This window comes from Molossus molossus, unplaced genomic scaffold (genome assembly GCF_014108415.1).
Source record: "Molossus molossus isolate mMolMol1 unplaced genomic scaffold, mMolMol1.p scaffold_m16_p_22, whole genome shotgun sequence".
NCBI classification, from domain to species: Eukaryota; Metazoa; Chordata; class Mammalia; order Chiroptera; family Molossidae; genus Molossus; species Molossus molossus.
The window spans coordinates 9,711,960-9,783,561 of NW_023425358.1; the positions used below are offsets into that span (position 1 = coordinate 9,711,960).

Here is a 71,602-nt window from a genome sequence, read left to right on the forward strand (position 1 = left end):
GAAACGGGAATAGTGAGAGATCAAAAATAAACTTCTTATGTCAAAGCCGGGAAGGAAGTATAAATACGAAGGGCTCTGCAGCCCACTCGGTGCTTCCCGGGGTGGGGAGGAGGCAGGGCGGCGGACGCGCGCGCGGCTCCGGGCGCCAGTTGCTCGCGCCTGATCGGCGGGCGGGCGCGGAGGAGCGGGCTGCGTGGCCGGAGGGGCCGCCCGGGCACCGCGCAGCGGCCAGGCCCCCACGGGCTGAGTCGCTCAGGGACCTGACCGATCTCATTTTTCCTGGAGGGAGCGGCCCGGCAGCGCTTGCGCCGCCAGCACCTGCCCGCGCCGGGCCGGCTTCTCCGCTCTCGCGCGCCGCCTCCGGAGCCCCCATGCCCCGCACCGCTCCCCAGTGGCCGCCGCTCCTGCTGCTGTCGCTGCTGCTCCCGCTGCTTCTGCTGCAGCCGCTCGCCCGCGGCGCCCCGGCCCGGCCTGGAGCCCCGGGCCCGGCCTCGGAGCTGGTGGTGCCCACGCGGTGGGTGGACCGCGCGGGAGAGCTGGCGCTCCACCTGTCCGCCTTCGGCCAGGGCTTCGAGTTGCGCCTGGCGCCCGACGCCAGCTTCCTGGCGCCCGAGTTCAAGATCGAGCGCCTCGGGGACTCCGGCGGGGCTGCCGGGAGCGAGCGCGAGTTGCGCGACTGCTTCTTCTCCGGCACCGTGAACGGGCTGCCAGAGTCCCTGGCAGCCGTCAGCCTGTGCGGCGGGCTGAGCGGCTCGTTCCTGCTGGACGGCGAGGAGTTCACCATCCAGCCGCAAGGCGCGGGGGACTCCCTGCACCGGCCGCACCGCCTGCAGCGCTGGGGACCCGGCGCGCGCAGCGCCCAAGCCCACCCCCTCTTCAGAGGACCCGAGTGGGGGGTGCAGGAGGGCGACAGTCAGAGGCAGGAGAGAGACGACGAGCTCGAGGAGGAAGAGGAGGAGGAGGCACAGCGGGAAGAGAGTGAAGAAGATGTGTCAGAAGGCGCCCTCGGGCTGCCACCACCTCTGGGGGACGCGAGTAGGACCAAGCGGTTTGTGTCTGAGGCTCGCTTCGTGGAAACACTGCTGGTAGCTGATGCGTCCATGGCAGCCTTCTATGGAACCGACCTGCAGGTAGGACTCGCTTTGCCCAGAGGTCCCCTGTGACCTCCCAGAGTCTCCACATTCTCCTCTGCCCCTCTGAGAAAACCTTTCACGTTCTTCACTCTCCCAAGACTGACCCCAAACAAGGTTCTTTCCTTTCTGAGAAAGCGCAGGAGCTCTTTGCTTCACCTCTGACACCCGGGCTACCTACTGCCCTTCCCCCCACGGCCTTTCCAGTGTAGGGTGGAGGTCCCAGTCCTTCCCTCTCAGCGGCTCGCCCCCACTCCCCCATCCTGAATCTCCCGCAGCTCTCGGCAAACTGAATTAAAATGGGTTTTTTAAGCACCCCCAGCACCTGCCTCTTCCAACAGAGATGAAAACTGGGCATTGTGGAAGACCATACACCCTACCCCCGCTTCTCAGCCTGACCTAAGAGGCTCCTGTGGAAAGATGTGGCTATTTCATTCCCTTGCGCAGGGAACTGAGGTTGCCATAAATAAAACAATGTTTGGAGGGAATTGAACCTGGAAAGGGGCTGTGCCACTTCTGTGTGCCCAGCTGGTTCTGATCAGGGGGCGTGGACTACCGTGCCAACCTGGCGCTCATCCCTGCAGAACTTGGCAGTGCCAGCATCAGTGCAGAAGGGAGGGGAACAGGATTCTGCCTGGGGGCTCAGTCCCGGAAACTGACGCTTCAGCGGAAAAGGGAGGGGAGAAGGGAGTGGGGATATGAACTTTTTCAGTTACTGTTCCTAGTGTAACCAGATCTATACTTGGTCCACCCCAGCAGATCTAAGCCCAGACACAGCGCTCTACTGAGTTGGGGCGGGAAAACTATGTCCAGAGGATAGCCGCTGTAGCCAGATGGTTTCTAACTAGATTCAGAGATGGTGCAGACACACAGGAGGTGTCTGTGTTGCCCTGGGCCCATCTCCTCCACAGACCGGGTGAAATGTAGAGGCTGCACTTTCTCTTCCCCTGCGAACACAGAACCGGTAATGTGCCAGGCAGAGAAGACCTGACCTGCCTGGAGGTCGTAGTGCCCTGAAACAGGGATTCTGGCCACTGCTACAGCTCAGTTAATGCTTTTCTAGTGGTGGCAATCTTGGCTGGGGACCCTATTCTAGGCTCAGCCTTTGCCTGACTTGGGAAGCACCGAGCATTTCGCCGTCACCTGTGCAGAACAGTCCGGGCGGGGTGCACTCGGCCCTTGTTCTCGCCCCTTTTCCTCTCCGCAGTCACTGGAAAATGCATTCCAAATGGAAGGATGGGGAGCACTGGGGGGAAGACGTCCATGTGGCCACGGCAGGGGCCAGTTAAACCCTGGGTGGGCTCCTCTGCATGCCATCTGTCTCCCTGCTCACTTCTGCCAGAGCATGGCAAGACAGCTGCCAGCCCTCTGGGACATCTGCCCCACAGGCTTTGGGTCTACACTGACTTAATATCTGTTTCCCTGCCTACCCTGCAAGTCCTAGACAGGGTGGCAGGAGGGGCTTCCCATCTCCGGTGAGGACCGGCATGCCTGGCTACTAGGGGGCAACATCAGAAAGAGGCTGAAGTAGGTTCAGTGCAAACCCAAAGCTGAGCTGCTCAGCCCCTCCTCGCACGTGAACCAGGAGGCACGAATCACAAGAACAAGAAGCAGCAGCAGAAAAAGTAATTGCTTGTCTGTCTCTGGAGCCAAAATGTCCTTCCTGATGCCTTCCTACCATCTCGCTCTCTGAGCTCTTCACCTAGACACTGAAGATACTGAGTATCCGCCTCAAGAACACATTTGGCCTCTGCAGACCCCAGAGCCATCCAGAAGCAGGCATGGTTTGGTGCTGGGCCCCAGGCCACAGAGCAGGAAGGCTGGGCTACATTTTGACCCAGGTTTGCTGCACCAGGCAGGGGGGCTTTCTCCTGGCAGAACTGCCCAGGATGACGCCTCACGTGTTGCCTGCTGGATGACCTAGCACATGCGTATCCCATCCCCCATACGTTCACAGAGGCGCACCTCTGCACCAGCCAGCCAGGTCGGAAGAGCATAGATGGGCATCAGGCACCTGAGAAGCCTGGGTTCCTCTCCCCAGGGCGTCCACTGCGAGGTCTTCCACCTCAAAGAAAGATCCTCTCTCAGCTGGACCAGTCCTGCCACTTCCCCCTTGGTCTCATGATGCCACACCTGCTGGGTGGGCAGGGGCTGAGGCACAGCTGTTTCCAGGACTGCCCACTGCCCCTCTGCACTGACTGCTCACCAGCTGTGGAGACGCTGCAGGATAAACTTGAACTTCTCAGCTCCATCCCCTGGGCTTCCTAACTGGGCCCATGAGCTCAGCCAAGAGTGAATGTCAAGTCTGGTTTCCCAAGACCTTGCCTGCCCAGACCCTTCTCCCCAAAATAGAATCCAGTTCTTTATAGGTATGTCTCCCAGGAGTCTCCTAAAGACTTCATCCCATAGATGGAGGCACTGTGGGGTGCCTCAGTGACCGGAGACATGATGAGGATGAGGCGACACTTTATCCCCTTGAGGGTTTGGATTTCCTCATCTGTGAAGAGACACCTGGGCTAGGGTCTTCTGGAAAGTTCCGCACTGTGCAGGGAAGCGTCCCTGAGCGCGCGCAGGCTGCAGAGTGGTCTCCATCCATCAGCTCAGCGGAACTACCTGTGAAGGAGTTGGACCGAGAAGGTGCAGCGCACAGAGCACGTGCAACTTTCTGCAGGTCACGCAGGGCTGGGCTGCTGCCCTGTCCCCGAACCGAGTGCAGTGCTGCTTTCTGTGCTCAAGGAGGGCCCGTGGCTCTGTGGCTCAGCTGACCCCCTGACTCGTCCAAAGTGTGAGAATGGGTCCTTGCATCCAGCAGTCCAACGATGCCCAGACAAGCCCAATACAAGAAGAAGCCTCTGCGAAGGCTGAGAACCAGCCACGCTCCAGGCTGGTCTCAGCACTGAGTGACAGTGAAGTTTTCCAGAGCTCCGTGCACTTCAGTTCACTTAATCCCTTAACAGGGGGCCCCTGCTTCCCACCTTCTTATCTGGTTTCAGAGTGAAGGAGCCCAGACAATGGGCGCTTTCTGAAAGGGGAGACCACCTCGGAAGAGATCATTAACTCTGTCTGCGTCCGTCCGGCGGCTGCTGATCGCTCTGGGGAAACTGGAGCAGGGGGGCGTGCGGGCTGAGCAGACCACGCTGTCTGGGAAATGTCCTGCAGGGCATCCACGGCAGGCCGAGCTTCTGAATTCTCTTCTCGGCGGCGGAGAGGGTCCTAGGAGCGGCACTCACTGTCCCCAGAGCAGACAGGAGGTTTCCCAAGAGGTCAAGCTCCTAGCAAGTGATCTCAGGGAAGGGCGAAGTCACGGCCTTGTCATCTCCCCCTTAACCATATCGTCGGAGGAAACTGTCCGCCACAGGCCCAAACACTGAATTGACCATGGTTCTCCCATTGCCCAGCATCATCTCAGTTCAGTGCCATCGGATTGTCCAAAGTGTCCTGCTTGGGAAACTAACAGAAACAGAAACCTGCCTCACTGCCTCCAGCCACCCAAGCCTTGGACAATGAGAGACTAGTGTTGTATACACAAGAATGATGTCCTCCCACTAGCAAAAGAATGACTCCTTCCATCTCTTTTGTCTGCTGCAGTCAGAATGATCAACAATATGAGGTATTTCCCACAGAAAATGCCTTCACTATTCCAGCCTGTCCTGGGGGGATGGGGGATGAGGTGTGTCACCGACAAGGTCAGCGCAGCTGGCTTTGAGTGTTTCAGCTATGCTGTAGTTTCCTGGGGGCGGCAACAGGGGTGGCCGACGGTGTCTTGATTAGGAAGATAGGCTTTGGCCCTGGCCGGTTTGGCTCAGTGGTTAGAGCGTCGGCCTGCAGTCCAGAGAGACCCGGGTTTGGTTCCTGCTGAGGGCACGTACCTCAGTTGCAGTTTGTCCCCGGCCCTGGTTGGGTGGTGCGGGTGGCAACCACTCGATGTGTCCCTTTCACGTCAATGTTTCTCTCTCTCTCTCTCCCCCTCCCACTCTGTCTCTCTCTTTCTCTCTCTCCCTCCCACTCTATCTGAACAAAAAATGAAAAAATATCCTCAGCTGAGGATAAAAAAAAAGAAGATAGGCTTTGAAGGATAATAGAAATAACGGAGTGTTCCTTGAGTGATTTCTCTGTACCTTAATTTTTCACCAGCAAAATAAGAACAGCTACACCAGCGTCCTGGCACTGGGTTGAGGATACAATAAAATAAGGAAGCACCTGACCATAGTAGGTGCTCGGCAAAGCATAACTGATACTACAGTTGCCTTTGGCAATGGCATGCTTCAGAGTAGGACAGTGTGGTCACATGCCGTCATAGCCTGCCATCACCACGCCAGCTCTGCTGTCCCCTGGCAGAGAGATGTTCCTTTTCAGCCGCTTGGCTCCAAGAATTGCCCTTGACTCCCTGTGGTTCTGATACGCATGTGCTTGGGAGAGGCAGCTCGCCCAGCTGCTTTTGTTGGAGGCAGCAAGAACAGCACCAGGTGTTAGACCAGTGGGGTCAGACTGGACCTGGGTTCAGCAACCTCGGTACTTGAGTCTGGCTAGGAAAGAATTCAGAGTCGAGACTCAAACGATAAGAAAGCATTTATTTAGAAAATCACAAAAGTAGAAGAAGTAATGCATAGAAGAAATGGGCTTAGGAAACAAGTCATCAAGGGAAAGGAAGGGTCCTTGGAGTTTGGAAGAGAGGAAGGTCAAAGTGATGCACCTGGGGGTGCTGGGGAGGGAGAGGGGTGTGGGCTGAGCCCCCAGGAGGGAGAGTGCACAGGGTCTTCCATCCTAAGGGTTTTGAGGGTGGAGATTTTAGGGGAGGTCCCAGGGGAAGATCTTAATAGAATATTCATCAGCTCTCCACTGATTCACTGGTGGGCACCAGGGCAGGGGGTCAGCAGCCAATGCAGCTGGTCCACAGGCAGCCAGCCGTGGCATTGCTTGTCTGGTTTGGCTGCTTTTCAGGGCCTGGAGCTGACATATAACTGAGGCCTAGATGTTATCTCCAGGGAGAAAAGGTCGGCCTGGGGACGAGGTCCCACCCTACGTTTGCCCTCTGCTAGGTACCCAGGGTTTTCTGCCCTGGTGACCTTCCGTACCTGGCCTCTCGCCCTTGCTCTGCTCCTATCTGTCTAACTGCCTGTCACATCTTGAGAAGGAGAAATGAAGGACCCCGTGTAGGACCTTCTCCCATTGCTTCTGCCCCTTTCCTCTGCTCCTTCCCACCTGCCCCTCAGCACAGTCTCAGGCCCTGGAGATGCCCAGAAGGACGAAGGGAGAGTGTGGCAGAGGGTTTCCACATCTCCACACTTCTCCTTGCCTCTCCCCGGGGTGCTGCAAGGAAAACCAGGAGGCCCCACAGTGCCAAGAGCAAGTGAGCGAAGCATAACGATGGCGCTGAGCAGAAGGAGCTGCTAGAAACACATCTGATCCAGGCCCGGCCTGCCCAGCCTCCCACCCTCGGGGCTTGGGCTACACCAGAGCTCTGGGGCAGGATCTCTTTGTTTGTAGCTCAAAGAATCAAAAAACTTCCCCAAACTGGATGGAGAAGGAGACTCCCTGAAAGACGCCCCACCTTCGCAACGACACTTAAGGGTGTCAAATCCCCAACGTCCAGGAGCAGGGTTGTTTAACCACCGCTGGCTGGCCATGGCCCCGGCCCACCCCCTGCTGTGCTTGCGGGAGGTTGTCTGCTGGATCGGGACCCGCCCACCTGGGGCACAGTCTTCACGTGCCTCAGCCAGCAGCCTGCACTGGTGTGCCAGAGGTAGACACGGACACCAGGTGGTGGAGCCAGCCATCTGTCCTCCTTCATGGCTCTTGAGCCCACGCGCTGCGGGACCGTAACTTCGGCCTTTTTGGCCCAGAGGATTGGCTGAGAATCGGAGGCTCGCCGACTCAGGGCCACCACCCCACCAGGGCCCAGTGGCCCTTCCCCCTGGGGAACTGGAAGATGCACCACAGATGCCAGGCATCCCTGCCACTGTTCCTCAGAGGAGCCAACAGTGGGGATGGTGACCCTTCCACCTCCAAAAGCTCAGTGAGACAGAAAAGGGGAGGTAAGTGGGCCAAGGTTTAGGGATTTTAACAGAAACACTGGGCCACATTGCAGTCCTCCTGCAATGGAAATCATCTGCCGAGGTAGCAGCCAGAAGGACCTTCACGTGTCCTCAAGTCGAACCCACCACCTTACGGGGAAATGGCTGTCAAGCCGGCTCAGCCCAACCGTTATTCATCATCTGGAGAAGAGGCTGTGAGCTACCTCAGCTGCAAAGGAGGAGACTCCTGCAAACCTGAGTATCGGGAAGCGTCCCCCATGCCACACCCCACCTGGGGACATGGCTGTCGCAAGGTCTCGCCTGGGAGCCTGTCAGATCTGGGCAGCCTGGGGACGCAGACCCTCCTCAAACCTCAAGTCTTCGGTGTTGAGTATGTTTTTCTGGGACTAGTGCTGAGCAGCTGGCCTCTCATCCTCACACCTTCTTTGTCAGACATCATCTCCCCAGTGGTGAGATTATGACATCAGGACCCAAAGGGAAGACTTCCTATGGGGAGGGCTGCAGGTTGCCTCAGGAAAGTCTCCGGAGTTGGTCCCTGGACCATCAGCCTCTGGCCCTTCCTAAGGGAAGAGACCAGAAGACTCTTCCGCGGCCCCGGGGCCAGTGAAGCCGGGGACAGGAAGGAGCCTCAGCAAGCTACCATTCCTCAACCCTCACCCCCGGTTGCATAACAATGTGATTGCTTTTCTCCCTTAGGAATCCAGCTCCCAGAGCCAGTGCCAAGTTTCAGCTCTGCTGATAAGATGTTTACATCAGCCTAAACATAGCTGGAGTACTTGACACCCTCAGTAACCTGCCAACCGGTTTGTAGGGCTTACAAAACACCTGGCGGGTTGCCTGCGAGGTGAACAGACAGCTCCCATTCACAAGTGATGCGATGCGGCTGGAGCTCCCACACATGGCCTCAGCGACAGAATGGACAGAATGTCCTTCTCCGGCCTTTCGCTCTGCTTTACCCTCCTCCCACCCCCACCTTCCAAACCACCAGAGAGAAAAGAGGGGCTTGCAGAGATGGTGCCCCAGAGACAGGGGCAGGGCAAGCGAGTGCCTGTCAGCGGGCCACACACACGCCTCTGCCCCTTTGTCTCCTCCTCTGCAAAATAACCCGCGAGAACTCACTTTTAGAGGTCCCTGAGGCCGGACAGTGAGCTGCAGGCTGGCCTCCTCCAAAGCCATGGGAGCAGCTGGCAGCCGAGGGACAGGACAGAGGCCAAGCGATGACGTAGACCCTTCCAGCCGGCTGGGGTGGGACTCGCAGCAGGTGTGATCCTAAGCATCTGGGTCTCATTAGGCCCACTGGATTCTCTCAAGCCCCGGACAGAAGGGAATAAACCCTTCACGGTTGTCCAGGCAAAAACCCGAAGGCCAAGCACTGGGAAATTTAATGAGAAGAGTGTGGGCCAGAGACGGGCTTGCCCGCACTGCATCCTGGCTTGAAGAGAGGTGTGGCCTTGGAGGTCGGGATTGCAGCACCTACTTCACGGGGTTACCATGTAACGAGGTGACACTGGTAAAGGGGGGGCCCTGTGCCCAGAGCAGAGTAGCTATTGTTTGCAGTGATTGGTACAGCCAAGCTTTCAGGGTTAACATCATCACCCTGAAGAGCAGAGGCTAGACCAGCAGACATCAGGAACATGCTCGGCTGGGTTCTCAGAGGGAAAGTCTCCTAACCCGGGGCACCCAGATTATTACTCCTGGGCTGACAGTGGACAGGAAAGGGGGCAGCTGACAGAGACACGGTTGGTGTCAAGGTCAAGGCAGCGTGCAGGGTTGGGTCCAGTAGAACTTTCTGTGATGATGGAAGGTTCTGTCTGCTCAGTCCATTACAGTAGCCACAAGCCATAGATGGCTATTGACACGCTTGGAATGTGGCCAGTGTGACAGGGGAGCTGTCGTTTTAATGTCACCGAGTTTTAATCTGTTTCGAGTTACACAGCCCCATGAGTCCGGTCAGGATGTCACCTGCACGAGGTCTGGGGCCAGGCAGTCTGGGCTCAGGGGTGGGCTGTGCACTCATGAGTCTTGTGATCTTGGGATAGTTCCTGAGACACAACTTTCTTTTACGTAAGATGAAGGGTCTCGGGGGCTGAGTTTTCAGCACGATGACATTTATCAGACCCTCAGCACAGAGCAGGGCGCCTGGAGTGGGTAACGAGAGGTGAGCCCTTCGCTGTCCCCGACAGAACCACATCCTGACGCTGATGTCCGTGGCGGCCCGCATCTACAAGCACCCCAGCATCAGGAACGCCGTCAACCTGGTGGTGGTGAAAGTGCTCATAGTGGAAGATGACCGGTGGGGCCCGGAGGTGTCCGACAACGGTGGGCTTACCCTGCGCAGCTTCTGCAACTGGCAACGGCGTTTCAACCAGCCCAGCGACCGGCACCCAGAGCACTTCGACACGGCCATTCTGCTCACCAGACAGGTCCGTGGGAGGGATGGCGGCTGGGTGGGTCCGAGGGAGGGCCCCTACGCCTGCCCAGACCTAGGAAAGGTCCCCCTGCTGGCCCCAGCTGGACGCCAGGACCTTGCGAGGGGAGTGATGAGGAGGAGGAGGTCATGAGGACAAGTGTGAGGTATTTGCAAGGGAAGGAGAGGAATCTCATTAGGGCTCTTTTCCCAATGTTTATGGCCAGCTGTCTGCTGAGGTCATAACAAAAGGAAATGGGCCCCCGGCGCCCAGTGAGAGATCCGGAGCCAGGAGTCCGAGAGGAAGTCCATCTGCGATGGTTGTTGAACTTGGGGACAGGTAGCCAGGCGGTTACCTTCAAGATTTCCCCAAATCGGGAGGCTGCCCGCAGATCTGTGTGGCTGAAACGGGCAACTTCGCCAGGCTAGCGCGTGGGGCCCCGTGTGCCAGGCTCCATTCCCGCCTCAGTCCTCATCACAACCCCAGGGGCGAGAACTGTGTGCCGGTCCCCGTTGACAGCTGAGGAAAGCGAGGCACCGTGTGTCACAAAGTGGCAGCGCCCCCAGCCGGCCCACGCAGTCTGGCCGTAGGGTCCGTGTTCTTAGCCACTGTGCGGTCCTGCTCCGCAGACGAGCTGTCCCCAGCCAGCCTCGCACACACCACGCAGACAGAGAAACGGCCTTCCTCCAACGCAAGTCCTGCGCGAAGAAATGGGGATTTGGGCTTAAAAATCTGTCCTTCAACTCAGGAGGAGCAGGAATAGGAGGGTGTTCTCCTCCGTGTCTGTCCTCACGCCCTGACTCTCTCCACCACGCAGAACTTCTGTGGGAAAGAGGGCATGTGCGACACCCTGGGCGTGGCGGACATTGGCACCATCTGTGACCCCAACAAGAGCTGCTCTGTGATCGAGGACGAGGGCCTCCAGGCGGCCTACACTCTGGCCCACGAGCTGGGTAAGAGCTGCCCTGCCCATTGCCCTGCCCACACCTACCCCACGTGTCCGAGAACTGCCTCCTGCAAACTCAGGCCGACCAGGTCCCGAGGAGCCCGCCGCCCGCACAGTTAGCCAGGTCCCCTCACAGTTCTCACAGAACTATCACACGCCAATACGGCTGTGCTTTCTCCGCGCCCAGCCTGAGCACGAGGCCAGAGCATTGACACGGTGCCCTGGACCATCATCCGAGATCACCAGGAAAATGCCCCAACAGGGAACAGAGGCTCGGGTCAAGTGGTGATGCTATATCCCAACTGAGCGGGCAGAACTCGGCGAAGATTGATTGTGAAGGGAGGGCGAGCGAGTAACTGGGGCGAATGTGAATCTGAGACAGGCTGAGGCAGGAAATGGGGTGTCAGTGTTCCTCAGTACTCTGGGAAAATTTCCTGGAAGAGAGAAGCCCAGAGTGGAAAAATAAATCTTTAAAAAATAAGAAGAGGGCATAAAACTCCCTCCCCCTCTCCTCCCCCTTCCCTCCTTCTCTCCCTTCTTCTTCTTCTTCTCCTCCTCTTCGTCCTCCTTTTCCTTTTTCTTCTTTCTCTCCCTCCCCCCTTTCTTCCCCCTCTCTCCCTCCCTCTCCCTCTCCCTCTCTCTCTCCCTCTCTCCCTCCCTCTCTCTCTCCCTTTCTCTCCCTCTCTCTCTCCCTCTCTCCCTCTCTCTCTCCCCCTCCCTCTTTCCCTCTCTCTCTCCCTTTCTCTCCCTCCCTCTCTCCCCCTCTCCCTCTCTCTTTCCCTCTCCCTCTCCCTCTCCCTCTCCCTCTCCCTCTCTCTTTCCCTCTCCCTCTCCCTCCCTCTTTCTCTCCCTCTCCCTCTCCCTCTCCCTCTCCCTCTCCCTCTCCCTCTCTCCCTCTCTCTCTCCCCCTCTCCCTTTCTCTCCCTCCCTCTCCCTCTCCCTCCCTCCCTCTCTCTCTCCCTTTCTCTCCCTCTCTCTCTCCCTCTCTCTCTCCCTTTCTCTCCCTCTCCCTCTCCCTCTCCGCCTCTCAGAGGGAGGGCCCTGGGCCCATGGGGAGCCTGGAGGCTGCCAGGTAGACTGAGGGTCTCTCTGTCCCCAGGGCACGTCCTCAGCATGCCCCACGACGACTCCAAGCCCTGTGCACGGCTCTTTGGGCCCATGGGCAAGCACCACATGATGGCACCCCTCTTCGTCCACCTAAACAAGACGCTGCCCTGGTCCCCCTGCAGCGCCATGTACCTCACGGAGTTGCTGGACGGTGGGCACGGTAGGCATCCCTGGCCAGCGGCTGGCAGGCGGGCTCCTGAGATCACTGTGTGCCCAGCTGAGCTCCATCAGGAAGGGTCATAGCCATTTGGGGTTCGAAGGGGCTCCAGAGATCTGTCCCTGGCTCCACCTCCTGTGCACGCCCGCTCCCCGTTCCCACAGAGCACGCTCTTCCTTGCCCCATTCCCAGCAGCTGAGTTCTGGGCTCGCCCGGCTTGTTAGGCACAAAGCAGGTGGAATGGGGCTGAGGGCTGTCTGGGGGAGTGGGCTTGGAGGGAGGGAAGACGCCGCAGCGCAGAGAAGGAGAAGGTCCAGCTGCAGCGGGGCAGCACGTGGTGGCTCAGACGTGGCAAAGAGAACGGGACGTGGGGGCTGAGGGGCTGGGAGCCCCGTGCTGGTTCAACAGCTTGCCTGTGGAGTGGAGCAGTGGAGACAGTTTATTCTTGAGTTCTGTCCTTGGAGAGGCAGGAGCACCTACAACACAGAACGAACGGGTTACCCAAACATCAGTTCTTTGGCTTTATTTTGCATGCCATGGTTTTTAAGAGTTCATGTACACCCCCAGTGAAATTGATGTCAATTATATTGCAATTTGCTGGTAAACACTGAATCATATAAGATGTTCAGGGTAACAAAAGAAATTCAGTCCTAAAGACAGGAAGGCTGATAGTCAAAATCTGGACAAGTTCTGTCTAGATGGCGGGTGTTGAGTTTTTAGACTGAAGTCACGCGTGGCGTCTAGCCCTCCAACTCCGGCAGTGGGATGTGAGGGTGATTGGGGAGCCGTGGGGAGCTGAGAGAGGAAACGCTGGCCCCTTATTCTTGTTCCCCTGCTTCCTCCATTTCTCAGGAGACTGTCTCCTAGATGCCCCTGCCTCGGCCCTGCCCCTCCCGACGGACCTCCCGGGCCAACGGGCCCTCTATGACCTGGACCAACAGTGCAGGCAGATCTTCGGGCTGGGTTTCCGCCACTGCCCCAACACCTCTGCGCAGGACGTCTGCGCCCAGCTCTGGTGCCACACGGGTGGCGCCGAGCCCCTTTGCCACACGAAGAACGGCAGCCTGCCCTGGGCTGATGGGACACCCTGTGGGCCTGGGCACCTCTGCTGGGATGGCAGCTGTCTCCCCGAGGAGGAAGCGGAGAAGCCCCAGGTGAGGAACGGCCCCTTGGGGACACAGAGGACGGGCAGGGTGGTGTAGGGAGAAGCACACTTGGGAGCCATGAACTAAGAGACTCTGGGCCAGGCTGCAGCTCTGTTTTCTAAGTAAAGCCACACTCTTTCCAAGCCAAGCCTATTCATCCGGACGCGGGAGGAGCTCTCGAAGCTGTGCTCGTGGTGAACCACGACGCTGCCTGCGCTCCAGGCATCTGGGGACCTCCCGTCGAAGGCTTTGCTGCGAATATGCGATCATAAAGCTGTGGTGGTCTTTTTATTTCACACAGATATGATTCTGCCATATAAATAGGATTAGGTGCTAAATAGCTGAAGGCCTGTGGAGGCTGGTGATGCGTGGGAGACTCTCCGCACAGAGACCCGAACGTGGGCCCGCGGTCAACGGAGGCCGTCTGAACTCTTCATTGACGGATAAGAGTGACTCAGGAACCTTCAGTCACCTGAAGGGAGGGGTTCCTAGCCTACCCATGTCTGGGCTGCATTCGTAATTAGGGGTCAGGGGAAGGAGAGTAACTGTGGGGATTCCGAACTAAAGAGGAGGACAGGCAGAGAAAACTTGGCCCAGGACACGACGAATCTGCCAGAAAACGCAGGCAGTGCCGCCGCGAGCTGCAGACGGTTGGCTGCTTCGCCCTGCTCTCCGCGCTTCCAAACCGTGGGGCTGATCACGTTTCTCCTGCTGCGAGTCACCGAGCCGTCCGCCGAGAGGCATCCGTTGTTCTGTGGCCTGGTCCCAGCCCAGCACTGAATCTCAGGGTGGCCCGAGCACTCACGCTCCCAAGGGCTGTTCTCTGTGACGTGTGTCCTGTGCACCGCGTCTCGGGAGCCTGCTGGGGCCAGGCGAGCCCACACTGCTTCTCAGCTCCGTCCTCGGCTGCCTCTCGTCTAGGGGTCACCCTCTCCTGTGGCATGAGCTTCTCACATCACTGAGGGGAGAGAGGGGTCCATGCAACCTTCCCCCACCAGAGCCACCTCAGTGCCTAGAGAGGTCGGCATGGGGTGCTCATAGGATACTGTTTATCATCTAATCCTGTATGTGACAGGATCATAGCTGTGTGAAATTTAAAAAACACCACATCTTTATGATTATATATCCAAAGCAAAAGTATGAAAGGATATTGATGAAAATCATGCCAATGGTTTTATCTGGGTAGTAACACATTTTTTATTTTTTATTTTTTTATTTTTATCATTAGATGAAGTGGGAGGGAGGGAGAGAGAGAGAAAGAAAGAAAGAGACAGAGAGAAACATCGATGTGATAGAGCCACATTGACTGGCTGCCTCCCGCATGACCCGACCAGGGCCTGGGAGAAACCACAGCTGAGGTACGTGCCCTTGACTGGAATCGAACCCGAGACTCATTGGTTGGCGGGCTGACGCTCTAACCACCGAGCCAAACCGGCCAGGGAGTAGCACGTTTCTTAAAGGGTTACTTCCTTTTTTTACACTTTGCTGTGTCTTTCCTTTTTTATAGAAGCAAACATTCTTTCTGTAATTTTAACCATTATTTTCATTTTGAAAACTCTGTGAACCCACCAAGGGCAAAGCTTTGCTGTCACAGGCCGGTTGTAAAGTTGGAAGCAGCTCTGTTTATTTCCCAGGGGTCATCTGCCCCCTGGACGGCTGGTAGACCCGCAGCCTCACCTCCCGCGGCTGCCTTGAGGCCGGGACTTCTCAGCGTCGGCTCTAGTGACCCCGGGGCTACTCAGCCTTGGGCAGAGGAAGTGTCTTGTTCATTGTTGGCTGTTCACTGTTAGATGTTTGGCGGCGCCTCATCTCTACCCACTAGAGGCCAGCAGCAGAGACCGTCTCTAGTTACTACAACCAAAACGTCTCTAAACACTTCCAAATGTCCCCAAAGGACAAAACTGGCCCCAGTGAAGAACTGCCACCTTAGATCCAACCTCATGCCCATAAAAGAGTTTCATTCGGCAGTTAACATGGAGTCTCTTACGGAGAACAAGGCGCTGTTCAGACGCTGAGCAGTCAGCCGTGAGCAAGCCCAGCACAGGCTGTGTGTTCTCAAAGCCGATAGCCAAGCAGGCCACGCAGTCACGAGACAAATGATTCGGGCGATTCACTGAACTCCGTGCCCCGCCCCACGCATAACTCAGCCCCTGACTCAGCCGGCTTTGTATGTTGCAGGCCGCGGTGGATGGAGGCTGGGCCCCCTGGGGACCCTGGGGAGAATGTTCCCGGACCTGCGGAGGAGGAGTACAGTTTTCACACCGCGAGTGCACGAACCCCGAGCCTCAGAGCGGAGGAAGATACTGCTTGGGTCGGAGAGCCAAGTACCAGTCATGCCACACGGAGGAATGTCCCCCTGATGGTAATCGCCACTTAGGGCCTCACCTGCCAGAGCAGCTGTTCTGGCTGCTGCCTAGGGTCCCCAGAAGGGGAAGGAGGAGGGTGCGTCCCGGATGCAGAGCTTTCCTGGGACCCAGACATAAATGGGCTCTGCAAGGCACCAGTTCTAGGACAGCCCTCAGCGACCCCGGCCAGCTCTGTGCTGGCAAAGTCTGGGAGAGGAGTAGCCCTGGTCTTCCAGGGTGTGGAGACAGAGGATGTCCCGCCAAACCAACTCGCGTGGGGGAGGAGGCTGGCAGGGGGCTAGCATCTAGGATACTGTTCCTCCGGGAAGCATCTGAACCCTCATCTGTGTGCAGAATGAAGCGTTTTCCAAAGCAAGTCTCAGAGCCAAACCTCCAGGGTCTCCCAGTCAACCTCCAGCCCAGGGCGGAGGGAGGATTTCTGATTCTAGTGCCCATTCCTTCGGACAAGAGTTGCCTGTGTTCTCTGGGACCCGTGGCAACTGCTTCACAGAATCTTCCCAAGAAGCAACACTGCCTCTACCTCCCTTGGTGCATTCCTACCCCAGGTACGCGCTAGAAGGCACACACAGTGCCTCAGAGGCAGGGACGGCAGCGGCCGAACTGGTGAGGGAGTCCACAGTTTCTCCCCTACCAGCTCCCCTCTGTGCAGCTCCGGGAGGTCTTGCAGGCAGCCGAAGACAAGCAGAGCTTAAGAGAGATCCATCCAAATGCAAAGACGCCTTGGCGTTGGGTTGGTGTCCAGTGGGGGGATCTGCAGCTTTTGCAGTTTTGCAAGACGGGAGAATCAGCAGTGGCAGGGGCCCTAGAAACTGCTCGGAACTGTGAGGGTTTGCCTGGCACACGGGTGGAGCAGCCCCTGGAACTGTGCGGGTTTGCCAGGTACACACGGACAGTGGGCGATTGATTTCAGAGGCACCAGGATGAGCATCTCAATCAGCAAGTGCTTTTAGTGCCTCTTGTTTGGCTAGAGCTGTAACAGATGTTACAAAGACATAAAAAACGCACAGAGCATGGTCCCCATCCTCAAGGAACGAGCATCTAGCCAGAGATCCAAATCCCTTTTACAAACAAGTAAAACTTAATCTGTGAAGCACGAACCCTGGGCTCATGAGGAATTTGGAGCAAGGAAGAGCCAGGACGAGTCAGAAGCTTCAGGGAGTGAGAGCTGAGCAGAGCCTGGGGGACTGCAGTGGTGACGAGGTGTGGGGGACGGGCAGGAGAGGGGGAGGTCTGAGGGGGCTGTGACTCACTCCCATAGAGTCCTCGGAATGTACCAGCATTTCAAGGGCAGACGACAAAGGTCCATGAAAGCCGGAATGGCATCCAGAAGTTCTCAGTGCCAGACCCCTCAGATGGACTGACCGGAACAGAAGTGGGGCACAGCCATCTGCACTCTGAAAAGTCTCCACGGCCGTGCCGATATCCAGCGGGGCTGGAAGGCCTCAGTAACAAGGGCAGGTTTAGCTGTAGGTCTGTGAAATACCGAGTCTTACTTCAGCTGATGGTTCTGGACACAGCGGGAGCAGGACGAGAAAGGAGGCAGCCGTGTGTAGGAGGCTGGGCACTAGGTCCCAAGGGAAGCCACGAGGCCTGGGCCTGGGAGAGGGGGACATTTAAAATCACAGGTTGTCCTGACTACAGTCGGATTTAAGGACAGCTGGGAAATGGAGGATGTAGATACTCAGATGTTCAGTCTCAGGCTGGAACGTGGAAGTATCACCAAATGAAAATCAATCCAGTTAATGGGGGAACCATATGGAGTTGGGCTGGGCTGAGCTGGAGGTAATCGCAGCACCTACAGATGGAGTCCCCCCCACACACGCGGAACCACGGCAAGTGGCGCGCAGGGCAGGATCAGCCGGAGCTGGAGACCTGGCGGTCCACAGCCACACGTCCAGTGTCACTGAGGGAGTCAAGGCGATGGCAGGGGCCCAGACACAGAACTCCACGTGTCGGTCTGTGCTTGCCACGCTCTCTGAATTGTCCCGCGGTTACCTAAGTTTATGCGTCTGTAAAACAGAATTATGTCTTCCTCAAATGGAAAGGACATTCATCTGAGAAAGCCCAGCTGGATGCTCCTTGCGTTGGCCCCGTAAGGGTCACATGTGGACCTGGGCTGGGTGCACCTAGAAACGCTGGGCCCAGGCGACGCTGGACCTGTGTCCTGGGGTCGGGTCAAAACCAGGAGGAAGAAAGGTACTGAATGCAGGCATCTCTCGGCTGGGTCCCCCGTGCGTCGCCGCGGCGTGTTAACTCCATGCCTTTCCTTCCTCTTCTCAGGGAAAAGCTTCCGAGAGCAGCAGTGTGAGAAATACAACGCCTACAATTACACTGACATGGATGGGAATCTCCTGCAGTGGGTCCCCAAGTACTCGGGGGTGTCTCCCCGGGACCGCTGCAAGTTGTTCTGCCGAGCCCGGGGAAGGAGTGAGTTCAAAGTGTTTGAGGCCAAGGTGAGGACCCTCCTGGAACTCACATCCACAGATGAGGGTGAAGGTCACCTGCCGCAGCCCACCCCACCCCACCCCTGGCCATGGGCTGCCTCTGTGCCCGCCACGCCCTCTCTTCCTTTTCTCGTCCCTGCTGCAGGTGATCGATGGCACCCTGTGCGGGCCGGAGACCCTGGCCATCTGTGTCCGTGGCCAGTGCGTCAAGGCTGGCTGTGACCACGTGGTGGACTCGCCTAGAAAGCTGGACAAATGTGGGGTGTGTGGGGGCAAAGGCAACTCATGCCGGAAGGTCTCCGGTTCCCTCAGCCCCTCCAGGTGAGCCTCCTAGTTCGGTACTGAGTCGAACGGCAGAGCAGCCTTTGAATCATGCCCGTCAGCCAGGTTGTGGCTGCTCCTTCATCCGTGGAGCACTGAGCTTCGGTTTCCTGACAAAGCGTCAGCAGTCCTCTGCATCTCGGAGTCATTGTAAGAGCCAGAGGTGGGGCACGCAGAGGACTCGGGACAGGGTCTGGCCCGTAGAGAGGACCGTGCACAGGGCAGCCAGGGGCCTCATGGCCAGGGATGGATCATCTCTGAGTCAACTGGCAATAGAGCTGCACTGAGCAACCAGGACCGTTGCCAGAAAGCAGCTCTTCCAGGCCTGTTTCGGGAAGGACATCTCACCCCGCTCCTGGCCAGCCTGCCCTTCCTGCAGGTGAATCATTAGAGAAGGGGGTACAAGGGAGGGTGCCTCGGTGGCCTCTGCCTTCATACGTCCGAGCACCCCAGACGCTTTCTCCAAGCTGAAGGCCCCACGTGCATAAAGCCCCTAGTATGTAAGTACTCTCACCTCTTTGGCCTTGCTTGATTCCTGAATCAAGTCTCTGAGGTGGGCAAGGCCAACACCAGTATTCCCCATTCACAGATGAAGAAACTAAGGTTCTGTAAGGTGAGCTGACTCTTCTAAGGTCCCACTGATCACCGATAACAGCCGGGAAGAGAACTCCGGTTTCTTAACTCCTGGACAGTCTTCCTCCTGCCGTCGCAGGCACTTCCTGGAGAGAAAGGGGAGGGCAGGTGTTAGGCAGCCACTCTGGGCCCCTCTGTGTCTCCCTGTCTCACTCCTCATCAGGCTCAAGAGAACAGAATCAGCTCACAGCAGACGACCTGCAGGTCTTTTCTAATTTAAAATCAGATACAGCCTTGGCCGGTTTGGCTCAGCTGTTGGAGCGTCGGCCCGCGGACTGGAGAGTCCCAGGTTCAGTTCCCACTGAGGGCACGTGCCTTGGTTGCAGTTTGTCCCCAGCCCCCGTTGGGGTCCTGTGGGTGGCGGCCACTCAATGTGGGTGTCTCTCTCACATCAATGTTTCTCTCTCTCTCTCTCCCTCTCGCTCTATCTCAAGATAAATAATAAATAAATAAAATAAAATCAGAGGATACAGAAGAAAGAAGCGTGGGATGTGGGATGTTCAGACACTGGGTCCCCTAGCTGGCTCTCTCCTAGGCATTAGACAAAGTGGCCCACGATGCTGTCACACTGCCCTAGACTAAGCAGCTGGCCCCAGCTGGGTGTAAGGCAAACATGGTGAAGAACCAACTGGCTGTGCTCCTCCAGCCCCGGTAAAGCCCTGCAGTAGAGTTGAAATACTTCCCACAAACAGCATCCTCCCCACCGGGAAGCACAGTCATGGTATCTGGGCACATCCGGCAGACTCCTCTGTGCCTGGCTCCTGCCCTCGAGCCGTGCTCACCGATACCGATGGACTCTGAGAAGTGGAGTGAGGAGTCAGATTCCGGAATGAGCCTGTGGAACATATTTTTCCACATGGGTTTCAGCTCTGGCCATAAAGTGGCCAAGCGAAGTTTTATACCAGTGCAGAAAACTAGATGTGTTTGAGATCTCATCTGAGCCAAGAGCTGCCAGGCTTGGCAGCCAGGGCAGCTTTGCAAACCCCTCTGGGCTGCCTTCCTCCTGCGCTATGGTCAAGACCCGCAGCCTAAGCTCCTCAGCCCCACATTTGAAACAGAGTTGCCAGGCAAAGCAAAGGCCCATGAAAAGCCAATGCACAGAACATTCCTGGCTTTGCAGCTTGGAGGTGACTGCATAATTATTTGCTGCTGGTTTTTGTCTGCCACCACCCCCTACCCCCCACCTACCTCCCATGTCCCCTGCTCCCCCCCCCCCCCCCGTCACCAGCAGGTTAACTTTCTTAGGCTCTGGGCTGGGAAGCCACTGGTCTCAAGAGTGCCATTCTGTTCCTGTCCTAGTTACGGCTACAATGACATCGTCACCATCCCAGCTGGTGCCACAAACATCGATGTGAAACAGCGGAGCCACCCCGGGGTCCAGAATGATGGCAACTACCTGGCACTGAAGACTGCCGACGGGCAGTACCTGCTCAACGGGAACCTGGCCATCTCCGCCATTGAGCAGGACATCTTGGTGAAGGGGACCATCCTGAAGTACAGTGGCTCCATGGCCACCCTGGAGCGGCTGCAGAGCTTCCGGCCCCTGCCAGAGCCTCTGACCGTGCAGCTCCTGACAGTCCCTGGTGAGGTCTTCCCCCCCAAAGTCAAATACACCTTCTTCGTTCCCGATGACGTGAACTTCAGCATCCAGAACAGCAAGGAGAGAGCAACCACCAACATCATCCAGCCCCTGCTCAACGCACAGTGGGTCCTGGGGGACTGGTCTGAGTGCTCCGGCAGCTGCGGAGCCGGCTGGCAGCGACGGACCGTGGAGTGCCGCGACCCCAGCGGCCAGGCCTCCGCCGCCTGCAGCAAGGCTCTGAAGCCCGAGGATGCCAAGCCCTGTGGAAGCCAGCCATGCCCTCTGTGACCCGGCGGGGCCCAGTCTTGTGCTCGTGGACTCGGGGTGCTGGGCTGCAGACAGGTGTCCCTGTAGTGACTCTGTGTCTGGAGGTGGCGTGGCTACCCAGGTCTCACACTGCACCAGCCCCTCTGGCACGGGGAGGGAAGACAGGATGGGCCAACCAGTCCACTACTTTCTAGTGGACGGGACCTTGCTTGGGTTCAAGTAGAGGGCATAGGTTCAAAGGTAAAAAGTGCACTTGCTAACCCAAACAGGAGACTCAGCCTGTTTGCAAAGGCCTAACAAAGTTAAACGGTTTCCCCTATAAATAATCTACCTCAGAGGGGAAAAATTTAATCCAAGAGAGGTGTGGGGCAGGGGGTCAATGACGAACGTCAAAGCCATCTCCGAAGCTGGCTTCAAAAAGTGACCGTGACTCTCCTCACTCTTAAAATCCATCACCTCGAGGGCTGCAGGACTGTGGAGAACCAGGTGTTCTCAGGCCTCCACCTGCGGGTGGATCCACTTCAAGTATTTATGCAAATGTGTCTCTGAACTAAAGTGTGATCTTGTGCCAATGCAGCGGTCTGGTCTGGTTCAGTATTTCTTTTGTTTTTTGTTTTTTGTTTTTTTTTTTTGTACAGATAGAGAGGGAGGGAGAGAGAGGAAGGGAGAGAGAGTGAGAAACATCGACGTGAAGGGACACATCGAGTGGCTGCCACCCGCACGACCAACCAGGGCCGGGGACAAACTGCAACCGAAGTACGTGCCCTTAGCGGGAACCGAACCCGGGTCTCTCCGGACCGCAGGCCGACGCTCTAACCGCTGAGCCAAACTGGCCAGGGCATCAGTATTTCTTTTGAAAGGGCAGGGACCCTGGGCTCAAGGACAAAGGCTAAAACTGGGTCAGCTGACCTTGAACACACTGGGAAGTGGGCACTTGGCCTGTGTCTTTTCAGGCTGTCCCCCTGGGTTCTCAGACACCTGCTGAACACAGCTCGTCCAGGCAGCTGGTAATCCAGACAAGCGGTCCTCAAACTTTCATGGACATTAGGATCATCTAGAGAGCTGCTTAAAGCACAGAGTGCTGCCCTGGCCGGTTTGGCTCAGCGGTTAGAGCATCAGCCTGCGGTCCCGAGAGACCCGGGTTCAGTTCCCGCTAAGGGCATGTACCTCGGTTGCAGTTTGTCCCTGGCCCTGGTTGGGTTGTGTGGGTGGCAGCCGCTCGATGTGTCCCTTTCACGTCGATGTTTCTCTCTCTCTCTCTCCTTCCCACTCTATCTGAACAAAATATCAAAAAAAATGTCCTCGGGCGAGGATAAAAAATAAATAAATAAATAAATAAATAAATAAATAAATAAATAAACAAACACAGAGTGCTGCCCTGGCCGGTTTGGCTCAGTGGTTGGAGCATCGACCTGCGGACCAGAGAGTCCCGGGTTCGGTTCCCGCTAGGGGCATGTACCAAACAAAAAAAAAAAAAAAAGAGAAAAACACAGAGTGCTGGGCCCCATGGTTTCTGATTCAGCAGGGCCAAGGGGGCCTGAGAGTCTGCATTCTCAACAAGTTCCCAGGTGACATGGGGGCTGCTGGTTTGGGGGTGTGCTTTGAGAACCACTGCTCTGGTGGAAACTTCCAACTCAGAGGAATAGTTGTTATGCAATGCCTCTCGGCTCCTTTGTCTTGAGAAAGACTATCCTCCCCTCCCCCTTCACTGTTACCTACTGACCAGCTGGAGAGACAAGATTCCTTAGGGGCTGAGGAACTCTGAGCACTCAGCCCTTTCTCTCCACACAAAATCCATCCCCGCTCACAATCCGGACCCAAGCAGCATGCAGCCTGTAGGCAGAACGGCACGTCTCACCAGCCACCGAGAACTACCGGAGAGCCTCTGGCGTCCTCTCTCCCCTCCCCTGGCTCCTCATCCCCTCCCCCTGGCTCAGTCCTCCTGACCCTCTGCTGCAGAGGGTACGTAGTCCTTGGTCATAAATGGGTGAGGAGAAGCAGACATCATGACTGTCTAGCAAAGAGAAAGAAAATACCTAAATTCTCATCTTCCCTCTTGTCACCCTTTACCCATTTGTCACTCCTTTTAGATTTCTCTGAAGCCTGTCAGATATATGGTGACGGGCTGGGCAGAGGCCGTAGGGAGCCCTGTGTGAGTGAGAAGAAGCGGCCGCTGCGGACTCAGGCCCTCGAGTACAGGGAGGCAAGCTGTGCTGAGCTGGTCACATTCGTGTGGTGTGTGGTGGCTGTTGACTGAAAGTGGACCCCTTTTCCTGTCTGCTGACTCTTAGTGAGTGGCAGGAGGCCTCCCCGACACATAAACCAGCACTCAGTCCGGCGTGCTGGTGACGACTGGCAACCCCAGGTTTTCCTTGCCGTGCGTTGCTTTTGCTGAGGCTGATACATTTCTGCAACTCTTGATCTTCCTTCATTTCTCATTCTCCCCCAAATAATCGAGGCCAAGTGTGGCCCCGGGAACTGCCCGAGCCCGTCCAGCTGTGCCATCCCGACCGCCTGCATCATTACCGGGCACCGCTGTTGCCCTGGAGTTCAGCTGGCGGCAGAGCTGCTGATGTGCAAAGCAGAATGGCATCCAGCTTGGCTCTCCCTGCGTGTGGGCTCGGCCAGGCTCTCAGAACGCATACTTGTTTGTGTCTGGAAATTCAACAGCTGCAGCTCAGGGCCTCGGGAAACAGATCGGCAGAGAGACCGCACATTATTTCCCACCGCCAACCACGACCACCCTTTTTGTCCAGAGAAGAAAGCACCGCATTTCCCCCGCTGAGCAGGTGTGTTCTGCCGTTAGTGCTCCTAGAAACGGGTGGTGGTCCCCACGGCCCTGACTCGGCAGGTAATTTGGTCATCTGTGTCCTCCGAGCACCTGCCCGAAATTTTTCAAAGGTGGTACATTGGCATCAAAGTTCATCTCCAACCTTTTGTCCCTAAGATCAACAAATCCTTGTCTGGAATTGATCCTCTGCCCTTATTCCCTTGTGGCTGACCACAGGGGTGTGTGAATTCGCAAAAGTATGCAACACAACCACCTTGGGCAAAATACCCCTCTCTCCCAGGAGCATTTTCCAGGGCTGCTGGGCCCATCTTCCCACCAGCTCTAGGTCCTGCGCTCCGATGATGTGCACTAGATTCTAGATCCTTCGCGTTTGGGCTTTGTAACCAAGTGGGCTGTTCCTCCTTCCTCGCGCCCACTCGAGTGCTTCTCCTTTGCTCTGGAGCCCTCTCCTTTCCTCCAGGCTTCTCTTCTGCAAAAAAAAAAAAAAGTCCAAAAAAATATGACAAGAACAATAGGAAAGGAAAGGTCTCAAGAATATGTTGGCTTTTGCTTTGTCTTGATATTTTCAACTGTGGTCCAGGGAAAATAAAGAGAGCGGCTCTGTCGCACGGCACCCCGGCGTGTGTGGAGGGGGCGCTGCTGCGGCGAGGGCCGGGGTTCCACAGCCCAGGCTCCCAGGGTCCGAGTCTGCCGGCGGAGGAAGAGAGTCGTGAGCACACAGTTATCTCCGCTCCACGCGCCTGGCCTCACCGCCAGCCCCACGGGAAGCTGCGGCGCCCCCTTCGCTGTTTGGGAACTCGGAATGGGTTGTCTTAGACAGTAAGCAGAAATGTGGAATTTACTGAAGAGAATCAGATGCAGTATTATCCCTGAGTGTCCAGATTTCTGCTGCCACAGCCTTATTACTTCCTGTTGCCTCCCTGGTGAGAGGAAGCGAAATTACTGAACACATGGCCAAGATAAAGCAGGAGCGGGGTGGGCTCGGGAGGACGGGGAAGGCAGCGTTCTAGGTAAGGTTCGCTGACACCTGTCCTCCAGCCCTGCTCGGCTCTGTGCAGAGGGGCAGGACACCCCCGAAGTGAAGACAAGTATATTCCCACCAGAATTCCCCACCCCAGCTCCGCCATCAGTTACACAATAAGCCACCCCAAGACCCTGAGCAGGCACTGCCCGTGGGTACTCAGATGGAGGGCAGAAGACAGGAGCACCCTGCCCTTGAGAAATAAGCAGACTTGGTCACCTTTGGTGGCCCTTGGCCAAGGAGCGCCTGTCTTGATGAGAAAGCTGTCTCCCGCCCAGCACGTTTCCGGGGTCCCCTGGCTGAGCGGGCAGCCTCAGGACAGTGCATGTGGGATGTGAAAGAGAATGATGTCACCACCCCCACTGACATTTCTGATGGTTCAATCTGCGTAATCACTTAAGTGACATATTGCGGTCATATCGATCTGACATTTGAAAAAATTCTAAACAGCCCTGGCCAGTTTGGCTCAGCGGTTAGAGCGTCGGCCTGCGGTCTGGAGAGACCCGGGTTCGGTTCCCGCTAAGGGCACGTACTTCGGTTGCAGTTTGTCCCCAGCCCTGGTTGGTCGTGCGGGTGGCAGCCACTCGATGTGTCCCTTCACGTCGATGTTTCTCTCTCTCTCTCTCCCCCTCCCACTCTATCTGTACAAAAAATGGGAAAATGTCCTCGGGTGAGGATAAAAAAAAAAAAGGAAAGAAAAAATTCTAAACAGAACAAAAGAACACACTGGGGGGCACTAAATGTTGGGATGCCGAGTGAGCAGAGCGACTGGGCTATGACCCCAAGCTCTCTCGGACTCGCCAGCACCACGTCGGCCCTTCCAGGCACCTGTCTGCTTCCCAGGCTAAAACTTCCCAACAGCCTGACCGGACTTGTGGAAACAGGTGCACCCCTTACAGCTCGGTCCACCCTTCTTCAGATGTGGAGCGGCTCTGATTCTCCATCTGAGAGGTAGTTGGCCTTCCATGCTTAAAACTGAGTGACAGCCAACCTGCACTGCCCAAAAACTAGGCAAAGAGGGGCTCCTCACAGACACAGCTCAATACTGGGAAGAGAAAGATGAGACACTTTGTACAAGCACCTACTGCGTAATAATTTCAGTGGAAGGAGACAGAAATACAGGAGGCTTCTAGGACACCTGTCTCTTTGAGAACATACTTTCCCTCGGGCCTTGGGTTGGGCTCAGCGATGAGAGATAGGAAAGTTCTGGCTAGTCTTCCACCCCGTGAGCTGCCCGGCCTACCCCTGGAAGACGCCACTGCCCCAGGAAGGGAGAGAGTGAAGAAGCCTTCTCGGACCTCACCATCCCTCACTCCAAATATCGTGTTAAGTCCCAGGCTCGCTGAAGCGTTTGTCCTCAGCCAAACACAACTTCCTGTTTCTAAGAAAGGGAAGAAAAAAAAATACTTGAAAGGGTGTTTGGGTATTGAGATTTCAAGTTTCTACAAACGCAAATGAACCAGACACATGTGGAATAAATTTCTCCAGAAGTGAAAAAGATGCTGTGAGTTCCTCACGCCGGACCAGAAGGTGGGAAAGGGTAGCGAGATGGGAGGTGCACCAGACACCCAGAGGAGAGAGAGAAGCCACGGGCAGGCTGGATCAAAGCGAGGGTCCCAGAGATGACAAGGGTCAGTGCGAGCCCTCCCAAGGCCACATCCTGAGCTTGTTGATTACTCAGAACTTCTTCACCTCTGAAGTCATACATGTAAATATCCTACTCCCTGACCACAGCTTCCTGTCCTTCCAGATCCCTCACTAGCTCTTACTACACGTATTCTAGGGACCCCCAGATCCTTGGCAGCCCCCACAGGCACAAGTTCCCCTGGTTTAGTTCTTTCCCTGTGCTGCTCAGAGTTCCAGCACCTTCACCTCAATCTTGCCAGCATTCCCAACTTGCTTGTCCTCCTGACTGAGGGTGCTCCACAGAGCCCCAGGCAGCACCGGTCAACTCTCTGCCTCAGGCCAGTTACCATTATGCTACAACCAGGCTCCACACCACTGAGCACATAGTTGTCGCTATAAAACTTAGAGTCTGACCAGCCACCCAAGCAGGCTTCCCTAGTCAGCTCTATTGCCACTTCTCCGCAACATTATTTTAAACTTTCTCCACCCTCCTCAAGTTCACGATTTGCTACATTTCCCCTTATTATGAGTGGAGGATCTCGCCTCTACTAAGTTGATTTCTACTAAGCAGAAACCAACACTGATCTGCTATGAGAGAAGGGAGAGGGAACTCACCATTAACAGATCAAGTTACCGGCACACATCTAGAGGAACACTGATTCTACCGTATTTTGGATTCAAGAGGCGTATTTCAATCCCTATGAAGTCCACAGAAGGGAGGAGATTCAGAAGATAGTTGCTCGACTTTATTACACGAATCTCCCAGCTCCTCTAAAGGGCAGAGCACATGGGGTCTAGATATCCAGGACTCCCACACGGATCAGCTTTCCTGCCCCCATCATCCCTGTCAACCTTCAGAGTAATGCATCTCTCGGGCTTGGCCCCTGACATGATTTACCAGTTGCTCAGTTCTGTCTAGTTTCATTGCTACATGAAGCTGTGTCTTCAGATTGCAAGGGTGGGGTGAGGGAAGACGGTAAACACCTCACAGGGACAGGATCAAGGACAACATGTCTCAGGACGACAGAGTTTCCACCATGCTAACCTTGGCCTCCTGTGAGCCTTTCTCCTGTGTGTTACAGTACTGGGAAAATGTCTTTACATCTTGAGTTACATTACCAAAGACCCTTTCAGTTTTCCTAGCCTTCAAATGTGCTCAATCTCAGGATGAGAAAAAACAAAAACCTGCCCACAAGAAAATGAAAGTCATCATACAAGAATGCACAATTTCTGGCCACCAATCCTAAGATCCTACTTGTAGCTATATCTATCCTTTTAAACATCTACCTTCTTTTCCTGGTTCTGTTACAAGGGTGAGGTGCTTTCCTACTATCAGAATCAGCCCCTTCTAGGTACCAACAGCCCTCCACGTTGTCAAGGTCCTCAGCCCACCCACGATCCCTGTCTCTCCTGGAGACTGAGCGGCGCCTCCTGCCGGCTCCTTCCCATCAGCGTCTGAACCCGCCGTACCATCTTGCCGTCTTACAGCCTTATCTCTTTACTTTACTCTCTTCCTTGCTCATGAAGTTCCCACTGCTCCTCCAAAGTGTGCACTCTTGCCCTGACCAGTCTGGCTCAGTGGTTGGAGCATCTGCCTGTGGACCGAGTTCGGTTCCCGCTAGGAGCACATACAAAAAAAAAAAAACACAACAAAAAAAGTGTGCACTCTTTTCTCCCTCCACACATTCACATGTGGTCTTCCCTCTTCCTTAAATTTCCTTTCCCCTTTTCTCCTCTCCCCACTTCAACAAACTCCTACTTACTCTCTGAGCCCCAGATTCGAGGTCACCGCCTCAGAGGAGCCCTGGAGTTAGGCTAAGCACCCCCATGGCGCCGTGCACTTCAGTCCAGCTGCTCCGCACGCTGGTGGCCCTTCCTGTCCTCACGGCTGGACCACACACTCCTTGAGGCTGGACCACATCTTTTTTCTTTTTTTCTAATTTATTTTTATTGTTGAGAGGATTACAGATGTCCAGACTACATCTGGTCATTCTTGTCTAGCCTAGAGCTTGTCACACAGCAGGCACTTAATAAATGAGAAAACAATGATCAGGCTTTTTCCACCGTAAAAACAATATGGTTACATCTTCCCACATTCCTCTCTGCGTCTTCCATAGCCGCGCTTGAGAGGATCTCTCCACTCCCCACCTCCTAACAAGCCAGCTCTCCCTGGACGGCCAAGGGAGACTCTCCTGCCAAAGGCATCAGTGACCTTGTGCTAGATTCAACCGGCAGCCCTGCTTACTGTTGCCTGTATTCGTCCCCTGACCACCCCTGAGCTGCGGGGATCTGCAGGGGTGTACTCACCCTTTCCCAGGTGATCTCAGACGCTCCCGCAGTTTTAGTTGTTTCTATACGCTGATCACTCCCTACTGTAAATCCTGAGGCTGTGTTAGATGTCGCCAAGATCACCCCATCATTCAGACATTCGCTAGAAGTCACAGGACTCGGCTTGTGGTTGTACCCATGGCTGAGGTTATTATAGAGATGTAGTAAGGATATACAGCTGAATGGTAAGGGACCAAGACACAGGAGGGGTATGGAGGAATCTATATGAGTCTTCTGGATGCTCTCTCCCTCCCATGCAGGGTCACCCAGAGCTCACTGTTCCCCCAGAAATATACGTGTATATTGTATATTGTATATTGTATGTTTCTGGCCAGTGAAGCCCGTGAAGAACTCGGTGCCCGAGGTTTTGATTGAGGGCTGGTCATGTAGGCCCCCTCTCCCTAGCATGTACCGAAGTTCCAGACTTCATGAAGAAAAGCAGGTGTCCAGCATAAATCATGTTGTCTGCACAAACAGTCTAGCTCCGGAGAACTAGCCTTATCAGTTGACTGTTGACTGAGGACACTGTGAGAGCCAAGCTCCCAGACACCAGCCGAGGGCCAAGTGCAGACAGGACTCTAAGGACAGCAGTGGCAGGCCTGCTGTGTTTACTCCTCTCTGCACAGACTGGATCTGTCTGCGGAACCGCAGGACCAAATGCTTCCAACATTCCGCCAGGCTCAGTGTTCTCAAACTCACCCTCTTTCTCCCAGCTGCTGTACCTATGAGCTATCTTCCACGCCCCCTTCTCCCCTACCCATCCTCTCCACTGGTCCTTAAATGCACCCACCTCTCTCTATTCCTACTGCCGTTGAGGACAACCTCATACCAGCATGGCTGCCTCCGCCCTCAGAACAAGCCTCTCCATTCCATCTGACATCTCTCCAACCCGATTCTCACGTTATTTGGAGTTATCTTTTAAACAGGAAAATGGGATCATTTCATTTCTCCACTAAAACCTTTCATAGCTCTCTAATGCACTAAGAATATAAATCTAAAACTCTTCATAAGAACTACAAGTTCCTGAGTGAACCACCCTCTATCAGCTCCCATTCTTATCTGACGTCACTCTCCCCCTCTGATGACACTGGTGTCTTGTCAGCTCTCACCAAGCTCTCTCAGCCCAGGCCTTCCCATATGCCCTTCCCAAGGCTGAGGTGCTCTCCTCTGCTCATGCTTGGCTCCCCCCAGCTCATCCTGGAGGTCTCAGGTCAACATGTCCTCAGGAAGTTCTCCCCCATCTTCCCCAGTCTAAATGAGTCCCCCTTGCCCTCTCTCATACTTAGTAACTGTCTATTTCTGGTGTGGATTGTTCATCTCATGACTCCCTCTCCTCTCCACTGACTTCAAGCCTAAGGACAAGGATGCTTTGCTCACCACTGGATATCTGGGGCTAAGCTAGCGCCGGCTGCATGGCGTGCTGGCCTTCATCAGCTCAGGCCGCCAGACAAAGTACCACATTACGTGGTTTAGACAACAAAAATTGTTTCTCATAGTTCTGGAGCTGGCGTTCTGAGACCAAGGTTCGTGGTGCCGGCCCTCTTCTTGGTTTGCAGACAGCCACCTTTTCAGTGCGTCCCCCCATGGCTTTCCTTGTGTGTGCACGGAAGACAGAAAGAGAGCCCACACTCTGCAGTCCCTTCTTGTAAGGACACCAACTCATCATGAGGGCCCCATCCTCATGACCTCATCTAAACCTGATACCTTATAATTAACTAGTCATTAATAACAGAAAAGGAGCACCTGGGCCCGTGTGGCTCGGTGGTTAGAGCATTACCCCACGCACCAAATGGTCATGGGTTCACTACCCAGTCAAGGGCATATACCTGGGTTGCAGGTTTGATCCCTGGGCCTGGTTGGGGTGTATGGGAGGCAACTAATCAATGTGTCTCTCTCACATGGATGTTTCCCTCTCTCTCTCTGTCTCTCTCTCTCCTCCCCTCCCTTTCCTTCCTTCTATTCTCTCTAAAAATCAATGGAAAAAATATGCTTGGGTGAGGATTAACAAAAAGAAAATAATAATAATAATAGAAAAAGAGTAAAGGGAAGGCTAGACATTGTAGGCATGTCCTTTGGGCAGCTTCACCAGGAAGCTACAACTATGCATTCTCCAGGGATCCAACAAAAGGAAAGTAGATGCATGCCCAATAAAGTTAGGATGACATAGGGAAGATACTTGCTGTCAATCACTCCTGGGGACAGAGATGGTTGGCCAGAATGGGCATGGTCACTACAAGGGCAGGGATATTTGGGAATATACAATCCCCTAAACCAGGGGTGTGGAATATCTGGCTCTTGGGCTGCATAAGGCCCACAAAATCAATACAAGTTAACATCATGCATCTCACCAAAGAGAAGCAGTTCCAGCCATCAATTTAGGGGTGAGTTAATTAAATGTTTGACCAAATAGCCCAGCCTGTGTGGCTCAGTGGTTGAGCGTCAACCCATGCACCAAGACTTTGCCGGTTCGATTCCCAGTCAGGGTACCTGCCCAGGTTGTGGGCCGGATCCCCAGTGGGGGGCATGCAGGAGGCAGCCAATCGATGTTCTCTCTCATCGATGTTTCTGTCTCTCTCTCCTTCTCTCTTCCTCTCTCTCTCTAACATCAATAAAAAATAAAAAAAATAAAAAACTTTTTTTAATGTTTGACCAAATATAGCAGGTTAATTTTTTTCCTTTTTGAACATTTTTTTTCTTCATTGATGTTAGAGAGAGAAGGGAGAAAGAGCGAGAGATAGAAACATCGATGAGCAAGAACATCAACTGGCCGCCTCCTGTACGGCCCCCCACTGGGGATTTGACCCACAACTTGGGCATGTGCCCTGACCAGGAATCGAACCGGCGACATCTTGGTGCATGGGTTGACGCTCAACCACTGAGCCACACAGACCGGGCTAGCAAGCTAATGTTTAAGTTGATAATTTTGTATGGCCCTTGAATGATGTTATAACTATCTAAATGGCCCTTGGTAGAATAAAGTTCCCCCATCCCTGCCCTAAATAAAGGAGTTCACTCTCTTGGTTTCTTTCGGCCTCCTTGGCTCGTGGCTCACGCTTGGCTTCCTGGCGTTTTCTTGTGTGGCCCCAGCCATCCAAACCCCCACACACATGGACTGATGGGCTGCAATTAGCCTGATGCTGTACTGGACTCTGCTCCAACATGGAACCGAAACTCTGGACACTGGCTCTGATTCTAGCTCTACTGAAACCCAGCTGCACTGCTATGACTGGACTAAGGGAAATGGGACTTTGGAAACCCAGCGATGTAATTCCATGGAAATAAAGCTTTCTACAATATCACATCCTCCTATGCAAGTCTCAGAAAATTCCTTGTCTCAGGATATCGCACGGACCCCACCCTCAACAGCAACCAGGGGAGACGTGTCCAATTTTTCTCTGGTAACAAACCTGCTTCCTCTCCGTCCAGTGTCTCAGCAATTCCCCCTGGAAAGCTTCCCTTTCTCCTTCAGGAGTATGCTCAGTGGTCCTGTCCTCTTCCCCATCCCTGCCACCTGGGGGCAGCTCTCCTCTCGGGGTGGCACTGGATCTTGCTCACGGCTCTCACTGCAGCAGGGGTGGTGCATCTGAGGACGCCTCGTGCATGGATGCAGCGGGACAGCCAGAACCCTGTGCTCCGAGGAGCCGAGGGGCTGCCGGAGAGACAACACGTCTGCAGGAAGAAAGCCACACACAGGGGCTTGACCTGAGTCCCTCCTTGGAGGGAGGAGGTTTAGGCAAGCACAGTGTCTGACACTCAGCCCTGAGTGTCACCAGTTTACACAGCCCCTTACCACCCTTGTGCCCACCGGCTGGGCAGAGCAGAGGTAGTCCCACCACACCAGCACCACCATATCTTGAGTGAACTCCCCGGCCTTGTCATAACTGTGCATGTAGCCTTCCCAAGTTCTGTGATCGACAGATGAGCGTGGCATACAGCAGACACTCAATATCTATATGTTCTTCTCAGCTCTTCATGTTCCCCAGCTTGCACGCCCATCCCCCGACTTCCATATTACACGTGTGCTCGAAGATCCAAGGCTTCCCACCCTGGCACCTCTCCCAATACACTTTCTCCTGCTCCCTAGACAGCTGGTCTTGCTCTTGTCGTGTCATGCACCATCCCAGTGGATCAACGGGGATAAATTGGTCCATAATTCCTCTTGTCTGAGTTGCCTCAATCTGTCTGCTGATGGAAATGAAGAATTTGTTGAACTTCAGCCTCCCACCATCTTCCAAATGGAAAGCTGACTTCAATGTTATGTACATGGTAAAAGGTTAGCACGTGTGTTAGAAAAGAAGCAGACTGCCCTGGCTGGTTTGGCTCAGCGGTTAGAGCATCGGATACAGCCCAGAGAGACCCGGGTTCGGTTCCCGTTAAGGGCACGTACCTCAGTTGCAGTTTGTCCCCGGCCCTGGTTGGGTCATGTGGGTGGCAGCCACTTGGTGTGTCCCTTTCACGTCGATGTTTCTCTCTCTCTCTCTCTCTCTCTCTCTCTCCCCCCTCCCCCACTCTATCTGAACCAAAAATGGAAAAATATCCTTGGGTGAGGAAAGAAAAGATAGAAAAGAAAAGAAAAGAAAAGAAAAGAAAAGAAAAGAAAAGAAAAGAAAAGAAAAGAAAAGAAAAGAAAAGAAAAGAAAAGAAAAGAAAAGAAAAGAAAAGAAAAGAAAAGAAGCAGACTGAGTTAGATGATCTGGCTTCAAGATTTGTCTGTGTCATTTATCAACGAGGTAACCTTGAACAAGCCACACGGTCCCTCTGAGCTTCAATTTCTTCATCTAGAAAATGTCCTGCCAACCTCATAAAATTTGTGTAAGGATTACACGAAAGAATGTTATTTGAAAAGTGCTTTGCAAATTGCAACATGCTACAGAAATTCAGGGAATTCAATACCTGAAGTCTTAGGAGATTGGGAGCATCACTTGCTGGGAAAGTATTTTGGTTGCAACTAAGTCCCTAGGTTGGAAGAGGATGTAGGTAGAAGGGGGGGGGGCATAAAATTACCTAATTTAGTGAATACCAGAATTCATGGCATGAATTCTCTGCATGATGACAAGTTGGAGATATTAGGGGAAACCAAAGAGCAAACCTAGATGTTTGACTCACTGATCTGGGACTTCAAGTGCAATGTCAGTCCTGATCGGCATGTGGAGTATGGACCACACTGCTCTCCCCTTGGAGCCTTTGGAAAATAAACACAAGATTTGAGGATCAAATATCAACTTTATTTTTTTATAATAGCAAAAGATTAGGAACTACCAAGTTTTCATCCATATGGGACTAAATAAATCATGAAAATTTATTCAATGAAATACTATGAAGCCATTTATAATGGTGAAAAAAACAGCAAGATGGCGAACAAAATATATAGTATGTATTTGTTTGCTAACGCGTGTATAAAACATGTCCGGAAGAATACACGAGACACTGTCAACACTGATTGCCCTGCAGGGGGACTGCGAAGCTGGGGGACAGGAATGCAGGAAGACTTTCTACTATATGCCCTATTGTGCCTTTTGACTCTTGAACTGTGTGACCATGATACTACTCTGTGTGCATATGTATGTGTGTGTGTGTGCGTGTGTGTGTATATCAGCTTTATTGGACTGGATACTCATCTTAGACCAAAAGTCAATGGGCTCTCTGCTTCCTAATACTTAGGTCTCGACACTAAGTTCAGAGCCCATGACCCACACGTGGCGGGGGGGATCAAATCCAGACAGCAATATGAAAGACAAGGACAAGGGAACACATACTGTCAGCCCCGGAGAAAGACAGCCAAGGGCTATGGTCAACGACACCCCTTTTCTCAGTCTAACAGTGGGAAGAGAGGGATTAGAAGTTTCTCCAGCAGGACGCCCTCTCCCTGCTGTGGCAGTGTGAGGAACAGGACGACAGGGATGCTCCCTAATAACACACGAACATTTAGCATCACGAGGAGGAATACATGATGGGTCATGTGTGCATGGGTCATGTATGCGACAGTAGGGCTGGGAGGTGGATGCCGAGAAGGAAGCTGATGAGAGGTTTCAAGGCTGAGTTGAAGGCACATGAGAAAAAACAAGTGATGTCAGGGAGTCATGGGTCACAAACTTCCGTGAGGGACAGAAAATGAGAGGATGGCCCTGGGGGGATCCAAATATTTTCTATTGCATCCGTTAGTGAGATCAAAGAGTGAAGGGCACGTAACCTTTGCTCTGGCGTGACCATGGAGGACGCTGACAAGATGAGACCATGACAAACGCTTACCAGAGCATGATTCAGTCTGCTTCTAAGGAAGTCCCTCCTTTTCCTGACCCCCGCCGCCCTCCACTGCGTGCCCATCCCCCACATTCAGGAAAGTCTCTCCGTTCAGTGTTCCAGGGTTCTGTTTTCCATTTGGTTTTGTTCAACAGCAGCTTCAGCTTAGCCAATATCTGCTCAGGAGCCAAAGCACCAAGAAACTACACAAGAAGAGCAGGGCCTGGGCAGGATCAGAAAATGCCAGAGATTTTGCCACCAAGCCTCATACACCAAGCAAGACTGCCAGGAGAGTTCTGCAAATGGAATCAATCTGAATGTGGCTGATGAGAAACATCTGAATGAGAAAGAAGCCAATACAAATAGAAACCAGTTGAATTTCCCACCTCAGTGGCCTGGAGTGGCTTCCCTCAAGTTTCTCCTCACATGTGTCTCAACAAGGAGGACACAGGCTTCTTCTTGGAAAGGTCTGCAGACCTTTCCAAGACGCTGACCTCAAGTTTATGTAGCACTGTGCACTGCAGTTGGCCAGGTGGCCCTTTGCCCTTGTTGCCATGTTTGATACGTTTTTATAGGAGACAGGTGGAGGTCGACTCTGTTCCCAGTATTAATGGGGGACTCAAGAAGTTACAAAGTTTACCTTTAGTTATCTAGTTAATAGGCTTGGTAATTAGTGCACGTGGAAAGCTATTGTTCCAGGGACCGGAATGTATGACTGGACCTGCCTGACTTCAGGGGACCCGCAAGCAATTCGACTCTTGTGCCCCAGGGGACGGCAGTCTGCCCAGAGGGGGTCTGAGCTCCAGGGAGATATTCTGCCCAGGACGCAGACAAAGAGTCACAGGTCAGCTGGTGAAGGGATGCTCGGAAAATAGCTGGACTGCAGCTTTTATCTGATTAACCCTTTCTCTAAATTCTAAACCCCTTACCGACATTTTCCTGAATTCCAAACCCTTTACCTACATGGCGTGAGATGGGAGGTAATGCGATCTGTAGGGCACACGGTCCACGGTCTTCTCCCATCACTGGCCATCTGAGTAAAGCGCCCGTAAAGATTCGCTCTTCGTCTCTACTTGTTGTCTCTGGTATGATGGGCAGCACACACGCACACTTTCTGGCTTCAGTATGAGGCTTTCCTTGCCCTGGGATTTAAAAAGTTCAGAAACCTACACCCACTGACTAGATATGTCGCCATCACCCCCAAATAAAAACCCAAGATACCTCCCAAACATAGTCCAGGAATTTGGGGCATTTTCCTGTCATTTCCTTCAGAGAAGCGTACCTGATATCAAACAAGCGATGACATTCTTCGCTGTGACATGTCTCAGATGAGATTATGGTAAAGGAATGTGATTATTTGCCTAGGGCTCGAGAGAAAGACTTAGACAGTAAAACCTGGACAGGGGTTGTCTAGCACATTCCTGTAAGGAAACAGCTGAATCTAACTCATACCTGCTGTTGGGTCCTAGACGGTGGCATCTTCCGAGCGGGAAATCAGAACAGATAGTAACTTCAGATAGAGGTGGTTTGGGCTGCGTCCGCTTGTCTTCTCCCAGCCCCACTTGCTCCATCAGCCTTCTCGGTTTTAAACTGAGAGCAGCTAGCCAGCTCCAGTCACCCGAAAACATAACGGCCATTGAATACTGGACATGTCCTGTATCAGCGAGATGCCCTGTGTTTCGCTGGCACGCGTCTGGGCGAACGCCATGTGGGGATTTGGTGTCTGCAAAGCTTTGGTCCAGACCCAGGACCGATGGTGATTGATGATGCTGCGATTGAACATTTAGGAACTGTCGAGCCAGTTCAGAAACAATTAAACCATCGGTCAGGGAGTTGCTCTGCTTTTTAGGTTCTCCAAAGGACAACTTAGCTGTGTGTTACTCTGAGCATAAACATTATGCTGACCTTGATCCAGGAATTTAAACAGTGTCATTTCATGTAAACGCTAGCAAATACCTTCTTGCTGAAGTGGTCTGTTTTCAGGCTGGGTTAGGGTTTCTTCTCTACTCAAGTAGTCGGGGCATTGGATTCTAAAGTCACCATCAGATGGGCGTATCTTCTCTCCTTCACCGCGTGCCTTCCAAGGACGTCCCAGCTCCTAAGGTCGAGGGAGCCCTCTGCTGATGGATTGGGTGTAACTTCAAAGCACACAGCAAGGAAAACTGGGTGAGGTCTAAAGAACTCAGAATCTGAAAACTGAAACCTGTTTTGACCTAGAGCAGACTTTTGCTGTAAAAAGCCATGCTCTAGAAATGTCCTTAACTTCCTCAACGTATCCACATTTTTTCAGATTTTATTCTTTTGGATAGCAGAAGAAAAATATCTGGAAGGGAGTTTTCATCCTGTGCATTGAAAGGGTTACACACACACACACACACACTCACTCACACACACACACACACACACACACACACGGCTACTACAGCGCCGTGACCCACTGCAGAAAGACTGTTCCGTGTGTGTGCCCTGGAATACAGGAGTGGAGGTGCCTAAGTATATATAGAAACCCGGAATCATGGGACTGGATTTAGGAACATTTACCCTTCATCCAGATGAAGAACTCTGAGGAGGCCAAAGCTTGAAAGAGGAATTCTTCCCAGCAGCTGTGGCCCCGATGCAGGAGGTTAACAGCTTAACACCAGGGTGTGGTGCCCAATTCCAAACTCTGAAACTAATGGTGATAAGGGTAGGCTGCCTGCGAAGGCCTGTGGTGTGAATCCCAAGAGAAGCACCTTCTATTTTGAGACCTCTCTCAATCCCTGGCATTCAGGCCTGGGCTTTGATGAGTGTCCTGCCTCTTCATCTATATGACTCTTTCTCCAGCTCTTTTACTCCTATACTCTTGAGCTGTCTACCCATGGACGGTAATACCAGCTTACTCTCTCACCCATCTAATTCACTGAGAATAAGTCATGAGGTAATATGAATGAAACACCTGACCCAGATGTCAACAGCCAGAACCAATAGTATAACTCTTCCCCTGCCAAAAGCATCAAAGGAAAGAGAGGAGAAATGGCAAATAGGACATCAAACCTTGGCAAAAGGGTGATAAAAGTACAATAAGGTCCTTTTCCCTCAGACAACTCTCCCAAAAATAAATAAATAAATAAATAAATAAATAAATAAATAAATAAATAAATAAAATAGCCCACACTGCCCAATAATTGCATATGCAAAAGAAGCCATCTCTGGATGATCAAAAAATCAAAAAAATCTTCAGTGCTCATAATTCTTCAGTGACTCCCTGTGGCCCATATAAAACCTAAAGCCTTAAAGGATATTCAAGTGTCTCTACAGTTCCTGCCACAACCCTCACCTCCGCTGCTGTCGGACCTCACACGTGTGCACACGCCTCACTCTGACTTGAGCTGTTAGACCGCTGTCACCTCATGTTTTTCCTGCCGCTGTTTCTTCCTTCTCCATGACTAAGGGGTGTACCCATCCTTCAAGAGTGAGCTCAAATGTCCCATCCTCCACGAAGCTCCTCAAGCTCTCCCAAATAAAATAAATTCCTCTCTCCCCTGTGTTCCCAAAGCATGTCCTTTAGCCCTGGCTGGTGTGGCTCAGTGTGTTGGAGCATCGTCTCGTACACCGAAAGGTTGTAGTTTCTATTCCCAGTCAGGGCACGTACCTAGGCAACTGATCTCTCTCTCTCTCTCTCTCTCTCTCTCTCTCTTTCTCTCTCTCTCTCTCTCTTTCTCTCTCTCTCTCTCTCTCCATCCTTCTCTCTCAAATCAATAACCATATCCTCGGGTGAGGATTAAAAAAAAAGAGTAGCCAAAGGGTTTTGTTTATGTCCTCTCCCTTCATTATAATCTCATATATAGTCCTCATGTTTCAGTCTCCTCTACAGTTTATAAATTGAGAGCAAGCCACATATTCATTTTTGCTTCCTCCCTCAAATCCCCACCTGTGCATTGTCACCCTGGGCCCCACTTCCATATTCTCATTCCTCCTGTCAAGGGTCTGTCTTAGCACGGTCCCCATAGGACAGTCTCAACACATTGTTTGTTCCATTAAATCAAATTGGTAACTGAGAAGATTAGGAGACAATCCAGTTCACTCCAAAGACAGAAGAAAGGCAGTACCATGATAATAGGCAAGTGAGATACCACTTCAGATCCTAAGTAATAAGGTCTCTTATTCATCATTTCCAAGGTGGCTCATTTAGAAGCTGCTCGAGGTTGTGAATGTCTCCAGTTTAGGGACCCTGCCTTCTACATGTGACCATAGAGCATTGAGAACAAGTTTGAGCAACTGTGAATTAGGAACCACACCCCTTGCTCCAGACACTGTACTGCCATCTGCTAGGAATTTTATCGTAAAAACTATGCAAATATGCTATGAGCAGGAGGTGAGTGCTGCCCCCTGCGGCTGTGCAATGAACAGACTTAAGTGGTTTCCAGCATGCAGTTGAACATATCCCGTCAGTGTTCGTCCTTCAAGGTGGTCAGCATCATTGCGCATGTACTTTGGAGTCTGGCAAATTTTATTTCAAATTTGATTAACCATTCTAACTTTAGTTTCCATATACCTAAGTGGAGCTAATAAAATCCCTCTTTACAGGGTTGCTTTATGATGAAGGGAAATTTTGAATATCAAATACCCAATGACTCACAACGAACGCTCAGGGAGTGAAAGCTATTATTACTATAGTAATCCTTCCATAATTTTATACACTGCCAAAATCCTCTTTTAGAATTACCTCCAAAGCCCTTTTAATAAGCCATGTGAAAAAAATCATAGGGTTTTTTCATTTTTTTTAACATTCCTATTTTGTCCTAAAATATTATTATATTTGAGTCTTCATTTTATTAATCAGATTTATCTAAAAATTATATTTAGAGGTTTACAAGAGTCAGATTTACTGTTTAAAGAAAAAGTTTTGGCCCTGGCTGGTTTGGCTCAGCACTTAGAGCATTGGCCCTTGGATCAAGGAGTTGCGTGTTCGATTCCAGCCAAAGACACGTACCTCGGTTGCAGTTTGTCCCCAGCCCCTGTTGGGGTCGTGTGGGAGGCAGCCACTCGATGTGTCTCTCTCACATCAGTGTTTCCCTCTCTCTCTCTTCCTCCTTCCCTCCCTCTCGCTCTGTTTGAAGATAAATGGGAAAATATTCTCAGGTGAGGATTCAAAAAAAAGAAAAGAAAAAATTTTGCAACCATTGACTACATGCTTCAGGTACTTATGGCAGCGTCCAAAACCTAAATTTCGCAAAAATATAAAAACATCTAATCTCCTACAAACATCCCAGACAGTCTCCACAATACCAGTAAAAGGTTAGACTGTTCCCTAATTCAAATCATCAATTACTTATTGAACGTGAATATGAAAGCTATTGAGGGATGACAATTGTGAAAAACAGGTTTTCTGAGTCATAGCACAGGATCCCAAGAAGCCTAAAACTCTGGAAGTGACCCAACCGGGACGCCGAGTGAAGCTGACGTTTCAGATGGCTCCGGGGGACTGCGCTGGCGTGAGTCTCTCGGCTCCCTTCTGGACCTGGGAATAACTTGATTACCTCATATTCTAACTTTCCACTGCTTGGCCAAAGAATGTCCTTGAAAGGTCACAAGATTCACTAATTGACACTGTCAACGCTCTGTTATTTCAAGAGTGGATTATTAGTCATTCAATCAATAAGCAGCCTACAGGAGTTATAAAGAAGACAGCTCGTGAACCCTGACCTTATGGGGTTTCCTTTCTCTGGAGATAGAATCCAGAATTCTAATCTAAAATCTGTCCATTCTAATCAGTATATAAGACTAGAAAGGATATATCCTAAGCCCTGGACAGTTTGGCTCAGCAGTAAGTGTCGGCCCATGGATCAAAGAGTTGCAAGTTCAACTCCAGTCAAGGGCACATACCTCAGCTGTGGCTCGGTCCCCGGCCTTGGTTGGGGTCATGCAGGAGGCAACCAATTGATGTGTCTCTCACATTGTTTCTCTCTCTCCCCCACCCTGTCTGAAGATGAATGGAAAAATATCCTCAGGTAAGCATCTAAAAAAAAGATATATCATAAGTAATATAATTTCTCATTGAGTAAATAGTAGAAACAATACATGCTCTGGAGAGAAAGATACCTGTGGATGGGAATGATCATGGAAGCCCTGGAATTAAGCTCAGCTTTAATGGACAGAAAGATTTTCAATAGGTGGAGAGAAGGGGAATTATTCTAGGGGAGGAGACCACTACAATAGTGGGATAGTTATATCAATGGCCTTGGAAAACAGACAGTAGACCAATCTATTGGAATAGAAGCCAAAGCAAGGGTGGTGCAGTGATTATAAGATGGGAAAGGTAGTTTGGGACCATACTGTAAAGAATCTGAAAGGCAGGAATTCATACTTCATCCCAAGTAGAGCAGGAAGGGACACGCTCCTGGGGCACATTGTAGAAAGCTGGGCTGTAGGAAATGCTGCACTTTCAACAGGCCCTTTTGACATCAGCTCTGTAGTCACAGGGATTCACAGGCAAATGAGTCTAAATCTTCTGCCTTTAAAAAAAAAAATGTGGGGATTAGCTGTACATTTCAGCCTCCCATGTTCACCCTGGCTCTCTGACCAAGGGCCATAAGTAATGGGCAGCTGAAGCAGGAAAAGCCAAAAAACTCAGAGCCGCTGGTGGCTGGAAAGAAAGTGTTCCTGGCAGTGAAATCTGCACCATCTATGCCCGGGATCAAGCAGTGGGATCAGGTGGTTTGCTGGGCCCCACAGCACGGTCTGGGGTGCTGACAGCAGTCTTTCATCAAAGCACCACGGCGTAGCACACGGCGGTGGCTGGTCTGTGTCCTGGATATTAAATGCAGGCTGTGTCCCTCTATTTATACATGCACACGGGCCTGCGGACGACTGCCATTCCATTCAAGGGAGGCGAAATCAAACCCCCGCTGGCGCGCCGAGACACACCACGCGTTCCTGGAAACAGCAGGCGAGAAAGGGTTTGACCTCCAACCACAAAAAGGAATCCAGTAGGCAAACTGCACAGTGGCCTAACAGCCCACAAAGAGAAATCCGTCCTCAGTTTGCGGAAAGCTGATCATGCTGAAAGCAGTAGATGGGATTTTGAATAAACCACACCAATTTTGAAAGACGGGAGGGCAAGATGAGGGGCACTGGGGGCACCACCTGTCCCGTTCCCTCCAGCTTCACCCTCAAACTCCAATTTTGTCAAAATTCTGCCAGTGGGAACCATGCAGTTTACACGAACTCTTACTGCCCAGTTCATCAGGCATATCCCACAACTGCCCTGTCCCAGAGTCTCAGCGAATTTCAACCCGAAGCAAAGCAGATCGCAGAGGTCAGCGTGGTGGCCCTGGCGGTTTGGTTTAGCGGTTAGAGTGCCAGCCCGCGGACCAGAGTCCTGGGTTCAGTTCCCGCTAAGGGCGCGTACCTTGTTGCAGTCTGTCCCTGGCACCAGTTGGGGTCGTGTGGGTGGCAACCCCTCAATGTGTCTCTCTCACATTGACGTTTCTCTCTCTCTCTCTTCCTCCCTTGCTCCCTCCTGCTCTATCTGAAGATAAATGCAAAAATGTCCTCGGGGGAGGATAAAAAAAGAAGTCAGCGTGGTTGGTTATGTGGGAGCTGAACCGAGTCTGACTGCAGGCAGCTTACCCTGACAAAACTCACTTCCACATCGACCTTCAGTTCCAGCCACCAGCCTTCCATTCCCTTGGAGCATCTATGGACAGCTCCACACTGTGTTTTATTGGCGACTTCCTTCCTAATGCTTTCCAAGATTACTACAACTGAATGCTCCCTCTTTTGAACTTTAATCTCGTGGCACCTTTCACACATCTCATTTCATCTAACAATTATTTACATACACAGCTTTCCCCCACTAGTCTGTGAACTCCCGTAGACAAGGTACCATTTCCCTTTTCCCCACATCACCTTAAACATCAGAGATATTCAATGAACTCTTTTTTTCTCTTTATTGAGTTTTAGAGAGAAAGGAGGGGAGAGGGAGAGGGAGATAGAAACATGGATGAGAGAGAACATCGATTGGCTGCCTCCTGCATGCCCCCTCACTGGGGATTTGGCCCACAACCTGGGCATGTGCCCTGACCGGGAATCAAACCGGCGACCTCTTGGTGCATGGGTCAGCCAACGACACTCAGCCACTGAGCAACATTGGCCGGGCTCAGTGAACCCTTATAGAAAGCATACACAGCCCTGGCCGGTTTGGCTCAGCGGTTGGAGCGTCAGCCTGCGATACAGAGAGACCTGGGTTCGGTTCCCGCTAAGGGCACGTACCTCGGTTGCAGTTTGTCCCCGGCCCTGGTTGGTCGTGTGGGTGGCAGCCACTCGATGTGTCCCTTCACATCGATATTTCTCTCTCTCTCTCTTCCTCTCTCTCCCTCCAGCTCTATCTGAACAAAAAATGAAAAAATGTCCTCAGGTAAGGATAAAAAAAAAAAAAAGAAAGAAAGCATACACAAACATATTTTATGTAACTGATAAACTATGAATAGTCTAGAAGAAAATAGAACCTGTCCAAGGTATGAGTGGAAGACCAATTAGAATTCAACTGCCACAGCTCAAGAGACAATTAGTGAGCATCTGAACTCAGGGGTGGGGGATATAAGGAGGTGGGCCCCAATAAATGTTGCTGACTCATTTATTGATGTTTAAAGTGGCACAATTAAGCAAAACACAAATATCTTCCACAGTACAGATCATGATACAAATAGTATCACTCTTTGGCCAAACTCTATGACTTGCTCTGAACAACTGTTTGTGGATGAAAACCAGTGCTATTCTAATAAAAAAAATGGAGGGAGTTTCCAGCTTGTGTGGCTCAGTGGACTGAGCATTGTCCCGTGGACTGAGAGGTCCCTGTTAGATTCTGCTCAGGGCACATGCTGGGGTTGCAGGCTCCATCCCCAGTAGGGGGCGTGCAGGAGGCAGCCAATGGATGTTTCTCACATTGCTGTTTCTATCTCCCTTCCTCTCTCTCTCTAAAAAAAAAAAAAAAATCAATTAAAAAAAAGTGGCCCTGGCCGGTTTGGCTCAGCAGTTAGAGCGTCGGCCCATGGTCCAGAGACCCAAATTCGGTTCCCACTAAGGGCATGTACCTCAGTTGCAGTTTGTCCCCAGCCCCGGCTGGGTTGTGCAGGAGGCAGCCACTCAATGTGTCCCTTTCACATCCATGTTTCTCTCTCTCTCTCTGTTCCTCTCTCTCCCTCCCACTTTAGCTGAACAAAAATGAAAAAATGTCCTCAGTGAGGATTTGAAAAAAAATTTTTTTTAATGTTAAAAAAATAAAATAAAATTTTTTAAAAAGTGAAGGGATAGTCAGGTTTGGAGAAGTGACCACCAACCTTGAAGAAAAGAAGCAAATGAAGGGTTAGTACCTCCCACTTCCTCACCTCCCCCCCTTCCTTTTCCGTGCCCCCGTCATACTTCCCTGGGACAGTCCTTACATCTCCTTCTCCCCCAGCCCTTGAGGTCAGATGCTCACTGTCCCTTGAACTACGGCAGTTGTCTCTTAATGAATCTTCCATTCATACAGCTTGCACAGCTTCCCATTTGTTTCTACATGATTTATAGTTTCCTCAAACATGTCCCATACACGCCCGTCTCCAAGTCTGCTCAGGCCTCTGCTATGCCTGCAGAACGGTCACCTTCCAGCCCCACGCCACATCTCCTGTCCAAATTCTGTATCTTCTTCCAAACTCAGTCCAACCACTTCATCCTGCATTGCGTCTTCCATGAAGTCCCTCCTGAAAGCAGTTTCTCCTTTTTCTGGACTTCCATAACACTCGACACCATTCTTACTGCATGTAGCATGCTCTGTATGACAGTTTTCCATGCGCATCTTCTCTCCCAACTGAATCAATCATTCCTGAGGGCAGAAGCTTTATCTCACCCCCCATAATATCATGCATTGTTAATTTTATGTACTATGTCTTCAATGAATATTTGTTGAGTGAAGGAATGTATGAATGAACGAGTATATGAAGCCATAGCAAACAATTGAATGAATGGGATAAATTGTCAGTATTTCCCAGATTTAAGGAAAAAATAAGTCACTCCAGATATTCATTCATCTGATTAAACCTCTTACCTTTTCTTGCACTCATTATTATTAGCCTTATTTTACAGATGAGGCGACCAAGGCTGGCGTAGGCAAAAGGACTTGCAGAAGTCATGATGTTCAGTGCAGACCCCTTCACTCTCAAGCTTTCTGCTCAGTATTGGTCTCTGTTTTTCCAACATCTGGCACATACATCATGGGGTTATCTTCGTGCAGTCCAGGAAAGACACCTAGTTCTTTCCATCCCCTTCTCCTTAACACTCAGTCCCATGCCTTCAGAGAGCATGCAGACGAACACTTAACTTGTAATGGGACGATGTCCTACTCATTATAAACAAGGCAGACATGATCTAAATAAGTCCAAAAAGCAAAAGTCTTGCCCTAGCCGGTGTGACTCCATTGGAGTGTATTCCCATGCAATGGAGGGTCATGGGTTTGATTCCTGGTCAGGGCTTGTATCTAGGTTTTGGGTTCAATCCCCAGTCAGGGTACATATGGGAGGCAACCAATTGATATATCTCTCACACTGATGTCTCTCTCTCTCTCCCCCCCTCCCTCTCTAAAATCAATATAATAAAATAAAAAGCAAAAGACTTTCAAGATCAAAAATAATTCCCAGATTAAGGTCTCGGGAATGGCAAGGAGGGAATTTTTCAAAAGCAGCTGCCCAGCGGTGGGGAAGGTGAGACGTCAGCAATCACAGGTACCCCTGTCGGCAGGCAGGGTCAGAGAGTGTTCTTATCTCCCCTTCCCACGACACCACCAGGATCACCGGGGCCGATGCCTCCCTGGAGGGCTCGGAGCCCACCAGTGGACATTCTCAGGGCAAGCTTAGTCTTCTCCCGGCTGGCAAAGTGCCACAGAAACATTCCAACCCCCAGGCTCCCGGGAGAAGCAGGCACCAGATCCAGAGAGGAGAACACCAGCTCCTAGGGACAGGATGACCCTGCGTGGGGTGGCCTAAGGCCCCAAGAGGTGTGAAGACCATGAAGAGGCCAATTCTGCTCTCCCAGGAAGCCTGAAGCCTGCTTCTGGGAAATCTCTGGCAAATGTTCTCACGCTTTGGTTTGTGAGAACAGCAGTTCCCGATAAAAGCTCGGGAAGAAGATAGAAGCTATTAACATCCTTGGCCTCAGGCCTGTAACTCTTCTGACAGTTTTTCTGCATTTTAGAAAAAGGTGCGCAGGAACTCAAAAAGATTTACAAGCAGGTGGCTGGTAGAGCAGCAGCCCGGAGTCAGGAAGTAGTTCCTGCCCAGACTTTTTAAGAGAGAACAAGCTAGGTGGTTTTGTGTCGGTTTCCCTCACTGTAAAACGGATTTGCTCTCGGGCTGGGGCGGTGTGCATGTAGGTAAACCCCCCGATCTGCACTCGGAGAGTCAGCCCGATGTGCTCAGGCTGCATCAGCCTGGAATGGCAACCCTGACCCACAGTCATTCCAGGCCCAGTTCTCAGTAGGAACAGTACAGCTTCCTTCTGGCAGCTCCCAAGGCCCCCAGAACACAGTGCCCTTCTCCTGCTGTACTGAACCCATGGGCGCCCCTACTCGGGACGGAGGGGCTGGGCCGGCCCCACAAACACTGGTGTGATGCTCTAGTGTTTGTTCCAACACTTACCCGCCGAAGGGCAGGGACGGCTGCTCTCAGTTTACACTCCAGTCTCTTCTTCGGCTCTGTAGCGCCTGCACCCCTGAGAGAAGGGTCTGGCCGGTTTCTGTTGCTCATTAATGTTCCCTGAGGTTTGGGGGAAGACACCACTCGAAAGACATTTCACCATGTCACACTCTGTCTAAAGTGTCCTTACCTTAATGTTGAGGACATTTTTAAAACGCAATCACTGTGCCTTCATCACACGTATCAAAAACAACAGTAATGCTTGATATCCTGTACCACCAATCCCTACTCCTATTTCCTCGATTTTCTCAAATACATCTTTTTATCATAGATTCGTTTGAATCAGGGGCCTCACCGTGCATTTGGTTGTTACCGTTTCTCATTCTTTTTTATTCTATAATAGCTCATCCTCCCCTTTTCTCTAATGTCATTTTTGTTGGAGCATAATGGGTATTTGTTGACAAAACTGGGCTGTTTTTCCTATAGAATGTACCACCTTTTGGATTTTGCCAGTCATATCCTTGGTATTTAAGTAGTTCTTCTCCATCTCTCATGTTTCCTGAAAACCAGTAACAGTTCTAAAGACTTGATTAGAATCAGGTTCAATTTTTTTTAATCCTCACCCAAGGATATTTTTCTATTTATCTTCAGATAGAGTGGGAGGGAGAGAAAGGGGGAGAGAGAGAAACATCAACGTGAGAGGGACACACCTACTAGTTGCCTCCCACACAACCCCAACCAGGGCTGGGGACAAACCACAACTGAGGTACGTGTCCTTGGCCAGAATCGAACCCACGACTCATTGGTCCGTGGGCCAATGCTCTACCGCTGAGCCAAACCGGCCAGGGCTCAGGTCCAATTTTTTGGGCAAGAAACGTTATGAGATATACTTCTTGCTGCATCACCTCATGAGACATGCAATGTTTGGGCTGTCCCACTTTGGGAGATGTTAAGATTGATCACAGAGTGTAGGAGATGTCAGCCTGACCATTCCATTATAATGTTCCGTATTGACATTTCAGCTAATAGTCATTGATTAATGTTGCCTAGATCAATAATTTCATTGGAGCTTTAAAAAGTTGCATTTTTAAAAAATTCATTTATTAGTTGGAAGTTTTCTATTAAAGGGCCTAATTTTTATCAAATATCTAGTTACCCTGCCCGGCCAGTGTGGTTCAGCAGTTGAGCGTCGACCCATGCACCAAGAGGTCACAGGCTCGATTCCCAGTCGGGGCACATGCCCAGGTTGTGGGCCAGGTCCCCAGTGGGGGGCATGCAGGAGGCGGCCAGTCGATGTTCTCTCTCAGCGATGTTTCTCTCTCTCCCTTCCTCTCTCTCTAAAATCAATTTTAAAAAATTAATAAAAAATAAAATAAATAGGCCTGGCCGGTTTGGCTCAGCGGTTAGAGCGTCGGACTGCGGTCCTGAGAGACCCGGGTTCGGTTCCCGCTAAGGGCGCGTACCTCGGTTGCAGTTTGTCCCCGGCCCTGGTCGGTTGTGCGGGTGGCAGCCACTCGATGTGTCCCTTTCACATCGATGTTTCTCTCTCTCTCTCTGTTCCTCTCTCTCCCTCCCACTCTACCCGAACAGAAAATGGAAAAATGCCCTCCGGTGAGGATTAAAAAAAATAAAAATAAATAAATAAAATAAAATAAAATAAATATATAGTTACCCTGAAAAAAATATAGTTGGCATAGGAAAAATAAAATATTTTCTCATAATTCATTTTCAGAATAATAAATTATTATCCTAACAATTTTTCAGGTTGGTTATTTTTTGGGTTTTTTTAGGTATTATATGAACTCGTGGTTTTTAGGTATTTGACTGGTTTTAATCCACTGTAGTTGTCATTCTTTTTTTTTTTTAATATGTTTCATTGATTTTTTTTTTAAGGGAGAGGGAGAGAGATAGAAACATTGATGAGAGATAGATTGGCCGCCTCCTGCATGCCCCCCACTGGAGATCGAGCCCACAACCTGGGCATGTGCCCTGACCAGGAATCAAACCAGCGACCTCTTGGTGTGTGGGTCGACGCTCAACCACTGAGCCACACCGGCCGGGTGTATCATTTTTTATGCAGAAGTTGCCTCACTTTTGCCAGTGGAAGGCCCTTAAAAGTGGTTTCTGTGTCGTTTTCATACGACCTCGAATAGTCTGGGACAGCTTCCTTGCAAAGCAAGTTTTTCATGGCTTATCTTATAGATTTCTTGCCCCAGACCTGAATCAGCCATTTCACCGAGGGAAATTATATTTAGAGATCTTCCTCAGGGTTTTTTAAAATTAAGCATCGTGAACATAGTTGAGGCATTGTGTGGAGATCTCCCCGTTCTCATTACACTTCTTTTTGTGTTGGAGGTAAACACTACCATGAACATAAAATGTATTAGTCTTGTTCAAGTTTCTATTTTATTTTGTATACAAATAAATTAAATGGCATCATCTTACAGATGTTTAAATCTCATAGAATGGTATTGTACTATAGGTATCTTTATTTAAATAATTTTTTAATTGTCAGTTACAGCTGACACAATATTATACAGTGGTGGGCGAAAGTAAGTTTACTTACAGCTGTTTGTATAGAAAATAATATAATAATTAATAACTAATAATACAAGAATAAACTTTGTGTTTCATGTACTCACAACTCACTACTTTTGTCCACCCTTGTATTAATTTCAGGTGTAGAACCCAGTGATTAGACAATATATAGCTAAGTGATTACCCATTAAGTCCAGTACCATCTGATACCATACATAGTTATTACAATACAGTATTATTGACTATATTCTCTATGCTGTACTTGATATCCCCATGACTATTCTGTAACTACCAATTTGTACTTCTTAATCCCTTCACCTTTTTCATCCGTTTCCCAAACCCCCTCACATCTGGAAACCATCAGTTTGTTTTCTGTATTTATGAGTTTTTGTTTCGCTTATTCATTTACTTAGTGTTTTAGATTCTACATATAAGTGAAATCATGGCATTTGTCATCCTCTGTCTGATTTGTTTCATTCAGCACAATACCTTCTAGTTCCATCCATGTTGTTGCAGATGACAAGATTTCATCCTTTTTCATGGCTGAATCATATTCCATTATATATGTGCACAACTTCTTCTTTATCCATTCTTCTATTGATGGATCCTTAGGTTGCTTCCATGTCTTGGTTATTGTAAATAATGCTGCAATGAACATATGGATGTCTATGTTATTTGATTTAGGATTTTGAGTTTCTTCGGACAAATATCCAGAAGTGGAATTGCTGGGTCTTTCTTTGTCTCTTGTTATATAGCCTTGTTTTTAAAGTCTATGTTGTCTGGTATAAGTATTGCTACCCCAGCTTTTGTTTGTTTGTTTGTTACCATTTTCATGAAATACCTTTTTCCATCCCTTTATTTTCAGTCTGTGTGTGTCTTTTGATCTGAAGTGAGTCTCTCATAGACAGCATATGTAAGGGTCTTGTTTTGTTATCCATTCAGCCTCCATATGACATTTGATTGAAGCATTTAACCCATTTGCATTTCAAATAATTGTTGATAGACATGTATTTATTGCCATTTTATTTTTCAAGAAGACCCTTTAACATTTCTGTAATATTGTCTGGGAAGCTCTTTATCTGTCCTTTGATTCTAAGTGATAGCTTTGCTTGATAGAGTAATCTTGGTTGTAGGTCTGTGCTTTCTATCACTGAATATTTCTTGCCAATACCTTCTTGCCTGCAAAGTTTCAGCTGACAGTCTTATGGGAGCTAACTTGTAGATAATTGACTGCTTTTCTCTTACTGCTTTTAAGATTCTTTCTTTGTCTTTAACCTTTGGGATTTTAATTATATAGGGTGGGGCAAAAGTACGTTTACAGTTGTTCATATGAAAAAATAATTAATAAATACTAATACAAGAGAAACTCTGTGTTTCATGTACTCATAACTGGAAACCTACTTTTGCCCCACCCTATGTGTCTTGGTGTGGGCCTCTTTGGGTCTATCTTGTTTGGGACTCTCTGCATTTCCTAGACTTGTATGTTTATTTCCTTCACCAGGTTAGGAAAGTTTTGCATCATTATTTTTTCATTTAAGTTTTTTTCTTTATTGTTGAAAGTGTTACATATGTCCCTCCTTTTTTCCCCATTGACACCCTCCTCCTTTACCACACTGCTGTCTGTGTCCATTGGTCATGCATATATGCATTTAAGTTCTTTGTTTCTCTTCCCACCGCCCCCCCCCCCCCCCTCACCTTCTTCCCTCTGAGGTTTGTCTTTTCCCTACTTCCATGTCTCTGGATCTATTTTGTTCATCAGCTTATTTTGTTCATTATATTCCATAAATAAGTGAGATCATGTGGTATTTCTCTTTCTCTGACTGGCTTATTTCACTCAGCATAATACTCTCCAGGTCCCTCCATGCTGCCTCAAAGGGTAGGAGATCCTTCTGTGTTATAGCTGCATAGTATTCCATTGTGTATATGTACCACAGCTGTTTTATCTACTCATCTACTGATGGACACTTGGGCTGTTTCCAGATCCTAGCTTTTGTAAACAGCGCTGCTAAGAACATAGGGGTGTATATACTCTTTCTGATTGGTGTTTCAGTCTTCTTAGGATATATTCCTATGAATGGGATCACTGGGTCAAATGACAGTTCCATTTTTAGTTTTTTGAGGAAACGCTGAATTGTCTTCCATAATGGCTACACCAGTCTGCATTCCCACCAACAGCGTACTAGAGTATCCTTTTCTCCACATCCTCTTAAGCACTTGTTTGGTGATTTGTTGATGATGGCCATTCTGACAAGTGTGAGGTAATACTTCATAGTCATTTTAATTTGCATCTCTTTGATGATTAGTGACATTGAGCATTTTTTTATGTGTCTCTTGGCCATTTGTATGTCCTCTTCAGAGAATTGTCTTTTCAGGTCCTCTGCCCTTTTCTTAATTGGATTATTTGTCTTTTTTTGTTGAGTTGTATGAGAACTTTATATATTTTGGATATTAACCCCTTATCCATTGTATCATCGGCAAATATGTTCTCCCATACAGTTGGTTCTTTTTTTATTTTGATGCTGGTTTGTTTTGCTGTGCAGAAACTTCTAGTTCGATGTAACCCACTGATTAATTTTTTTCCTTTGCTTCTCTTGCCCTAGGTGATGTATCAGTGAAAATTTTGCTACATGTGATGTCTGAGATTTGGCTGCATACATTTTCTTCTGGGATTTTCATGGTTTCATGATTTACTTTGAATTCTTTTATCCATTTTGAGTTTATTCTTGTGTATGGCATAAATTGATGGTCTGTTTTCTTTTTTTTTTTTGCATGTACATGTTCAATTTTCTCAACACCATTTATTGAAGAGACTGCCTTTACTCCATTGTATGCTCTTGCCTCCTTTGTTGAATATTAATTGAGCATAATGTCTTGGGTCCATTTCTGGGTTTTCTGTTCTGTTCCATTAATCTATATGCCTGTTCTTGTGCCAGTACCAGATTGTCTTGGTTACAGTGGCTTTGTAGTACAGTGATACCTCGGTTCTCGAACATAATTCGTTCCAGGAGGACGGTCGAGAACCAAATTGTTCGAGAACCGAAGCAATGAAACCCAATAGGAAATAATGGAAACTGGATTAATTCGTTCCAAGCCCCAGAAAATGCCTATTTACTGGCCTAATTTGTATATAATATGTAGAAAAACATAAGTCTCAACAAGAAATAAAAGTGTACAGTATGTCTAAGGGTTAAATTCAGTGTAAAGCGTGACTCTCTCCACAAAGCGTGACTCTCTCTCTGCACTCACACCGATGACGCAAGCAAGGCGCGCTGGGCCGAATGAACGCCATTCGGCTCAACTCGGCTCATCTCGGAAGTTCGAGTTCCAAATATTTGTTCGGATTCCGAGACAAAAGTTTCTTGAATCTCCTGGTCGAATACCGATTTGGTCGAAATTCGAGGCGTTCGAGAACCGAGGTATGTATAACCAATATCTGGTATTGTGATCCCTCCAAATTCGTTCTTCTTTTTCAAGATTGCCATGGCTATTCAGGGTCTTTTTTGATTCCATATAAACTTTTGGAGTGCTTGTTCTAGATCTGTGAAACATGACATTGGTATTTTAATAGGGATGATATTGAATCTGTAGATAGCTTTAAGTAGTATAGACATTTTAATGATGTTGGTTCTTCCAATCCATGTACATGGCAGACATAGGGTTTTGTTTGTGTTTTTTAAAAATATGTTTTTATTAACTTTCGAGAGAGAGGAAGGGAGAAAGAGAGAGGAAGGGAGAAAGAGAGGGACAGGGAGAAAGAGAGAGAGAGAGAAAAATATCTATCAGTTGCTTCCCATATGCACCCCTGCCGGGGATCAAACCCACAATCTGGGCTTGTGTCCTGACCAGGAATTGAACCATCAACCTTCCAATGCACAGGATGATGCTCAACCAACTGAGCCACACCAGCCAGGGCTCACATAGGTTTTCAATTCCTTGCTCTCTCTCTTCTCTTTCTGGCATCCCCATGATGTGAATGTCAGTACACCTGAAGTTGTCCCAGAGGCTCCTTACACTATCCTCTTTTTTTTTTTTTTTTTTTATTCCTTTTTCATTTTACTATTCTAATTGAGTATTTTCTGCTTTTTATCTTCCCAGTTTCTGGTTTGATCCTCTGCTTCATCTACCCCATTGTTGATTCCCTGTAATGCATCCTTCAATTCAGTAGTGTATTCTTTGTTTCTGACTGGTTCTTTTTAATGTTTTCTGACTCTGTTTTTATGTTTCCTATCTCTCTGTTGATGTACTAACTAAATTCATCTACTCCTCCCTTAAGTTTATTGAACATCCTTACAAGCAGTGTTTTGAATTCTGCATCTAGTAATTGCTTATCTCCATTTGGTTTAGTTCTTTTCCTGGAGTTTTGTTCTGTGCTTCCATTTGGAACATGTTTCTTTGTCTCCTCATTTTGGCTGCCTCCCTGCGTTGATTCCTATTATTAGATAGAGCTGCTACATCTCCCGGGCTTGGTAGAGTGGCCTATGTAGTAGCTGTCCTGTAGTAGCTGAGCTGGGCGCTCCAGGTGCACCTCCCATTGTGGGCTGTGTACACCCCCCTGTTGTAGTTGAGCCTTGATTGCTGTTGGCACCTCAGTGGAAAAGATTTACCCCCAGACCAACTGGCTGCAAAAACTGGCTGCAACCACCTTGGAGGATCTGCAAAGCAGGGGCCAACCTCACAGAGCAGAACTTACTTCGGTGGGGCTTTGGTGCCTGCTGAATCCTCCCTCTGCATGTGCCCCTTGTGGAGAAGATTGAGTGTGGCTCAGGTGTGGTCTTGAAACTGTCCACCTGGTGCACTGGCTCTGGGGTCACCTGGGAGGGACAGACCAAAGTCAGTCACCACCTGTGCCCTGCTCAAGGCCACGTGGCCTGAGCTGCAGACTTATCTACAGATGGCTGTTACTTGTGCTGGGCTTGGAGGCCCCTGGAGAAAGTGAAAGTTGTGAACCAAAGCTGGCTGATGCTAGTGCTGGGCCTAGGGACACTTAGCAAGAGCTATATGGCCTGCTGAGGCCAGATGCTACGTGCCTGAGAAATTTTAGGAAAGTCTGGAGCATAAGCCAAGATAAGCCATTTGTATGGAAAAGGCACTGGAAACAGCTTTGGTGGGCCCCAGGTTGGGTCAGGTGGGTTCTCAGGAAATCACCAGAGCAAGGCAATAGTGCTAATCAGGTTGATGGAGACTCAGATACGGTGCCACCTGCCGGCTGGGGCAGGGGGCGGGGGGTCAGCAAAGGAGCAATGGCTTCTGCCAGCACGTCTGCCTAGGAGAAAGTTGCCCCTCCAGCTCTCACCCTGATGTCAGACAGCTCACTTCCTCTCGGTATGTCCCTGGTCCCAGCATTGCAACTCAGAGCAAGTGAGTCTGAGTAAGTCCGTTCATGGGCCTTTTTTATTGGGTTTTTTTAGAGAGAGGGTAAAGGAGAGAGAGACAGCAACATCTGAGAGATGCATCAATTGGCTGCCTCCTGCAGGGCCCCCACTGGGGATCGAGCCCGCAACCCAGGCATGTGCCCGGACTGGGAATCGAACTGGGACCTCCCCGTTCATGGGAGGACACTCTCCACTGAGACACACCAGCTTGGCCGTGTGTGGGCCCTTGAAGAGGAATGCCTAGGACTCCAGAAGCCTCCATCTCACTCAACTACAATCCCCGCTGGTTTTTACAGCCAGAAGTTATGGCACTGGAACCCCGGGCTGGGGGCTGGTGTGGGGCTGGGACCCCTGGCTCCCAGCCCATCTGCCTCTTCCCTGTTCCTACCAGTCTCGATGTGGCCTCTTCATTCATTGTAGGACTTCTGTTCAGCCAGATTTCAGGTGGTTCTGAATGACAGCTGTTCAGGCAGTTCAATTTTTATGTGATTGTGGGAGGATGCAAGTATCACATTTACCTACGCTGCCATCTTGACCAGAATCCCCATACTATATGTATCTTATTTCAACCCACTCTTTTTCCACACAATACTACATTTTTTTATATTTATCCGTATTGGTAGATATATCACTGGTCCATTTTAACTTCTGTATGTTACCTCGTGGTGTAAATATACCAAAATTATTTTCCTTGTTGATGAATATTTAGGTTTTCAAATTTTGCTATTACAAACAATACTGCAATGAATATTCCTGAACACATCTCCCTGGGCACAGCATGAGATTTTTCTAGGGGATATTTCTAGATGTGAAACTGTTGGGTCATAGGGTTTGCGCACCTTCAAATTTACTAGATATTGCCAAATTACTCTCCAAAATGGTTGTGCGAATTTATTTTATTTTTTTTTATCCTCACCTGAGGATATTTTTCCATTTTTTGTACAGATAGAGTGGGAGGGAGAGAGAGGAAGGGAGAGAGAGAGAGAAACATCGACGTGAAAGGACACATCGAGTGGCTGCCACCGCACAACCTACCAGGGCCGGGGACAAACTGCAACTGAAGTACGTGCCCTTAGCGGGAACCGAACCCGGGTCTCTCCGGACCGCAGGCTGACGCTCTAACCGCTAAGCCAAACCGGCCAGGGCGGTTGTGCAAATTTAAACTTCCACCAACAATGTACAAAAGTCTCCAGCTTCTTCCTGCAACCTCACTCAAACTCGGCATTATCAGACTTTTTAATGTTTTGTTTGATTCATGGGGGAAGGTGATTTCACCTTCGTACTTTAATTTACACTTCTCTGATTGCTAGGGAGGTTGAGATTCTTTTTATAGATTTATGTTTCTACTGAGTTTGAGAGCAAACATAGTGGTTAAAACCATAGGAACTGGAGACAGACTCCCAGGCTCAAACGCAGCTCCCCCACTTACCAGCTGTGTGACTTTAAACAAGTTGTCTAGCCCTGCCCGGGTTGCTCAGCGGTTAGAGCGTCGGCCCACGGACCAGAGAGTCCCGGGTTCGGTTCCCACTAAGGGCACGTACCTCAGTTGCAGTTTGTCCCCATCTCCAGTTGGGGTCGTGTGGGTGGCATCCAGTGGATGTGTCTCTCTCACATCGATGTTTCTCTCTCTCTCTCTCTCCCTCTCTCCCTCCGGCTCTATCTGAAGATAAATGCAAAAATGTCCTCAGGTGAGGAGAAAAAAAAAAAGTTGTCTAACCCTTTCTGTGCCTGTTTCTTCATCTGTAAAGCGGGGACAATAAGCACCTTTCTCACAGGGATGTGACAAAGATTAAATGAGTTCATATATCTCAAGTGCTTAGGACAGTGCCTGGCTGTCATCATCATCATCATCGTTATTGGTTTATAGGGTTTCTTTCTATATTCTGGAATCTATTTCTTTGTCAGAGTTTGCATTTTAAATATCTTTTCCCAGATGTCTGAACTGTGGCTTTTTACTTTGTTTATGGTATCTTTTGTTATTGCAGAACATCTAATGTTAATGTTAATTATAAAATTGTAGCCTTATTTTTTCACTATATAATTTCAGATTTTGGTATAAAGTTTAAGAAATTGCTCTATATACAAGGTCATAACGACCTATATTTTCTTCTAGAATTCTAAAGTTTTTTTTTTATATACTTGTAGGATTTTAGCCCACCTGTGATGTAAGAGAGGGATTCCGTATTGTATTTTTCTATATGGATAATTAGTTTTCCAAGCACCATTTATTGAATAGTTGTTATTTTCCCACTGATTTGTAATTCTACCTTTATCATCTATCAAATGTCCAGATATGAGTAAGTGTGTTTCTGGGCTTCCTATCTTGTTCCACTGATTTATTTTCCAATTCTTGCGTCATCCTACTACGTCTTAATTTCTAAGACATTTAAAAATAAGTCTTCATATCTCATAGGAAAGTCCCATCATTTTTTTTTTTTATCCTCACCCGAGGACATTTTTCCATTTTTTTGTTCAGATAGAGTGGGAGGAAGAGAGAGAGAGAGAAACATCTACTTGAAAGGGACAAATCGAGTGGTTGCCACCTGCACGACCCAACCAGGGCCGGGGACAAACTGCAACCGAGATACGTGCCCTTAGCAGGAACCAACCTGGGTCTCTCTGGACTGCAGGCCGACGCTCCAACTGCTGAGCCAAACCGGCCAGGGACTATCATTTTTTTTCTTTTTTAATGGAATCTGGGTTCTAGGCCCCTTGTTCTTCATAGAGCCTTTCAGACTTCGAAGGACAGTGTAGACCGTATCTAAGATCTGCGATATCTAAACAATGAGAGACTGGCTGCTAGCTTCTCTCGTGCAAAGCAAAGGGAGGTTTCCCACCTTCCCAGAACACATCTGAGCACAGCATGGAGTCATGTCCCATGGGCCAGGTATAAGCCATAAGAACGAAAGAGTTTCCTTTTGTGGAATCATCCTCGCTCCATTTAAGAAGGCCAGCTTCTATAAAGAACTAGGGTTGCTACGGAAGGAATCCAAGTAACCAAGTAGAAAAGATTCCCCTACATGATGGAATTGCAGATGGGAGAGTCCCAGAAATAGGAGGACTCAGAAAGAGCCCACAGAAGATCTCCACTGTAGAAAAGTCAGCTTTGAACTTCCACCCAGCCCAGGCTGTTCTGATGCCCTCTCACAACAGTGTTGGACAAGTAGAACATTTTCTGTTGCCCCTCTCCCTTCCCCTGGCTCAATCCTAGAGGAGTGAGACCACCTACTGAGTGAATGCGAGGAGGACAGATGCTAGTGCAGGGAAACATGAAACACTGTTTATTCCACTTGCTGCAGGCTCAGGTTAGAGAGGAGGAAAAGCTTTCACTTTGCAATGTTGGAAATTTTCACTGTTACCTGAGACTATACTTCAAAGGACTATTTACTTGGTGTGGCCTAAAAAGTCAATGACTTTTCATTTATTCGGGAGCAAGAAAGAACAAACCCCGAAATTCAGCCTACAAGGACAATAGCAAGAGGGAAAGATGGCTCCGCATGACTATGTTCCAAGCATGGATCCTATTTACGTGAAGTATCAGATACCTATTACTTTTGTTACGCTGCTGTGTGAAATCTGCTAATATTTTACCTAGAATCTTGTGCCTACATTCTTCAGTGTAATTAATTGATAAATTCCTTTTCTTGTTTTGTTCTTGTCAACTCTGGTATCAAAGTCACACTAACTTTGTAAAACGATCTGGGTAGCTTTTCTATCATCTGAAACAGGTATAATATGAAGATTGTATGTTTGTTGATTTTGCAAAACTTGTCTCTGCAGCCATCTGAGCCTGGTGACCTTGGGGAACAGGAGACAGGAGAATATAATCTGTAATCCCACTTATGTACAGATAAGGACTCAACTGCCTGGAAGCTAGCATAGGACGGGACACCATCACCCCTCTGTAGCATGGGACACTCACTCTCCTCTTAGGACACCTAAGGTATCATAGATAGCCCTGGGTTCATGGGCGAGAGAGAATGCCTGTGTCCATTTGGATATCAAATTTTAGTAAAGCTAGAGTTCTTTTTTTAGATAAAAACTAAATAGATATTTTAAGAATGGGAAAACAGCCCTGGACAGTTTTGCTCAGCAGTTAGAGCATCAGCCTGTGGACCAGAGAGTCCCGGGTCCAGTTCCTGCTAAGGGCACATGCCTTGGTTGCAGTTTGTCCCCAGCCCAGTTGGAGTCCTATGGGTGGCAACCAGTTGATGTGTCTCTCTCACGTCAATGTTTCTCTCTCTCTCTTCCCCTCTCTCTACCTACCGCTCTGTCTGAAGATAAATGCAAAAATGTCCTCGGGTGAGGATAAAAAAATAAAAATAAAAATGGCAAAATATTACCTCCTTATATACCAGTCAAACGTATCATGTAGCCCATCTTTGGAGAACACTAGAGAGAGAACTGAGCATGATCAGCAGCTGGAGAACTTCTCTCAGACCATCTGTGGAAAGGAAGAGGACAGAAAGAGGGGCTAGCACTGGGGAGTGGCCACTTGTAGGTTTTTTAACCTTTGGGAGGCAGCATGATATTGTGCATTTTCAAATTAGTTTGATTGTAAGAATCACTGAGCACACTTGTTAACAAAACTTACTCTGAGACTTTAGCCCAGAATCACAATTTCCAGTGGGTGGAGAGGGGGAGGGTGCCCGAGAACACGTATTTTTAATAGACACTCCAGGAAGTCTTGTAAATGGACAAGTTTGGGAAACACAGAAAGGGAGAATAAGCACAGGCTTTGGAGTTGGGCCAGGACTGAATAATGACTCACTCTTTAATAGTTGTGTGGCTTAAATATGTCATATACTCTCTCTGTGCCTCCATTTTCTTATTTAGAAAAGGGGACTTGTCATTTAGTCTTAAGGATTAAATGAGAAGTTATATGTAAAACACTTCACACATGTGAGGCACTCAGTAAATGGTCATCTTTATTACTACACAGGTTTTGGAAGAAGACATGAGGCTTAAATTACCAACCTACAAAGACATTCATTCTTGCCGTTGAGATGAAGGTACAGTACTTCAGTCTTGTTTGTTTATTTGTTCAGCATCCAGTCTCATTTTTCTGGTAACAGGGCCCATTTTTTTCTTGAAGAATCACCACCACCTTCTACTGTTAGTTGACATGATCCAGGTTGATGGACTTGACCCTGCCTTTCACCTCCAGGGGTGACATGATCAAGGCCTGGCCAATCAGCATACTGCATTCCCCCGGCCAGCATTACTGGTTCACAATGAGGGTCATGACCCAAGTTAGCCCAATGACATTTAATCTTGGGACTTTCACTAGAGCTGTGAGCCTGGAGCTGAGTTGCCAGCTGCCATCTTGCCAGAGGAGGGGAGGACCCCTCTGAAAATGCAGCAACAGAGGAAAGCAGAGCTGAGCTGCGGAGAGCATGAGACCAAACCTTGAAGACATTTTTGAGCCCTGGCATCTGGACATGCTGAAGCCATCCCATCCGGGGGTTTTTAGTTAGGTGAGACAATAAAAATTTTACCTAAGACACTCTGAGTTACATTTTCTGCTACATGCATCCAAAGAGGTCCTGCCACTGATTTTTAAGGCACTTCTAGTTCAGTTTCCAGCTTACTGTGTAATCATGCAAGCCCTTTTTCTGTCTGATATACTTCCTAACTTTATCAGGAAGAAGCAACCCCATGGCCTCAGCATTTAGATTTAATGGATAATGGAAATTTCTAAGGCATGATCACTCTCTGGGGATTAGAAAACTCAAATCCTTTCCATCTAAATGGATTCTTTTCTCTCAGGGTGGGAAGGAGCTGATATTTAGGTAGGATCTCTGTTTTTGTTCTGCAAACTCTGAGAAAGGTTGCCATTAAAGGGCAACACAACAATTAAAAGCTGTTGGATATGAGAATGACAAGCTTGGCTGGTATGCAATACTGTGCAGCTGAGATGATTATTCTCAATTAATAGGCAAACATTGCACAATTGTCTCTTTCAAGTCCAGAGTGCTAATATATAATACACAATCAGAGGGCATTGTACATTGCAATATAACTCATTAGCCAGTGCCAATTCTTTACCCCCTAGAAACAGAATAGTCCATTGTCTTTGAAAGCCGCAATTGGAGTCTTTTAACTTTGCAGCTTATAGGCCAGGTGAGGGATTTTGATTTGGGAAGAAACTAAAAAGAATTGAGAATAGAAATTCCTATTGCAATTTGTTATTAAGGCAAAACGGGTGGCTAGTAGAATGAGGGAGGGGGTGGAAAGTGGATTTTGACCTCCCATGACTCCCACCAGGAACCCCATTCAAGGACCTTTGGCAAGTCTGGCTGAGGCAGCATCTGTCCTGCTGAGGGACATCCCAGAATGGACATGTCCCTGTGTGACTGCCCAGTAAATACCAGATAGATTGGGTCATTTTACTCAAACCTGGAGGACTTGGCTGCCTGCATACATGCTCTATGGATGAACTCACTTTTCTTTAGTCCCTCATGGCTGCCCAAGTCTAAGCAGCTCAGACAGCAACAGACAGAGGTGAGAACAGCAGGCGGGCGATCAGAGAACTCTCAGGAAGGGGATTACATTACTGTCAGATCACAGGGAGTGGGACAGATTGACGGGAGAGCCTCATTGGCTGGCAGGGAGCTGGGAACTCTCACAGGGGGCTACGCTGAGCCAGCTGCCTTGTGTGTGCAGAGCACAGGCTAAGTCGGAGGAGAGAATCTTGACACTTTCTGAAAACACCCAGCCGTCCATCAGCCCACCCAACTGGAAAACAAAGCATGCCTTTGGACTCCAAATCCCCCAACCAAAGAAGTATCTACGACGTCATCCACTGTCTTGCTTCCTAGGGCATGTCTCCACCAGTGTTTGAACCAGTATTAAGAGCCTTCTCAATATCAGGACTGTGCTAGGGGCTGAGGACATGGAGGAAATGCATGTTACCTCCTTTTTGTTGTTGTTTTGTTTTGTTTTGTGAACTTCCTTCTAAGGAGCTCACCACCTACTAAACAATTACCAAAAAAAAAAGGAAAAATACAGTAAGAGCTGTGATAAAAGACAGCACAGACCGTAGGAGATCTGGAGATAGGCACCAGATTATGTAAATTGTGCTCTAAAGCTAAAGAATTTTTTTTTATCCTTACCTGAGGACATTTTTTTCCATTTTTTTGTTCCGATAGAGAGGGAGGTAGAGAAAGAGAAACATCGACATGAAAGGGACACATCGAGTGGCTGCCACCACACGACCAACCAGGGTCGGGGACAAACTGCAACTGAGGTACGTTCCCTTAGCGGGCACTGAACCCAGGCCTCTTTGGACCGCAGGCGGACACTCTAACAGCTGAGCCAAACCGGCCAGGGCTAAAGCTAAAGAATTTGTATCTTCAAACACACACAAACGACTCTTCAAATGCCACCCAGCATTATGCCCACCCAACAGTTCTCCCTTATACAATCCAGTCTCCTATCCATGACCTCAACGTGGTAAAAATATCCCCCGTGGGGTTAAGGTCCCGCAGTCATTGAATGTTGTGTTCTTCCCTGTGTACGTTCTCCATACAGTCGGCCCTCGTTTATCACGGTTAATCAGTTCCAGACTCCACCGTGATAAATGAATTTCCCCGAAGTAGGGTTCTGCATTTATATACCAGCACTGAAGCGTGACATGGCGAGGGACGACTGCATATGTTTTCACATGTCGGTTGTCTTTCTTTTTGAGTGTGCTGTTTACTCTGATTGGTAGAATATGATATTACAAGGTGGCGGCGGAGGGAATGGAAGCTGCACAGACCGTCTCCCCGGACCAAACTGGGATTACAACTATGATACAGACAAATCGATGGGAAAAACCAACAGAAAAGCAGCTTGCGAGGACCATATAGCCAGGGACACTGACTCCATCCCGGTAGGCTTGCGAAGGCGCGAGACGGGGGCTGGGAGCCCACAGTCAGCAGCTCGGCAGCGGCCTCAGCTGGGAGCAGCGCCCTTGGGTCACACTCCCAGGCGGCCCCACAGCGCAGACGGGACAGAGGCTAAAACAGCCACAGCCACTCACCTTGGGCTCCGGCAGAGGGAGGGCAGACTGGACTGGAACTGTGTCGGGACACTCGGGGTTTGGAGGGCGCTCAGAGCTATTGCTGAGTTGCAGCTATGCAGGATGGTGACCATCTTGCTCCTTCCCAGGGCTCTGAGAGAGGCAGCAGCCCCTCCCTCGGAGATCCAACCCCACCCTGTGGGACACTGAAAGGCTAATTGAGGCTTACTAACAACCAGCATCTGCCCCAACCTTGGGAAATCCCCTTATGCTGAGCACCTGAGGGAGTTTTTCAATCAACAGACAACCCAAAACTCATCAAGTAACCTGGACTGCTAGCCTCCAGGCAAAAAGCTAGAGGATAACAGTACCTTTTCTGGGCTACCAACTCTAACCAGGAAAGTAAGACTTGACAGTGGTGTTCAACGTGGGTCCTCCCTCGCTCATCTAAACCCAGGAGAGGGAACCACAAACAGCAGAACACCAACACCCACAGGGAAAACTTGACAGGCTCCAAAGCCCACAGTGATAGCCAAAATGGTGAAACACAGAAACAGAAGCCAAATGAAAAAACAAGAGACCTCCACCGAAGATGAGATCAATGTGGAGCAGTTAGGCAAGTTAACAGAGCTAGAATTCAGAGCCATGATCTTGAGGAAGCTCAACAGCATGAGTAAGGACATAGAGATGCTGAAAATAAACCAATTGGAAATTAAAAACCACCAAGAAGAGATCAAAAATGACATATCAGAAATGAAAAACACATTGGAAGGTCTAAAAAGCAGAGTAGAGGAAACTGAGGTCCGGATCAGTGAATTAGAAGACAGGGTAGAAAAAAATCAACCAATCAGAAAACCAAAAGGAAAAAACGATTAAAAAACAAGAAGATAGCTTAAGAGAACTGTGGGACAACTGAAAACGTAATAATATTCGCATCATAGGAGTCCCTGAAGAAGAGGAAAATGAGCAAGGGATAGAGAATATATTCAAAAAAATAGTGACACAAAACTTCCCTAATTTGGTGAAGGAAGAAGGCATTCAAGTTCAAGAAGCACAGAGAGTCCCAAGTAAGAAGAACCCAAACAGGCCCACACCAAGACACATAGTAATTAAAATGCCAAAAATTAAAGACAAAGAGAGAATCCTAAAAGCAGTAAGAGATAAGCAACAGGTTACCTACAAAGGAAACCCCATAAGGCTTTCAGCTGACTTCTCACAAGAAACACTACAGGCCAGAGGGGAATGGCATGAAGTAATCAAGGTCATGAAAAACAAGGATCTGAATCCAAGACCACTCTACCCAGCAAGGCTATCATTCAAAATAGAAGGACAAATAAAGAGCTTCCCAGACAAAGAAAAGGCTAAGGGAATACATTAGCACCAAACCAGCACTGCAAGAAATGTTAAAAGGACTGCTGTAATTAGCAGTAGAAATGGGAAGAAAAATAGAACCACACTAAACAAAAATGGCAATAAATAAGTACATATCAATAATCACCTTAAATGTAAATGGACTGAATGCTCCGATAAAGACACAAAGTAGCTGAGTGGATAAGAAAGCATGACTCATCTATATGTTGTTTACAAGAGACCCACCTCACAACAAAAGACTCACATAGGTTAAAAGTGAAGGGATGGAAATAAATCTTCCAAGCAAATGAAAAGCAAATAAAAGCTGGGGTAGCAATACTCATATCTGATAAAAAATAGATTTCAAAACGAAGACCATAACTAAAGACAAAGAAGGCCACTACATAATATTGAAAGGATCTATCCAACAGGAAGATATAACCTTGATAAACATATATGCACCCAATATAGGAGCACCAAAATATATTAAAAATCTTCTGGAGGACTTCCAAGGAGAAATCGACAGCAATACAATCACAGCAGGGAACTTCAACACCCCGTTGACACCACTGGATAGATCCTCTAGGCAAAAAATTAGCAAGGAAACAGAGATTCTAAATGAAGCACTAGACCAAATGGATTTAATAGATATCTACAGAGAATTACACCCCAAAACGACAGAATTCACATTCTTCTCAAGTGCACATGGGACATTCTCAAAGATAGACCACATGATAGGACACAAACTAAATCTCTACAAGTTCAAGAAGATTGAAATCATACCAAGCATCTTCTCAGATCACAATGGCATGAAACTAGAAATAAATTGCAACAAGAACATGCAAAGACATTTGAACACATGGAAGCTAAATAGCATGTTATTAAACAATGAATGGGTTACCAAGAAAATCAAGGAAGAAATTAAAAACTTCGTGGAAATCAATGAAATTGAACACAAACAACACAAAATCTATGGGATGCAGCAAAAGCAGTGCTGAGAGGGAAGTTCATAGCACTACGGGCCTACCTCAAGAAACAAGAAACATTTATAATTGACTGTCTAACCTCACAACTTAAAGAATTAGAAAGCAAACTAAAAGAAAACCCCAGAGCAAGTAGAAGGAAGGAAATAGTAAAGATCACAGCAGAAATACATGATATAGAGACCAAAAAAACAATTCAAAGGATCAATGAAACAAAGAGCTGGTTTTTCAAAAGATAAACAAGATTGATGGACCCTTAGCTAGACTCACCAAGAAACAAAGAGAGAGACCCCAAATACACAAAATCAGAAATAAAAGAGGAGAAGTAACAACCGACACCACAGAAATACGAAAGATTGTTAACGGCTACTATGAACAACTATATGATAACAAATTCAACAATCTAAGCAAAATGGACAAATTTCTAAAAACACACAGTCTCCCAAAACTGGACTGGGAAGAGATAGAAAACTTGAACAGACCAATAACAACTAAGGAAATTGAAGAGGTAATCAAGATTCTCCCAGCAAACAAAAGCCCAGACCCAGATGGCTTCACAGGGGAGTTTTACCGAACATTCAAAAAAGAACTAACACCCATTCTCCTCAAACTATTTCAAAAAATTCAAGAAGAAGGAAGACTTCCAAACACATTCTATAAGGCCAGCTTAATTCTAATTCCAAAACCAGAAAAAGACACTACAAAGAAAGAAAACTACAGGCCAATATCCCTGATGAACATAGATGCCAAAATCCTGAACAAAATACTAGCAAATCGGATCCAGCAATACATCAAAAAAATTAACCACCATGACCAAGTGGGATTCATTCCAGGGATGCAAGGCTGGTACAATATTCACAAATCAATAAATGTGATACACCACATAAACAAAATAAAGAATAAAAACCACATGATCATATCAATAGACGCTGAAAAAGCATTTGACAAAATCCAGCATCCATTTCTGATAAAAACGCTCAGCAGTGTGGGAATAGAGGGATCATATCGCGACATAATAAAGGCCACGTATGAAAGACCTACAGCCAACATCATACTCAATGGGCAGAAACTAAAAACATTTCCCTTAAGAACAGGAACAAGACAGGGATGTCCACTTTCGCCACTCTTACTTAATATAGTACTGGAAGTCTTAGCCACAGCAATCAGACAGGAAGAAAAAATAAAAAGGGATCCAAATTGGAAAGGAGGAAGTGAAACTGTCATTATTTGCAGATGACATGATATTATACATAGAAAACCTGAAAGACCCATCAAAAATCTACTAGACTAAATAAATGCATTTGGCAAAGTAGGAGGATACAAAATTAATGTCAAGAAATTGACGGCATTCCTATATACCAATGATGAACTCACAGAAAGAGAAACTGAAAAAACAATCCCATTTACCATTGCGGCAAAAAAATTAAGATACCTAGGAATAAACTTAACCAAAGAAGTAAAGGACCTATTTGCAGAAAACTACAGGACATTGAAAAAAGAAATAGAGGAAGATATAAAAAAGTGGAAGCACATACCTTGTTCATGGAATGGAAGAATTAACATCATTAAAATGTCCATACTACCCAAAGCAATCCACAAATTCAATGCAATCCCCATCAAAATACCAACGACCCATTTCACAGAACTAGAACAAATACTTCAAAAGTTCATATGGAACCAAAAAAGATCCCGAATAGCCACAGCAATCTTGAAAAAGAAGGACAAAGTAGGTGGGATCACAATACCAGATATCAGGTTATACTACAAAGTGACTGTAATCAAAACAGCCTGGTACTGGCACAAGAACAGGCATATAGACCAGTGGAACAGAATAGAGAACCCAGAAATGGACCCAAGGCAATATGCCCAATTAATATTTGACAAAGGTGGCAAGAGCATACAGTGGAGTAAAGACAGCCTCTTTAATAAATGGTGTTTGGAAAGTTGGACAGCTACATGCAAAAAAAAATAAAACTAGACCGTCCACTTACACCATACTCAAAAATAAACTCAAAATGGATAAAAAAAAAACTTAAATGTGACCCGTGAATCCATAAAAATTCTAGAAGAAAATGTAGGCATCAAAATTTCGGACATCATACGCAGCAGAATTTTCACTGATACATCACCTAAGGCAACAGAAACAACAGAAAAAATGAACATATGGGACTACATCAAACTCAAAAACTTCTGCACAGCAAAAGAAACAACCATCAAAATGGAAAGGCAACCTACTGTATGGGAGAACATCATTGCCAATGATACCTCAGATAAGGGGTTAATTTCCAAAATATATAGAGTACTCATACAACTCAACAAAAGGAAGATAAAGAACCCAATTAAAAAATGGGCAGAGGAGCTGAATAGACACCTCTCCAAACAGGACATACAAGTGGCCAAGAGACATATGAAGAAATGCTCAACATCACTAAGCATCAGAGAGATGCAAATTAAAACAACAATGAGGTATCACCTCTCATCTGTGAGAATGGCCGCCATCAACAAATCATCAAACAACAGTGCTGGCGATGGTGTGGAGAAAAGGGGACTCTAGTGCACTGTTAGTAGGAATGCAGACTGGTGCAGCCACTGTGGAAAATAATATGGTGTTACCTCAAAAAGTTAAAAATTGCACTTTCATTTGACCCAGTGATCCCGCTTCTAGGAATATACCCTAAGAAGCCTGAAACACCAATCAGAAAGAATATATGTACCCCCATGTTCATAGCAGCAGTATTTACAATAGCTAAGATCTGGAAACAGCCCAAGTGTCCATCAGTAGACGAATGGATCAAAAAGCAGTGGTACATATACACAATGGAGTACTATGCAGCGGTAAGAAAGACCTCTTATCATTTGAGACGACATGGAGGGACCTGGAAAGTATTATCCTAAGTGAAAAGCCAAGCAGAAAAAGACAAATACCACATGATCTCACTTATATACAGAATATAATGAACATACCAGTCTGAGGAATACGGTGGACCCAGAAACATGGAAGTAGGGCACAGACTGACATCCCTCAGAAAAGGGGGTGGGGGAGTGGGAAGAGATAAACCACAGAACTTATATGCATGTATGCATGACCAATGGACATGGACAACAAAGGCGGGGACAGGGCGGGGGATGGGGAGGGGGGTGCCAATGGGGTAAAAAAGGAGAAATATCTGTAACAAAAAATAAATAAATAAATAAATAAATAAATAAATAAATAAATAAATAAATAAAAAGTCAGGGCTTTGCAGTCAGAGACAGACACGTATCACATGATCTCACTTATTTGTGGAATCTAAAGAACAAAATAAGCTAATGAACAAAATAGTTTCAGAGACATGGAAGTAGGGAACAGACTGACAAACCGCAGGGGGGGGTGAGGAAAGAAGCGGGGGGAATTGGGAAGAGATAAACCAAAGAACTTATATGCATATAGGCATAACCAGTGGTCACAGACAACAGTGTGATGAAGGGGGCAATTGAGGAGGAGGGGCTCAATGGGGGAAAAAAGGGGGACACCTGTAATACTTTCAACAATAAAGATAAATTTAAAAAAAATAAAAGTCACGGCTTGAATTTTATGGCTCATTTAGCTTCATTTTGAATGAGAATATAGCCCCACGTCCAGAGGTTTACCCACCAATCTGAGGCAGGAGTCTAGTATATGTTCACTGTGTGCTTAGTTACTGGGGGCCAGAGCAGGAGACCACAGATAGTTCACAGCCTGTCATCCGATAAGCCAGCAGGAGGACACATCCTTTAGGTAGCTTGGCAGCAGCATTACATTCACAACTAAGAGTAAGGATGGGTGTGCATGTGCACGCGTAGTGTTTTGCAACGTCCTTGAGGGCAGTAGAAATAATAATGACTATGAACCTACAAGCATAATCCCTGACACTGAAAAGGCACACTCCATCATATCTGTCATGTCTATAGAATGTGAACTCACTGGGATGTTTGTCTATTTATTCACTATGCACAACATTAAAGCCCTGACCTTTTAGGCCCTGGTTGCATAGCTCAGTTGATTAGAGTGTCGACCCCATACAGCAAAGTTGCAAGTTCGATCCCAGGTCAAGGCACATGCAAGAATCAACCAATGAATGAATGGGACATAATGGGACATAAATGGGACAACAAATCGTTGTTTCTCTCGCTCTCTCAAAAAATAATAATAAAATAAAATTTAAAAAATTGAAGGCTTGAACTTTTAAAATATCATATTCTACCAACTACATTAAATAATCTATTCAAAAATAAAGACTGAAAGATGTTAGGGAGAACATACACAGAGAACAACACAAACATTGAATTGTTATGAGCCCTAAATGGGGAAACTTTCACTATGTTGAGGCCGTGAATATGAGACTGGATGGAGGAGCGAAGACTGCTGGACGGGCATACTGGAAGATGTGGCATTGGAACAGTGGTTTATGCAACAGAAGACAACTCTTACACCATCTGGTGCTATCTTCCGGGCACAGTTCCTAGGACGGTGCCTGCCACATGGCAGGTGCTCAGTAACTAGTGAATCAAACAATCAATGAAGCTTTCATTTCTTTCTTTTCATTTAATTTTATTAAAAAAGGTATTATGTTGATGTAGCTCAACATTTATTTTCATGTGAAAAGATAATGCAAAGTCTTGTTCTCACCCCATTCCCTACCTATCCAGTTCCCACATCCTGTATAGCAACCCCCCAAATCATTTTTATTAGTTTCTTATTTATCCTTCCAGACTTTGTTATGCAGATCAAATACAACCATATTTTTATTTTGTTGTGCAAAAGATAACATACTATACACTCTGATCTTAACATTGATTTTTTTTTCACTTAATGTTACCTGATGAATGAGCAGAAAAATGTGTTATACATGCAATGGAATATTATTCAGCCATTAAAAGGGAAAAAATCCTACCATTTGCAACAACATGGATAGACCTTGAGAGCATTATAGTAAGTGAAATAAGTCAGACAGGGAAAGGTAAATACTGTATGGTCTCACTTATATGTGGAATCTAAAAAAAAAAAGGAACTCATAGAAGCAAAGAACAGAATGGTGGTTGTCAGAAGCAGGGGGTAGGGGTGGGAGAAGTGAATGAAGGTGGTTAAAAGGTACAAACTTCTAGTTATAAATTCTGGGGATCTAATGTACAGTATAGTGACTATAGTTAACAATATTGCATTGTATATTTGGAGGTTGTAAAAATAGTAAATCTTAAAAGTTCTTCCCTGGGCCGTTTGGCTCAACGGTTAGAGCATCGGCTTGCGGTCCAGAGAGACCCGGGTTCGGTTACCGCTAAGGGCATGTACTTCGGTTGCAGTATTCCCTGGCCCTGGTTGGGTCGTGCAGGTGTGCAGGTGGCAGCCACTCGATATGTTCCTTTCACATCGATGTTTCTCGATGTTTCTCTCTCTCTCTCTCTCTCCCTCTCTCCCCCTCCCACTCTTTATGAATTTTTTTTAAAAAGTTCTTATCACAAGAAAAAGAAATTGTAACCATATGAGGTGATGGATGTTAACTAAACCCATTGTGGTGATCATTTTGCAGTATATACATATATCAAATCATTAAGTTGTACACCTTACACTAATACAATGTTGTATGTCAATTATATCTCAATAACATTGGGAAGGGCCCAGCCTGTGTGGCGCAATGGTTGAGCGTCGACCTGTGCACCAAGAGGTCACTGGCTTGATTCCCAGTCAGGGCACATGCCCAGGTTGCGGGTTCAATCCCCAGCGGGGGGCATGCAGGAGGTGGCCAATGGATGTTCTCTCTCATGGATGTTTCTCTCTCTCTCCCCCCCCCTTCCTCTTTCTCTAAAATCAATAAAGAAAACAATTATGTTTTAAACTGGAGAGGGAGGAAGAGTGTAACTTTGAGATTCTTCTATGTTCAACTTGGATAGCACCTTCCTTTTTTTTCCATTTCTGGTCAATTCCATTATGTAAATATTTCACAACTTATTAAAGCAGCCCGTATGGATGCATATTTGTGTTGTTTCCAATCTTTTGCTAATAAAAACCAAAAGCACACTGGCCAGTGGTTGAGCATCATCCCATGCACCAAAAGTGACTAGTTGGATTCCTGGTCAGGGCACATGCCCAGGTTGTGGGCTCAATCCCCAGTAGGGGGTGTGCAGGAAGCAGCCGATCAATGTTTCTCACTTACATGGTTCTCTCTCTCTCTCCATTTCCCTTCCTCTCTCTAAAGTCAGTAAAAACAAATTTAAAAGACAAAACAAAAACAAACGCACTCTATACAATAAAAATAGTGTAAATTCCCAGAGACAAGATGCTAGGTCAAACAGTCCATGTATCAGTAATTTTATATATGTATAGCCAAGTTGCCTTCCAAGGGGTTACACCAATTTATATCCTACCAGCAATATATAATGTCTATTTCCCCACAGTCCTGCCAACAGAGTTTTACCAAATTTACATTTTTCCTAATTTAATAGGTAAAAAAGAATTTCTATATGGTTTTGATTTGCATTTCTCTCATGACACAGAACACCTCTTTATTTCTATGAATGGTACTTTGTACCTTCCTTACGTTTCTGTCAGGTCATAGGAGCTATACGTGGCTTATAGGAGCACATTACACATAGGGAGAGTAACCCTTTCTCTGTAGCGTGATTGTAAAACGTTTTTCCATAGGTGTGTTGGTTAATTTTTAACAATGGTCTCTAAGGAAAACAAACCCTGGTTTATAGCATTTGCCAATTCCCATGATGTAAATATTCCCACCACAGTCAAATTCAAACTGCCAACGTGACGTCACTAAATACGAAGCTGGGAAGAGATGTGCAGCAGACGCTAACATAGTATCTCCACAAAACAGAAATAATAGATGTAAGCAACCTCAAGAGCAGGGGTGACAATAAAATGTAGTTAAACAACCAGAGAGTGATAAGTTTGGATTTATTATTACCTTTGTTTGTAACATAATTTATTTAATTATAAGTTAACATAAAAATTTTAAGCAATGGCTGTGTTTGACAACCAGCTTGCACAATTCCTAAAAATTTAACGACCATGCCCTGGCCAGTTTAGCTCAGCGATTAGAGCGTCGGCCCGCGGACCTGAGGGACCCGGGTTCAGTTCCCACTAAGGGCACGTATCTCGGTTGCAGTTTGTCCCCGGCCCCGGTTGGGGTTG

The 71,602-nt window shown here is 48.6% G+C and overlaps 1 protein-coding gene across 1 annotated transcript; it reads left to right on the forward strand.

Moving 5' to 3' along the window:
* Positions 1–371: 371 nt before the first annotated feature.
* On the forward strand, positions 372–20,760 carry ADAMTS8 (ADAM metallopeptidase with thrombospondin type 1 motif 8). The gene is made up of 9 exons (XM_036277255.1): positions 372–1,130; positions 9,349–9,588; positions 10,391–10,526; positions 11,619–11,786; positions 12,636–12,937; positions 15,107–15,290; positions 17,575–17,747; positions 17,884–18,059; positions 19,992–20,760. Exons 1-9 carry the CDS (start codon positions 372–374, stop codon positions 20,560–20,562), a joined length of 2,709 nt encoding a protein of 902 aa, XP_036133148.1. The 3' UTR covers positions 20,563–20,760.
* Positions 20,761–71,602: the final 50,842 nt, after the last annotated feature.

What these genes read in the sequence shown, in the direction of transcription:
- ADAMTS8 (XM_036277255.1), top strand. Translation starts at nt 372, where the DNA reads ATGCCCCGCACCGCTCCCCAGTGGCCGCCGCTCCTGCTGCTGTCGCTG. An exon ending in CACTCTGGCCCACGAGCTGG is followed by an intron (nt 10,527 to 11,618) that starts GTAAGAGCTGCC and finishes CTCTGTCCCCAG; the next exon opens with GGCACGTCCTCAGCATGCCC. An exon ending in GGAGGAATGTCCCCCTGATG is followed by an intron (nt 15,291 to 17,574) that starts GTAATCGCCACT and finishes TCCTCTTCTCAG; the next exon opens with GGAAAAGCTTCCGAGAGCAG.